At 45.0% G+C, this 72,089-nt stretch overlaps 1 non-coding gene across 1 annotated transcript; it reads right to left on the bottom strand.

Annotated features, from left to right (window-relative positions):
- Positions 1–26,338: 26,338 nt before the first annotated feature.
- Positions 26,339–26,413, bottom strand: Trnas-uga (transfer RNA serine (anticodon UGA)). Its single transcript has one exon. It is a non-coding gene; the product is annotated as a tRNA-Ser (tRNA).
- Between the last annotated feature and the right edge of the window lie 45,676 nt (positions 26,414–72,089).

Below are 72,089 nucleotides of genomic sequence, written 5' to 3'. Positions count from 1 at the left end.
ATGCGTTGAAAAATGGTGGGGGAAGGAATCTGAGATGGACGGAGACAGGTGCAGAGAAAGTGGACACAGAAGTGGAGGAGGAGTGGACTAACAGAACACTAGAATAAATACATAGCCAGGCATTTCGAAGTGTTCAGTTTGTATGATTAAAATTCGCTATCATTGGCGTATCTTGTTTTGTTTGATCTTCAGTATATTAATATTGGACTGATTGCTAAACAGACTACAGACACATATGCACTGCACATGTGATTCCTATAAGGACCAATATTCACAGATGCAACGTTGTTCTTTTCCATGTCAGTAACCTTTCAGTTGGCCTATCCTGATAACATTAATCGTATCACGTAACATAATATCTAATGCTTCCTTACAGTTGGCTGACAATGCCCGGATATTTTAACTAGCAATTCAATACAAGTGAATAATAATCTCACTGTGTGTACTAGAAGAAAAGTGATATTTATAAATAAGTAAGCTCCATTCACTACATGTCTGCCTCATACTGCATAGGAGCGATCAAAGCCGGATGAACCGCTTGAATGAATATGGGCCGGTAGAATGTCGCGGGTAAAATGAGAAGACCTGACAGTTTATAGATTTAGCTGTAACAACAAAGGGGATCTGGTATCTAGAAGTGGTTAACATGTAATGATTAACATGTAAAGGATATTGAAATATTGAAGGGAGAGCGAGAACAAGTTACTTTCAGGTGAGTGCGTTGTGAGACGTGGATAGCACGGTCTAAGAAGTTCCGCAGAGGAAATCGCCACTGCGGACCCTCGAAACATCACAGTGGCTCCTGGCAGCCAACTGTTGCTAGCTAATGCCACACGTCAGGAACACATCGCTTCTGCTGATCGTTTGACTCACCCCACCGCTCACTAATTTACAAAACTCGTGTGCCATTTGTGTAGCCAGCTAGAAAAATGAGTCGACACGTGTAATGTCTCAATGTCGTACTTTCACAGGCATTCTTTGAAACAGGGAATTAAATGCTTTACTCCGTGCGATCCATTAATGGTTTATAAACTGAAGAAAAACCGGCAGTAACGCATTGTACGTAAGTTGAGACACGGACTCATTGTACCTAGCTCATCTGACGCAATCGCGACTAGTAACGTAACCTCGCTGGCCATTAGAATTGCAACAGCAAGATGATTAGCAATTATCGACACCTTACTATTTGTGCGGATTGAATAATTTATTAATTGGAGTGTGTCTGTTGAACTTGTAAGTCAGCATTATTCAAGAAAAGGGACGAAGAGGACAGTTTCGTCACATTCGGGATAACAAGGGTTCACACAGTCGTCCGACCATCCTCGTTATGCTCTTCTGTTTGGTACCTTACATCGACTGAGGTCAATGCCTGGCGGGGCCCACTGAAGAGGTTCACAGTTCACTCCGTTAACCAACATTGTTCAATTCGTGCTTGTGATATTTCTCCGAAGATATGGTCATCTACTCGACGTTTTAACCTGGTCTTTAATTTTTCTATGAGGAAATGTTGCAGGAATACCGATAGATGTATACGTATATTACGAGACAAGTGTATTACGAGAAATTAAATGCTCATTGATAAGCGTTCCTCTGACATAAGAAGATACAGTCTTAAGAACACATAACACGAATGATAAAAGCAACACTTTTCATCTAGAGGTTACAGAGTTTAGAGCTACCTTTCTAATTCCTGCTTTAGTGTATCCTTTTAATGGTAAGTCAACCACCCAGAAAAGGTGTACTTCTGGCCATTAAAATCGTAACACTAGGAAGATTAATCAGTAACGAAGCTGTACTCATTGCGTGTATATGCAAGAGCAGCATGAATACACGTTTAAATTTGCATGTGATCTGGGGGTGTACAGAGTGTGACATACACACAACTGCCTCCTCACTCAGGGATATTAATTTTAATTCGGTCGTCCATCGTGCTGAACTGAGCCTAGAGGGGAGATACGGACACATCATCCAGAGCTGCTTCAACTCACTGCCACAGTCCAACCACGGTAGTGACTGGCAAGTGCTAGCGTGCTAGCCGTTCAAGAACGCACTACCAGACGTTTTCAATCTAGAGAACGCGTTGGCCAAGGCAACAATCTAACACCCTCAATCACATATCATGTTTTAACTGAGAGGACCCAAATGTCGTATCTACTGCTTTATTTTCGTCTCCTTTCAAACATATAAGTATTACAGAGATGGATCGCAAATACAGAATTTATTTAATCCTCAACAGTCTCACCACCTGGTCATTATCAAGTGGGATGACCCGTTGCACCAGCCGACTAATATTTCTTCCTTCTGGGGTATGAAGTTTTAAGGTCCTGCGCGTCGAATACGTAACATACGGATACAACACAAACAAAGCAACTGGGGCAGTGTTCCTGGACATGGAAAAGGCCTTTGACTGTCTGTGGCCATATCTCGCGGACAGGAATTTCAACACCGACGTGCAGGGCAAACAATCAACACGACATGGTATCGTGGCTGGAGTACCCCAAGGAAGCATCCTAGAGCCCATACTGCCTAACCTATACGATAATGACCTTCCAGCTACACGCAACACGATGGTGGCAATCTACGCGGATGACACAGCCATCCTCGAGCAAGACTGGAAACCGTCCAACATTAACTCACGACTACAGACTGCACTTGGTTGGTAAAATGGGGTGTTAGAATAAACGTCGACAATTGCGAAGCCGTTCTGTTGACTAGAAGATCAAAACTACTGCGAAAACATCAACGCTGCAACCCAGTAACACTAAATGTAATCCCAAAACGTTTCCGTGAGACTGGTCAAATACCTTGGTGGCTAGCTGGACCGGAAACTACTCTGGGGGGACCAACAAAGCAAACGCGAGGCTCAAACTATCCTATGCTTAACAGGCGTAGCACTCTGAATAGGAGGGTGTCCAGGTCCATGTACATCACACTTATTAGACCTCTGATGACGTATGCTGCTCCCATCTGGGGATACGCTCCGCCCACAGGACTGCGCCGTCTGCAGCTCATACAAAACAAAGTACTCAGAATCATAAGCAATGCACCGCGTTACACACGCGCCGCGGATCTTCACCGGGAATATCGGCTAGATAACGTCTTGCAGGTATTCCAAAAACTCTCCACACGACTTTACTGAAACACGAGACACTCGCGTAACCCGTTTATTCTTTCTCTGGGGAACTACGACCGCAACAATAGATGGAAACATAATAGACCAAAGACACTATTGGCAAGGAATAAAACATCTATGGGCAATAGCACGCTAACACAACAGTACTGGCGAGCCCCTGCAACATAGCTACTACTGGCAACCCCAGATGCTCTACCCGCCGAAAAACAGGCAATCGTAGGGAAGCCGTACTGTACACAACACGCAAACCAGCCACACACACACACACACAACACACCCTACACTGTGAGCTGATCTATGGCCGATCGCTCACTAATGTGTGACGATCTCGAACTATTACAGGGACGCAGCCGCTGCAGCAGGTCCTACAACGAGCACCCGCAACGAAAAAGGTAACAATGCACGATACCTCGCACTAACATAACCTCACCTTGCATGCACTCTCGCAGATAGCAAGCCGCTACTGGCCTTACTACCAGTCCTACTGTCGCAGAGGTTTTTTTCTCTTGGTGCTTGCCTTGGCACTTTCTTCCCCTCTGTCCTTACAAACCGCTACCCTCCGATCGCTTTCGTCCTTTCTGTCTCCTGATGGACCATGTCAGTGAGTAATCCTACCCAGAAGCATGGACAACATCACAGCCCGCATCCTGTGACTCCTGATTCGAAAACTAACATGTTATATGGTGCTGTCAGTAGAACTTTTTGGTTGGTCATCACGTCGGTGTGGGCGGGGAGGGGCACCATCCTATAGGAAAAAAAGGCGGAGAAACTGACTGAAAGGGAAGGAAATATTGATGTCAGCTGCATCCGGGAATTTATACAGAGTCAGCGATGACGAGTGAAGATGTGTGCCGGACAGGTATTCGAGACCGGGATCTCCTGCTTGCTAGGTAGTTACGTTAACAACTGTTCTACCCCGACTCGCGCTGACAATCTTGGCGCTCCTCCCAGCAGGGTGTCGTGCGGTTTCCTATGGTGGGGTTTCCTACCGTGGGGCTTCCTACCGTGGGGTTTCCTACCGTGGGGTTTCCTACCAGGTGGTTTCCTACGAGCAGTGGCACACTAAACCTGTCAGAGGCCCGGGCCAGCAAAACCAATCGAGGCTCCCCTTCCTGCCCTCTCCCATCCTCCTCACAGGATTTCTCCGAGAGTTTCAAACGCAAACGGAAGGAAGTCCCACATTGCTTATCACCTTCATTTTGTGTCGTGATAATTTACAAGGTATAACGTTATTTTACATAACACTGAAAGCATAGAGCGAGCGGAGTGTATAAAAATGAATTCCTATTTCCCAAACCAAGAGGAAGGTCACTGTCTACATAAAACTTCGTTCAGTGCATGGTGGAGGCTACTTTGCTTATGGATTTCAACAAAAGCCACAGTGTCGCTCCAATCTTGATGGAATTTTGTACATTTTATCTTCAAAACAAGAGGAACCTCACTGTCTACGTGAAATTTCATACGGTGTTTGGCGGAGGGTACCTTACAACAGAATTACACACCATTTGACTGATCAGCTTGGGAATTGGCTCATGTATGTATGTTTTCGTGGTGAAGGCATTTACACAAACCAACGTGTGGCGGATGGTTGGTCTAGCTTTAAATAAATTCAAGATCGTCTCGTCAGTCAGCATGAAAGTTGGCAGATATACGTATTTTTTCATAGACAGGGAAAGAGGAGATGGCATGACGGAGGCGGAGGACGAGATATACGGAGAGAGAGGAGAACGTGATGGGGGCGGGGAGGGGGGGAGGAGGTGCATCCAGAGAAGTGAAAGAAACAGATTAAAAGAGAGAGGGAGCAGCAGGTAAACAGAGAAAGGGAGTAGGTGATGAGTGGCTAATGGAACACTGTAATAAATACATAAATTAGGGGTGTTATTGTGAATTTGATGTACTATTAGAAAAAGCGGAGGAGGAGGTGAACAGAGATGGGAAGATGGATGGAGAGGAGGATGAAGTGTTGTGAGAGAGGGGGGCAGATGTAGGAGATGGAAGGAGAGACGAGATAGGACTAAATGGACAAGAGAGATGAGGGAAGAGGGGATGAACTGACATAAAACTGGATGAATAATTATCCTGGCAACGCCCGGTTTACAGTTAGTAATTAGATAAAGATTTACGCGACAATGGGCGTGTTGGCTCAAATGGTTCAAATGGCTCTGAGCACTATGGGACTTAACAGCTGTGGTCATCAGTCCCCTAGAACTTAGAACTACTTAAACCTAACTAACCTAAGGACATCACACACATCCATGCCCGAGGCAGGATTCGAACCTGCGACCTTAGCAGTCGCGCGGTTCCGGACTGCCTGCCTAGAACCGCGAGACCACCGCGGCCGGCAATGGGTGTGTTCATCTGAAAGAAATTAGATAATATTTCCCTATGGTTAGCTGCGGCACATAAAGTCTCGATAACTAGAGTGTTGTTCTTGATGTCTACAGATGATAAAATTTAGTTGCTTAATATAGATGACTCCACCAATGTTACTCTAGTTGGAATTTCATCTTTATAAAATGAACTGCATAATAATCAGCTGAAAAATGCGCCTGTTGGAGCACAATAAAGGCAAATATGATCGTGTTTAAAAGTCTCTGGCAGAAAAGTGGACAACCAGCTGTCTGAGTCCTCATTATGCCTTCCGCACCAAAAATTCTGGAAGCTTCACAGTACGAGTGACCATTTTATGTAAGAAATTTACCAAGTAAAATTTCAGTTATGTTGAGATGAAAATTCAGTAAATAGCAGATTGTGTATTAGAACTTTAAAAATACCGTTAAAAGCGTACTTTTGTGAATAAGATCCCACAAATACAAATAATTAGTTTCGTTTGACATATATGACGAAACTCCAGAATCAGCAAGTTAACTTTGCGAAATTATTGATGCTGATCGACGACGACACTGTCTAAGAAACGGTGACAACACCTGCACTGAGGGTGAGGGACTGGGGTAGACAAGCAATGGGGGAGGCTCAAATCCCAAACACCTCGTTAGGGAACCGGTTGCTCTGGACAGCTTCGCTACCTGCTGCACCCTTGTAGGAAACCCCACGATAGGAAACCCCACGTAGCCCCCAGCAGTACCACATTCCGGTCTGCCGTCACCTAACTGCAGTCCCCTCTCATGTCCTCCCTGCTGGCGACTTCGAGATTCCAGCAGGGAGTCGAACGTGTTTGTGCATCCGCGCTGAAGCAAGTGCTGACGGATGCGAACAATACCGAACTATCAGTTTAATTACACGTGGTTGCAAAATACTAACGCGAATTCTTTACAGAAGAATGGAAATGCTTGTAGAAATCATCCTCTGGGAGGATTAGTTAGGATTCCTTAGAAAGATATTACAGGAAACCCAATACTGACTCCACGACCACTCTTAGAAGATAGATTAAGGAAAGACAAACCTATGTTTACAATTTTTGTAGAGGTAGGGAAAACTTGCAGAAAAGCTGACTGGAACACTCTGTTGGAGAATTTCAAGGTAACAGGAGTAAAATAAAGGGAGTAGTAGGCTATTGACAACTTGTATAAAAGCCAAGACGGCGGTTATAAGAGTCGAGGGGCGGGAATGGGAAGCAATGGCTGAGAAGGCAGTGAGACAGAGTTGTAGCTTATCCCCGATGTTATTCAGTCTGTACACTGAGCAGGCAGTATAGAAAACTAAAGAAAATTTTCCAGTAGGAAATAATGTGCAGAGAAAAGAAATCAAGACTATCGGGTTTCTGCCGGTTGTTCGCCGCTCTCTTGTACTGATATTTCAACTGCGTGGCTCGCAGTCTTCTTCAGGTGTTACCTGATACTGATTCCAGTGTGGAACGAGTCCGGTATTTGCTGCTGCTCACATCTGTTACTTTCCCCTCTTTGGGGAAGTGTGAGGGGGAGTTTGTAGCCTTTCGGCTTTTACTCCCCTGTGAACGTGTGTGTGTGATTTTTCTGTAGTTTTTTGGTGTCTGTGACTTGTGATGTTTGTTGTGAGTAAGTCTGGTACTTGCCTGAGGTAGGCGAAAAGAATGGTGTTATATGGGTAGGAACTGGATTAGGGATTGGGTATTGGGATTTTCTCTTCGACTTAATCGTCGAAGATCGTCATAGGGCGCTTATGCTTATCGCGGGACATGTCATACCGACCTAGGGAGTGGATGAGTGCGTTTCCAGATCTGGAAGAACCCTCATAGAAGGCCCTTGCCAGATCCTGGAAACGCTCTCTCAGGAGTGGGATTTCGGCTGCAGCGTGCAAGTCGTCTGTAGGGAATCCAAGAGGTAAGTGCAGTGCCCTTCTGAGGGCGCGGTTCTGCAGCCTCTGGAGTTTGTCCAGGTGCTGCTTTACCGCGTATCCCCAGACAGGGCATGCATACTCCATTACTGGCCGGATCAGGGCCTGGTACACATTTACTGCTACTGGGCAGGGAAGGGAGCTGGTTGTGTTCAGGATAGGATATAGGATGGACATTCTGGCGCAGGCCTTCCTGTGGACCTCGTCTATGTGGGGTTCCCACGTAAGACGAGAGTCCAAGGTTACGCCAAGGTACTTGGCGGTTCTGCGCCAGGGGAGTTGGGTTCCATTTAGGTGAAGGTGGATGGGGGGACGTTGAGGAGGATCGCGCCTTCCGAGCCTGCGGGTAATCAGCATTTCCTGCGTCTTCTCAGAGTTGATGGTGATGCGCCAGCGACGGGCCCAAGTTTCTGTGTCATCTAAAACCCTTTGTAGCCTACGGATGACCAGGTCCTTGTTCGCGTTTCTCGTGTAGAAGGCTGTATCGTCAGCATACTGTGCGGTGTGCACCAGGGGGGCCGTTGGAGGGTCCGCAGTGTACAAACTGTACAATACGGGCCCCAGGACCGATCCCTGTGGCACCCCAGCACGAATACGCCTTCTGGTGGAGGTGGCAGTTTCTACTTTGACGGAGAAAGTCCTATTCGTGAGATAGCTCTTGATGAGCTGAACTATGCTCCCGGGAAACCCTTGTGTGTACAACTTGTAGAGTTGCCCTCTATGCCATACTGAATCAAAGGCTTTGGCTGCGTCTAGTAGCACTATCCCACAGTAGCCTCTGTGGTTGAAGCCCTCTGTGGCTGCTTCAACCATTCTCATGACCTGTTTTGGGGCAGAGTGGTTCTGTCGGAAGCCAAATTGGAAATCCGGCAGAATTTGCTCTCTGGTAATATGTTCTTGTATGGGTCTTAGCAGGAGGCGCTCATAGATCTTGCTCAGAGTTGGCAAGAGGCTAATCGGCCTGTAGTGCAGCGGGAATAGAGGGTCTTTCCCTGGTTTGTGTATCGCGACCACTTCCGCATGTTTCCAGCAAGCTGGGAAAACACGGGATCGAGTAATCTCGTTGAGGACGTTCGCGAGGTGTGTGATCGCTGTGGATGGGAGTTTTTTGACTAACTGGTTTGTGACACTGTCGTGCCCTGGCGCCTTTTTTGTAGGGAGGGACCTGATTACTCTTGCCACGTCCTCGGGGGCAAAAAGTATGGGTTCATCCTCTGGGTCCTCCTCGGCATTGAGGAAGACGGCCAGTTGACGACTGAATACCTCTTCATGCTCTTCATCCTGGGGTTCTGCCGCTTGGAACTGCTTCTCGAAGGAGTCGGCGAGGGCGTTGGCCTTTCCAGCATGGCTGTAGACCAATCCCCGCTCGCCATGCAGTGGCGGCATCCTAGCGCGTCGTTTTGTAAACTGTTTTGTCGCTTGCCATAGTGTATGATCGTCTACATTGAGAGCTGTGAGGCGGTTTTGCCATTGCTGGTTTCTGTGCTCATGGAGCGCTACCTTCAGTTATCTCTGTAGACCATTGAGTAGCCTTCTGGTGGCCTGATTTCTGGTGATCTTCCACTCTTTTGCTACTCTGTTCTTATGTCGAATTTGAGCTAGCAAGTGTACCGGGAGCTGTATTTGCGGCGGTGGGCCATCCCTTTGTGGAGGGGTGGCTTCTTCCGCTGCCTGCAAGATGCTGCCTGTTAGGTCTTGTAGCGCTTGTTCTACTGTATCGGCAGTAGGTGGCGGAGCGCGAGCGATATCAGAGGCGACAGTTTCTTGGTATCGCTCCCAGTCTGTACGTTTGTACGACGTCTGGTGCCGTGGGAGTGCTACCCATTCTCCCACATCGACCTCCAGAATAACTGGGTTGTGGTCGGAGGACATTCTGTTGATTGTCCTTGCGGCCACGAACCCTGCGATCCTCCTAGTGAGAGCTATATCTATCACGTCGGGCCTGCCTCCATTTTTTGGAAAATGTGTGGGCTCGACTGGACCCCATTTTTCGAAGTGGTGGGTGTGCGCTAGTTGTTGCAGTTTGGCGCCTGCTCTGGAGGTTAGTCTAGAATTCCAATCAGGATGTTTGGCATTGAAGTCTCCCCCTATTATGAGTTAGCCTTCAATTTGCCCTAGGGCAGCTATGTCTCCCTCATCTATCTGGTCATGTGGGGGCGGTAGACTGCAACAATTGGTAGGGGTCCAGTGACAGTGGTTACTTCCACCGCCACTGCTTCGATTTTGTTGGTAGCTGGTAAGAATACCTGGTGGTGGGGGATCCCTCTTTTTACATATATGGCCACTCCTCCGCCTTGGGTTGGCCTGTCTTTACGGTAGCTAATGTAGTTGGGAACTGTCGCTTTTACTCCCGGTTTTAGGTGGGTTTCCCCCATCATGCATATGTCGATGGAGAACTCCTTCATGAGTTCTCAGAACTCGACCTCTTGATTAACAATGCCGTCTGCGTTAAAGACGCACATTGTCAGGCCTTGAATATTCGGTCGTCTATTCATGATGGCGTTTTGATACTACTGAGGATGTCGCTTAGGGGAGCGACTGCTGGACTGTTGCCTGAAGGGTGACGAGGATCTGTGTGTTCTGCTTCTGGGCTTCCCTGAATTCCTTCATCATTTCCACGACGAGGTTCATGGTCTGCACCATTACGCCTAACAACTGATCCATGGGGGGAGAGTGTGTGTGGGGTTCCCTGGGGCTTCCTCCATCATGGTGGACCTGGTCGTTGTTGCTGTGTGTTTCCCGGTGTTGTTCTCGTGATAGTGTCTGGTGTTGTGATGATTGGGCTACGCTTTCATGGTTCCTCGGAGGAGAAACCACTTCCACATAAGTCGCCCTCGGTGTGTCCGGCCTTGGTTTTACGCAGGCCTTGTCCGTGTGTGTTGCCATGGTTTGTTTTCTTGTGTGTCTTGGTGGGTTTATGGTGTTTTGTTTGTGTGTGGGGGGGGGGGCGGCCTTGGCGCCCTTTGCCTGTTGTGTGTGTCGTTTGTGGACGTCACAACCTTGGTAACCCACCGTGTGGTTTTTGCCACACAGCACGCACCTTATTTGTGGGTCCGTGTGTATAAGTGTGCATGTTCTTGTGTCGTGGGCCTCGGCGCACTTCCTGCACCTTACTGGCATGGTGCAGTAGGCGGCGATGTGGTTAAGGCCCTGACACCTGAAGCACTGCACCATCTTGTTCTTACGGCGCAGCGGTTCAGTGGTGACAGGCGCAGCCAGTACCATCTTTATCTCCCTTTTGTTCTGGGGGATGTCTGGGAGTGTGACCTGATATAGTGGCCACTTGCTGTTGATGTTGCCCATCTGCTGGACCGCCTTGACGACGTACCCCTGGGCAGTCAAGTCTGTTTTGATTGCCTGGGGGGACACTCGTCTCGGGAGGTCTCTTATCACAATGTTTCTATTCCTTGTTTTTGTTGTGGGGAACGTGTAGTGTGGTATGTTTTTGTTTTTAAAAAGTGTTTTGACTGTGGTGTAGTTTTCAAGTGTGTGTAGTGTGATTTTGATCTTGTCTCCACCAGCAGGTTTTGCCTGGAAACTGCCTCCCCCGATTTCTGCCTTCAACAGCTCGAAGAGCTCCTCACAGCTTTGGGCAAACTCTGCGACAATCGGGGGGAGGTGGTGGGCGACTTGGTTCTGTGTTTGTGTTGTGGTTTCTGTTGTCTCTGGCTCATCAGCAACCGCTTGAAATCTGTTCGGGGTGGGTTCCACTCCCCGGGCTGGCGGAAGCTTCGGCTGGCGAAACGTTTTCTTCGCCAGCACGAAACCGTCCGAATCCTGCCCGGTTACGCGGTTCCCTTACAGTGCCAGAGTTTCCTGGTCCCCTCCCAGTGCGACGACAGGTGCTGTCGGGTGCGCTGGCTCCTCAGAGGGTGTGGAAGTGGTTGGGGTGGGGATGGTCGATTTCTTCTTCCCCTTGGAGTGCTTCTCCTTCCTGTCCTTTCTTACACGCCGCTGGTTGGATGTGGTGGACTTGAGTGGGGGGGATTTAAGGTATTTGGAGCGGGTGGAAGACTGAGACGAGGGAGTGGGTTTGGGGAGGATTTTTGTCGGCAGACGGGTCATCTGCTTGCCACTCTTCATGGATGCAATGTACTCGGGGAGTGTGCCGGTGGCGTTGGCAAGCAGGAGCGGAGTTAGGACGAGGTTAGGAGGGGCAGGATCGCAAGTACTGACAATGTATTTCGTTGTCGGCGTACTGTGTATGACTGCGTTTTTTGGTGTGTTTCTTGCCATGTCCGGGGCGGAAAGTGGCGCTGCTGCCAGGGGGGTGCCAGTTACAGCCTTCGTTGACACCGTTAGGTATCCCGGCTGCATTGCTGGCCCTACTGTATTTGTGGACGCGGAGGTCTGATCGGCGGCGGCGGAAACCTTCTCTGCGGTTCCGCGGCCGGCTCCCAGGTCCTGGCCCACATTTTCCCTAACCTTGGGGGGGGGGGGGGGGGGGCAGAGCCTGGCTCTGCGGCAGCTGGGGCGCTCGAGACGGCCGACGACGTGGCCCGCGGCAACGACAAGACGCGCTTTTTGTCGACAGCGGTTGACCGCTTCCACCCCAAAGCACCACTGGAGCTCGACATCCCGCAGTTGGAAGAGGAAAACACGACAATTTTGCTGTCGGGCGTCGCCAAAAGTATCCTGCCTGCCGTAAGTCCTTGCTGCAGACCTTGACTGGGTTCCCGCCGATGCTTTAATAAAAGCAAAGCCGTAGATACCCCTAGTGTGTCACCCGTACAAGCGGGGGCCTATGACTGACAGTGTGCTAGTAAGAGGAGCAAGCTCAACCCTTGACTGCCACTCAACGAATGTCCGGTATTTATGACTGTGTTGTGCTAGGCGCTCCGTCTGCGGCCCGCCCCGCGTCATGCACCGACCAATAGCAGCGGCTGTAGTGCTCTCCTCTGGCCGCGGCAGTTCCGAACGCAGTGCTCAATACCCGTTGTCAATCTCGTCGTTGCAGTTCTGAACGACGTCCAAGTCGTGCTAGACATTTTATCTTCAGGTTGTTGTCAGCTGTGATCTTGGTAGGACGTTCTGTAACCGTTGCGTGCTGTGTCAGGCGTTCCGCGCGAGGTCCGTGCCCACCAGGGGCGGCTGCAGTGCTGTTTTCAGGCCGTTGTTGCTCAAACTGTCGCTCGAGACCCGGTAGAGCGTCCTCAGGTATTGATCTGTTGTCTGAGGTACCATTCCGTGTGCGTCCTATGCTACATGCACCGAACAGTTTTCTCTAATTCCGTCTTCATATTTCTGTCCCATGGGGTCCTGAGACTTCATGAGACCGAGTCCCGAATTCGAGGCAGAACTCAACTGGAAACTGGTGTCGCGGTTAATAATACTCTCCGTGACCTTAACCTCAATAGATTCTTTTCTAATGCTGCCCCAATATCTCGAAGTATGTGTTAGAATCTTGGCATCGTTATAGTTCACAGAACGATTGAATTTTAAACAGTGCACGACAATCACTGTCTTGGTTGCCTGTGTCAGTATAGTGTGCCTGTGATGTTCTTTGCACCTATGGCAACGGTACTAGTCGTCTGGCCGATATATTCCGTCCCACATTCAAAATGTATGTGGTAAACGCCTGGTTTCTGCAGATCCACGTAAACCTTCACACTCCCTGGTAGAGGCTTAAGCTTGGTGGGTGGATGGAACATGCTCTTGATGTTATGTTCGAGGAGAATTTTACTGATTTTTGCAGATATCGTCCCGACATATGGCAAATATCCAACTTTCTTCATTTCATCTTTTACCTCTTAACGAACCTCTGATGGATAAACAGACCGCGGTGCCTTTTGAACATATCTAGAACACAGATTACAAGTGTTCTGCCTCCGTCGCCAAATTATTCGTGTCTGTTCAACCAGTTCTGAGTAAACTATTTTTCTATGTCGGATAGTGGTAACCGCTGGCGTGCAGTTACAAGTCGGAGTGTGTTTGGGGTAGGCCTACGTACTGTGATTGAAGATATCATCTGCCTTCCTCTTGACTAGTACACCTAGGATTGGGATAGCCCATCCATCCCCAGTTCCATGATAAATTTAATGTTAGGGTGGCGTGGAGATTTTCCCTCCCGTGATGCCATATAACAAAGGCGTCTTCCATGTACCTAAAAAAGCATTGCAGTTGATCTGGGGCCGATGTAAGTGCCTCATCTTCAAATCTCTCCATAAGGAGATTGGCCATCATCGGTGAGAGAAGGCTACCCATTACCACCCCTTTCATTTGCACGTACAATTGAGCCCCATATAGGAGGTAAGTCGAGGTAAATATGTGTCTCAATAAGTGTAGCAGAGAACCGTTGAACGTTTCCCTATCAGATCAAGTGAATCATTCAGTGCTACGCGGGTGAACAGGGGCAACATGTCGAAACTGACCGTGATGTCAGATACCTTGACCTGTAACTGCCTCAGCCGTTATAGGAAATCCTCTGAGTTACGAATGTGACGGGCACACTTTCCCACATATGGGGAGAGCTTCCTCTGGAGGTGTTGAGCAGTGAGGTAGGTGGCTGCGCCCGTGTTGCTGACTACTGGACGTAGAGGAACGCGTTTTTTAAACCTTAGGCAGACCATATAGTCTTGGCGTCACTGGCGCTTTTGCTCTTAGTTGCTTAGCGATCTTTTCTGGAAGGCCGATTTCCTTTAGAAGAGCCCAGATCTTCTTATACACCTTGTCTTGTGAAGTCGCTGTCCACTGGTCTTTATACCGGGTCGTCGAAAAGTTGTCCCACCTCACTGTCATAATCTGCCTTCTGTAGGACGACGGTAGCATTTCCCTTCATCTGCTGGTATCACCGCAACTCTATCATCTTCTACATCTAAATCTACATCTACATCTACATCCATACTCCGCAAGCCACCTGACGGTGTGTGGCGGAGGGTACCCTGAGTACCTCTATCGGTTCGCCCTTCTATTCCAGTCTCATATTGTTCGTGGAAAGAAGGATTGTCGGTATGCTTCTGTGTGGGCTCTAACCTCTCTGACTCTATCCTCATGGTCTCTTCGCGAGATATACGTAGGAGGGAGCAGTATACTGCTTGAATCTTCGGTGAAGGTATGTTCTCTAAACTTTAACAAAATCCCGTACCGAGCTACTGAGCGTCTCTCCTGCAGAGTCTTCCACTGGATTTTATCTCAGTAACGCTTTCGCAATTACTAAACGAAGCGCGCTGCTCTCCGTTGGATCTTCTCTATCTCTTCCATCAACCCAATCTGGTACGGATCCCACACTGCTGAGCAGTATTCAAGCAGTGAGCGAACAAGCGTACTGTAATCCCTACTTCCTTTGTTTTCGGATTGCATTTCCTTAGGATTCTTCCAATGAATCTCAGTCTGGCATCTGCTTTACCGACGATCAACTTTATATGATCATTCCATTTTAAATCGCTCCTAATGCGTACTCCCAGATAATTTATGAAATTAACTGCTTCCAGTTGCTGACATGCTATTTTGTAGTTAAATGATTAGGGAACTATCTTTCTATGTATTTGCAGCACATTACGCTTGTCTACATTGAGATTCAATTGCCATTCCCTGCACCATGCGTCAATTCGCTGTAGATCCTCCTGCATTTCAGTACAATTTTCCATTGTTACAACCTCTCGATACACCACAGCATCATCTGCAAAAAGCCTCAGTGAACTTCCGATGCCATCCACAAGGTCATTTATTTATACTGTGAATAGCAACGGTCCTATGACACTCCCCTGCGGCACACCTGAAATCACTCTTACTTCGGGAGACTTCTCTCCATTGAGAATTACCTGCTGCGTTCTGTCATCTAGGAACTCTTCAATCCAATCACAAAATTGATCTGATAGTCCATATGCTATTACTTTGTTCATTAAACGACTGTAGGGAACTGTATCGAATGCCTTGCGGAAGTCAAGAAACACGGCATCTACCTGTGAACCCGTGTCTATGGCCCTCTGAGTCTCGTGGACGAATAGCGCGAGCTGGGTTTCACACGATCGTCTTTTTCGAAACCCATGCTGATTCCTACAGAGTAGATTTCTAGTCTCCATAAAGGTCATTATACTCGAACATAATACGTGTTCCAAAATTCTACAACTGATCGACGTTAGAGATATAGGTCTATAGTTCTGCACATCTGTTCGACGTCCCTTCTTGAAAACGGGTATGACCTGTGCCCTCTTCCAATCCTCTGGAACGCTACGCTCTTCTAGAGACTTACGGTACACCGCTGCAAGAAGGGGGCCAGTTCCTTCGCGTACTCTGTGTAAAATCGAACTGGTATCCCATCAGGTCCCGCGGCCTTTCCTCTTTTGAGCGATTTTAAATGTTTCTCTATCCCTCTGTCGTCTATTTCGATATCTACCGTTTTGTCATCTGTGTGACAATCTAGAGAAGGAACTAAAGTGCAGTCTTCCTCTGTGAAACAGCTTTGGAAAAAGACATTTAGTATTTCGGCCTTTAGTCTGTCATCTTCTGTTTCAGTACCATTTTGGTCACTGAGTGTCTGGACATTTTGTTTTGATCCACATACCGCTTCGACATAAGACCAAAATTTCTTTGGATTTTCTGCCAAGTCAGTACACAGAACTTTACTATCGAATTCATTGAACGCCTCTCGCATAGCCCTCCTCACACTACGTTTCGCTTCGCGTAGTTTTTGTTTGTCTGCAAGGCTTTGGCTATGTTTATGTTTGCTGTGGAGTTTCCTTTGCTTCCGCAGCAGTTTCCTAACTCGGTTGTTGTGCCACGGTGGCTCTTTCCCATCTCATACAATATTCCTTGGCACATACTCATCTAACGCGTATTGTACGATGGTTTTGCACTTTGTCCACTGATCCTCAACACTATCTGTACTTGAAACAAAATTTATGAGTTGAGCCGTCAGGTACTCTGTAATCTGCTTTTTGTCCCTTTTGATAAACAGAAAAATCTTCCTACCTTTTTTAATATTTCTATATACGGCTGAAATCATCGATGCAGTTACCGCTTTATGATCGCTGATTCCCTGTTCTGCGTCAACTGTTTCAAATAGTTCGGTCTGTTTGTCACCAGAAGGTCTAATACGTTATCGCCATGAGTCGGTTCTCTGTTTAACTGCTCAAGGTAGTTTTCAGATAAAGCACTTTAAAAAAATTTACTGGATTCTTTGTCCCTGCCACCCGTCATGAACGTTTGAGTCTCCCAGTCTATATCCGGCAAATAAAATCTCCACCCAGAACTATAACATGGTGGGGAAATCTACTCGAAATATTTTGCAAATTATCCTTCAGGTGCTCAGCCACAACACCTGCTGAGCCAGGAGGCCTATAGAGACATCCAATTACCATGTCTGAGCCCGCTTGAACCGTGACGTTCACCCAAATTATTTCACATTTCGGATCTCCGTCAGTTTCCTTCGATACTATTGCACTTCTTATCGCTATAAACACGCCTCCCCCTTTACTGTCCAGCCTGTCTCTGCGGTATACATTCCAATCTGAGTTTAGGATTTCATTACTGTTTACGTCTGGTTTCAGCCAACTTTCTGTCCCTAGTACTATATGGGCGTTGTGACCGTTTATTAATGAGAGCAGTTCTGAGACATTTCTATAGACGCTCCTGCAGTTTACTATTAGCACATTAATATTGTTATTCCCTGTTGCATTTTGCCTATTCCTACCTTGCCGCGTCTCAGGAGGCGTCTTTTCGGGTCTAGGGAGGGAATTATCTAACCTTAAAAACCCACATGTGCACTCCACACGTACTCCGCTACCCTTGCAGCCGCTTTCGGCGCGTAGTGCACGCCTGACGTATCCAGGGGGACCCTACATTTCTCCACCCGATAGCGGAGGTCGAGAAATTAGCACCCCAGATCTCCGCAGAATCGTCTGAGCCTCTGGTTTAAGCCTTCCACTCGGCTCCAAACCAGAGGACCGCGATCGGTTCTGGGAACGATACTACAAATAGTTAGCTCTGATTCCACCCCGCGAGCGAGGCTTTCTGCCTTCACCAGTTCCGCCAACCGCCTGTACGAACTGAGGATGACCTCTGAACCCAGACGGCAGGAGTCATTGGTGCCGACATGAGCAACAATTTGCAGTCGGGTGCACCCAGTGCTCTCTATCGCCGCCGGCAAGGCCTCCTCCACATCTCGGATGAGACCCCCCCGGCAAGCAGACAGAGTGAACACTGGCCATCTTCCCCGACCTTTCCGCTATTTTCCAAAGGGGCGCCATCACCCGCCTAACGTTGGAGCTCCCAATAACTAATAAACCCCTCCCCCCGTGTGCCTGCTCGGACCTTGCTGAAGGAGCAGCCACATGTCCACTCACAGGCAGAGCGGGCAATGCCACACGGCCAGCCTCCACATTTACCCTCCGCCTCGTGCGCCGCGAACGCCGCTGAACCCGCCACTCCCCTTGGGGAGAGGGTGGCCCAACCGCGCCCAGTAAACGCGAAGATGTCTCGACAGCAGGGACAGTGGGTGAAGCATGTAAAACCTGGGGTGTACCATGCGACGCACCAGACTCCCCACTGCCGCTACACTCCGAGGCAGCAGCCTGAAGACGGCTGACCGCGGCCATCAATACGTTCAGCTGTTCGCGAACAGTGGCCAGCTCCTCCTGCGTCCGTTCACAGCAGTCACATATCCTATCTATCCTAAGAAATCAGTTTACTGTAGAGAGTTAATCAATTTTTAACTAGTCTGCTAATTCACTAAAGGCGGCTGATTGTTGACTAAACTGTGGTTGCTAGCCACTTCTTGTAGAAAACAATGAAAATAGCACTACCTGTCTCTGGACTGTATTGAAAACAAACACTAGCACTACTGGCACTGTGGCTGACTAAAGAGACTCTCTCTGACTGTATTCAAACAAACACGAAATCTATGGAACACTATTACTAGCACTCGAAAATTAAAGCTTCCTAAAATCAAAATCAGACAGAAGAAGAAGAAGTGACAAGTAAGAAAAATACAGTTAATACTTAAATCAAGGTAGCTCGCTGCACGGCAGACGTGAAGCAGACGGCAGTTACGACGACACTGACACTTCCCTGAATTGTTTAAGGGAAAACAACCCATCTCCAGAGATGTTTCGTGAGTGCTCTGCGAATCTCCTCTCGCACTTCTTCAGCATCATTGGCAGTAAATTTCAGGGCCACCTGCTCCATTACACTAACGAAGGACGCCGCAGGAACATTTATGGGGGTAACTGAGAAATTAAGACCCTTGCTGAGCACTTTCAATGTGGTTGCGTCGAATCCCTTCTCACGCAGGTTGACGACCGTGTGAGCGTCCTCGTTCGACTGCGCATTGTTATTAAGACGTTCAAAGTTGGCTAGTTGACAGGACGCTGATTTCCTCCTTGTGTACTCCGCTAGTGACCAAAAGATGCCATCAAATCGGTCCAAGACTTGTCTGATTAGAAGGTTTGGTATAAAATAGTGTAGAGACAGCAACACTCTGGATGTCACATCACTTCGGTCACACATGTCACGTACTCTCTCCCTGACCAATGCTGAGCTCGATCGATGGTTAATTCTGTTGACCAGCCTAGAACTGACGTTATGTTAGTTTTAGCAAACACTGGAACCACGTGCTCTTCTCGGTGTCTAGGCCGGAAACAGAGAGAACATAGCTTTTTCACCTTCTCTTGTCAAAACTTATCCAGCGTTCTAATTATGACATAGAGGGAGAAGTACCCACATCTTGTCGAGCAAGAAGAGATATTCAGAATGCAAGCATACTCATTCAGTATGCTCATACTGCAGGATGTGCCACCCACAGTCTGTAAAAACCGAGGCCGGAACTCCTTAGAACAGTGTCGGAGCATCTGAAAGCGCTTACCAGGTAATAAAACCAGGACCAATGAAGTCGTTAAAGATAGGTGCTCCAGCGTCTTATGATTTCTGAGCTGACCTGCTGCTGTAGGGATAACGTCTTGGAACGTTTGAGAGTGAGGGTCTAAATTAGGACCCTCACTTTCAAACTTTCGTTGTATACATCTACATCTTCATGGATACTCTGCAAATCACACTTAAATCCCTTGGAGAGGCTTCATCGAACCACCTTTACAATAATCCCCTGTTATTCCACTCTGGAGCAATGCGCAGAAAAATCAAACAAATATACCTTTCCGTACGAACTCTAATTTTCCTTATTTTATAAACATGATCTTTTCTCCCGATGTATGCCAGCGTCAACAAAATATTTTTTTCACTCGGAGGAGCAAACTGGTGACTGAAATGTCGTGATAAGGTCCCGCCGCAACGAGAAACGCTTGTGATTTAATGATGCCCATCCCAAATCCCGCATCATGTCCGTGAAACTCTGCCCCCTATATAGGGATGGATGGGGAACGAAATCATCCATGCCCTTTCAAAGGAATCATCCCGGGATTTGCCTGAAACGATTGAGGGAAATTACAGAAAATCTAAATATGGATGGCCGAACGCGAGTTTGAACTGCCGTCCTCCCGAATGTGAGTCCAGTGTGCTAACCACTGCACAGTCTCGCTCGGTCTACTACGAACTGTGACTTCTCTGACAGAAAAACACGTATCCACTTGCATAAGTGAGGCCATATCACGTAAGCACGCTATTTGATTACAAGCCACTTGTGAAGTACGGTGACAAAAGCCTTCTTGTTGAGTGGTACTTAAGATAGGTAAATAAATTAGTGAAATCAATGTGAAGTGAAGTAGAAATTAGAAAATAAATGAAAAACTTAGTTTAGTTTAGAAGAGTTACACACTGGCAAATAGCGCGCAGTGCAGCAGAGGCAATGACCGTGAAGTCGACACGTTCAGGAGAAGCCATCGCCCTCCCCACATAAGCGGAAGCTGTAGATTCAGCACCCGACCGGCTCACGTGTTTCTCAATTGTCACATGTGAGCAAAGGCCCTCGCCTACATTCCAAGAGCCAATGACCGACGTTAAGAAGATTCTTCGAGAAGCTTTTCAAGAAGAGGCAATGACCGTGAAGTCATTCACCTCTAGTGAACTGAAGTGAATAAATACGCGAGGCGCAGTGGGCCAGACAGTAGTAGTTTGCAGTTCAGTTTCGGTTCGAGTTCAGTTCCAGTACAGTTCAGTCGGTGCTGAAGACCGTCATGCAGGAATAGACTACATCGTACACAGAAGCACCAAGCCCGCCGCTGTAATGGAATAGCAAGCAGCAGCCTCGCCGCCAGAAGACAGAAGTCAGAAGGTATTTGAAGACTGATTTTTACGTACCCGGGTGACTCGTGAGGACGGGAAGGAGACGGCCTCACATCAGCAGTCACCTGTGAGCTGGTGATGAAGATCTGACAGCCGAAGACTGGCAAGCTGGAGTCTGTTGTTCGAGTCCAGGACGCTGGCCCTCGCACAACTCTGACACACGCGGCTGCATAGAGAAGAGGAACACTGGGACGCCACATCCGAGGTATCACCATCCAATTCATGACTTCGTTCTCAATAATTAAACGGGCCACCTCACGATGCGTGTCCCAGTCAACTGGGCGAAACAGCGACACGAGATACACACCGCCAGGCATAATCAGACGCCGCCGCTCACACAGAAGAGGCTTCGCAAACGACACAGCTGCCACTCTCCCAGCCAGAACAATCCAGTAAGGAAACCATTTTACAAATCTTCAATAAAAGTTATCTTATGTAAAATGCTGTTTCATTCTACCTCATACCCGAGCCAAGGAAGAACCCACCATGCCCACGTGTTGTTAAGAGAGGAAAAGTAATTTATTTAGTGTTTTTCATCCTGACATAATGTTTTGGAATCAAATGCCCTTTGCAGTAATGCTCATCCTGACAATTGACTAGCATCAAAAGACATCACCCAGTTACATTATGGAAATCTAGAAAAACGGAATCAATACGAAATCCTTTGTAGATTCCACTCAACACATCTTTGAGTATACAGCTACTTCTGTTTCATAAGAACGATGTGTTTTAAATCTTCGAGGTAAAAGTTTGATCACAATATATGTTCCAAAATCCGACTGCATATCGACGTTAATGCTAGGGTTCTGTAATTTAGTGGAATACTCCTATTGCCGTTCTAGAGTATTAGTGTGACCTGTGAAATTTTCCTGTCCTTGTGTACGGATCTTTCGACGAGCGAGCTGTTGTTTATATTGTTAATTGTGAAGCTATTGCATCAGCGTACTCTCATAGGAACTTAATTCACTTACATTCCGGACCGTAAAACTTGCTTTTATTAAATGATTTGAGTTGCTTCACTACTCCGAGGGCATTTAATGCAAAATTATTCTTGTTGTTGGCAGCTGTTCTTGATTCAAATTATGAAATATTTGATACGTCTTCTTTGTTGAAGGAATTTCGGAGAGCTTTGTTTAGCAAATCTGCATTGCTAGTACTGTCATCGATATTATTTCCTTTGTTATCGCGCAAGAAAGCGCAGATTGTGCCTTCTCGCTACATATATAACATACGAGCAAAATCTCTTTGGATTTTCTACCAGGTTGCGAGGCAAAGGTCCTTTATGGTAAGTAATAAAAGCATTTCATGTTGATATCCGCACTAAATTTCGAGCTTTTGTAAAAGATCGGCCATTTTGGGTGTTATGCGTCCGTTTAAGTTTGGCATGCTTTTTCGTTTTTTCTGCAGCGGTGTTACGATCTGGTTTGTGTAGTCGTTTTTTAATTTGTTTGGTATAAATCTTTCAATTGCTGTCGATACTATTTGTTTGAATTCAAGCTATATCAGGTTACATAGTTAATTAAGGAGGAATGGAAATTGTCTCTCAGGAAACAGTGAAGCGAATTTTTATCTGGTTTTTTGAATAGAAGTATTTTTAGTGGCTTTTGGAGTTAAGGTCCTTAGGCTCGCTACAACAACCCTGTGTTCACTGATTGCTGTATCTGTTTTGATGCTCGTTACTCGCTCAGGATAATTGGCTCCTAAGAGATCAACAGTGTTTTTACAATCATTTAGGATTCTAGTAGGTTGGTCAACTAATTACTTGAAATAATTTTCAGAGAATGCGTTTAGCACAATTTCGCATGATGTTTCATGGATACCTTCGGATTTAAACACGTATTTTCACCAACACATCGAGGGCAAGTTAAAGTCACCACCAACTATAACAGTATGAGTCGGGTACGTGTTTGAAATTAGACTGAAGTTTTGTTTCAACCTTTCAGCAAGTGTATTATTTCAGCTGGGAGGTCAGTAAAACGATCCAGTTATTATTTTATCCGGTTGTCGAGAATGACATGTACCCATACTAACTCACAGGAACTATCTACTCCCATTTCGGTACAAGATAAACTGCTTCTAACAGCAACAAACAAGCGACTGCCACCTGTATTTACCCTATCCTTTCTGAACACCGTTAGGTTCTTCGCAAAAAATGTCGCCCAAGCATAATTTTAAGTACCTATAACGATTAGAACATCAGTACTTTCTATTAGCTACCTGCAGTTGGCTCCACCCTGTGCTCTTCATGGCAGCCGGAAGGACCCGTTCCACATCAGGATTGGCCCCACCGGGTATGCACACGGGCTTTCTTCCCTTCCTTGGCAGCCATATCCCTAAGGGTCTCCATAACGCGCCTGACATTGGACCTCCCAGCTACCAATGATCCAACCCTTTGTGAGTGCCCGGATCTTGCAGGCCGAGAAGTTTCCTTTGAAATAGGGCAAGCGACTGCATCTGACTGAGGAACATTGTCTGTTGTGGATTGGCAGGAGCCAATCCACGGGGTTTGGAGGAAGCCGAAAGGCGCGCGTTTAGCTCACGCAGGCTGGCGTGAAGTCTGGAACAGGTAAAGTAATTATACTATCAAGAAAAGTACGTAGCTGCTGGAATACTTAACTTTAATCCATAATTGGTGAACATCGCTCTGACGGTACATGCATCATAAGATAAATAGCAATTGATAATGGTGCCTTGCTAGGTCGTAGCAAATGACGTAGCTCAAGGCTATGCTAACTATCGTCTCGGCAAATGAGAGCGTATTTTATCAGTGAACCATCGCTAGCAAAGTCGGCTGTACAACTGGGGCGAGTGCTAGGAAGTTTCTCTAGACCTGCCGTGTGACGGCGCTTGGTCTGCAATCACTGATAGTGGCGACACGCGGGTCCGACGTATACTACCGGACCGCGGCCGATTTAAAGGCTACCACGTAGCGAGTGTGGTGTCTGGCGGTGACACCACATTGATATATCGTTGTATCCGAATAAGAATACTGAAGATAGTAGTTTCAGAAACATGCAAACAAGTTGTTAAAATATAAATTGTCATCTTATATCTCGTACTTAGATGCAAAATCCTGCGGAATGGAGGAAGATTAATACGTGCATCCCATGGCGACATGCACGGTGCAGTGTCTTTACCTTCAAATGCTAAAGAAAACTTATGTAATACATACTTTACTGAACATGTAAACTTCAATAAAATGTTAAGATAAACTTCAATGGTAAAGTTAATGCTAAGATGATAATGACATTCAGTATGAACGCTGTCCTACGAAACACTTCATTTCCGTACCACATAATGAATGGTTCTAAGTAGTGGAACAGTAACTTGCGATAATGAGAGGCAATAGCGAAAATAATTCCGTATCTGGGATTATTTTCTAACTATTTATTCCTAAAATTCTTTTCAGATGTATCTAACCACATATTTTAATTCACTTTCACCTTCATGCGTACTGAGCATAACGGACTTAATGGTAATCAGACAAATAGGTTCGTACGTAGAGACAAAACACGTAATTTAATTGGGATGCTTGTTTTACTTCTGCAGTTTTACATTCACGCTACGAACGCAAAACAAATCGAAATCGATCTCTCTTGATTCTCTAAAAAATTTAATTCGATTGACAACGGATATAAGGCGATCTGTTTTGCTTAGCATATATCCCGAAGAATTAATCTAAGATAGCGAAGGGTCGGAGGGTTGCAGATGAGCCGTTTAACAGACCTGTTTCCTTCGACCGTATATTTACTGCTTGTAGGAACATGCACACACCTGAACTGGAGTTAAAATTTAGCAGCGCGCACTCTCGATTGCTGCATCTACGCTAGTTTCACGTGGTTTAGCGGAGAGGTATCCGCTGCTCGTTTTGTCAGTCTCATGAGGCTCATGCTGAGAGCATCGTTAAGTGTAGATCCACTGAATGTGTGTGTGTTCATCGCAAGTCCGGTTAAAGGATCGAAGTTTTCTAATTAGTTGCTGCGTTTGCCCTACTGGCCCAAAAATAGAATACAATAAAGGTCGAATTGCTGTATTTGACTGTCCCAAAATATTACGCCACGAAGCTTAACAATTATTGCTCCTTTGAATCATCGCACAAATTCCGAAGAGCTAGTTTTGAAACAAGCGACCACGAAATACGAAATCAACAGAAATCGTTCATCAGAGGAAGCACGTTGTTGATGCATGAGACAGTGCGACATTCTACACAGATTACTCGTATCAAGCGATTGGAAAAGAAGTGCAAGGCATTACCGTATTCAAGAGGGGTCGTCGGCTGCATGCACATAATTGCAGGCCAGTATTACTGTAATTCATTCACGAGAGAAGTGGCTTACAAAAATTTTGTTCGACAGATTTTTAAGAATTGCTTATCACTCTGGAGCCTTTGTCTGGTTTGAGTAATATAAGTGAGTGAGAAGATTCAACTAAGGTCGGTACGTTTCGTCGAAGGATTCTCGAGTTGTCGCGAGAACGTTACGGTATGCTCAAAATACGTACTGTAGTCGCAGACGCCGCAAGATGTTGTACATCACGAAGAAGGTACTGCAGAAATTTCAAGAGCATACATGTCGAAGAACGATGGGCAACATATTCTCACAAAATGCTAAATACTGGGAAATCAGAACAACTGGATTCGTTACGATGGTTTGTTTACAGGAGACCTTCCCTGTTCCACGTGCGAATACAAAAAGGAAGGCAGAAGTGCTGAAACACTCTGTGCCACACACCGTAAAGCGGTTTGCGGAGCATATGTGTCGAAGCTGAGTGATGCACGATTCACAGGAGATTCCCAAGCTAAAATACTAAGGAAATACGCGTATAAACTTTGGAAGTGGTTTCGACAATGCTCGGATTCACTTACTCTCATTAGCACACACAGCATTCAGTAGTAGCAGCTTTTGAAATTGTTGCCTACAGTATCACATTTCAGCGTGGACTTGTTATGATGGCTGAATATGGATTGGTCGCTTACCTCCATTGTTTTTCGTCACAAGTCTGCTTCTCTTCAACAGTTAACCTTCTTTCAAAACCTTATTTAACTTCTAAGTGCTAAGAACGACAGCAAACTCTGTAATCACTGTATTCCTCTCGAAGAACTCCGACACACGCCCGGATGACTTGAGCTCTCAAAGCAGACAGGTGCTAACCAACGGCAGAGTCACGTCGCGCGATTTTCTCATTGTTGTGAGCCTGCCCTGGAAATAATATTGGTGATGATGACAAGCGTCCGCATTATTGGGTTTTGTAAGACTGATTTTAGCGTTTTTGGACTCCTTCAATTGAAAGTGTAATGGACTCCCATATTAACATAGAAACGGTTATTATATTTTTGAGAGGGCCATTCTAGTTCTTTGTGGCAAGTGAGCTACTAATTAGTAGCTCATTTGCCACAAATGCCGTACAGTCTAGAATCGGTATGCCGATGAGGAAAAATCGCCGTGGGCATTCAGGAAATCATCCCACCGACGCATCAGACCGGAGATAACCGTTAGCTAAAACAACAAGTCTGCTGGTTGACGAAGTCCGTAACTACCTGATACACATCCTCCGACAGGTACAGCTGATTTGTAAAGGTCTTATTTTAAGAGAGCGCTGGCGTGATAATCCATCGGGATGAGAGCAGTACTACAGGCCGGGTGTTCAAGTGGCTCCCACTTACCTTGGCGTGACTTGTACATTACGACATTTTCGATGTGGGGACGTGCGTTATCATGAATCAGCAGCTCCGTATGATACTTCCTGGCAGATTAAAACTGTGTGCCGGACCGAGACTCGAACTCGGGACCTTTGCCTTTCACGGGCAAGTGCTCTACCAACTGAGCTACCCAAGCACGACTCTCGCCCCGTCCTCACAGCTTTACTTCTGCCAGTACCTCGTCTCCTGCCTTCCAAACTTTACAGAAGCTCTTTTGCGAATTTTTTCGTAGTATTGGATCAGAAATTCTATTTAAAAATCATGTTTTGTAGCAACAAGTCCTATTAGTCCCCACTTTTTCTGTGTAAGTTCAATGTAGCTCCCTTTTAGACCTTTAAGAAAGATTTAACCGTTTTGCGGTATGTTGCACAGTGGAATAGTAAGTAGTGTACGGATAATATTTTGTTATGAACCGACAGAGACGGCTAACTGGGCCGCAACTGCTACCGGCTTCGTAACGGTGTTGTAACTGAATGTCAACGTTGGAGACCAAAAGTACAAACAATCTACGAGCGCATTTCATCAGACTATGCGACTGGGAAACCGAGAACAACCGATTCAGCATTTCGGCAACAGTGCGGAACAGACAGAACGTGCTACATTAACGAGGCTACGTGTAGTAACTTCACTTAGAGGTGTCATAAGAATACATTTTGGGATGCAAAGTTCACATAAAGAAACTCTCTGAAACCCTCTAGTCAAACACTAGAGCGGACGAGAGTGTTTACAGGCTTGGAAAAGAGAGGATATTCAATCATCTCAGTCACCAGTGTGCGCGAGGGGGAGGGGGGAGGGTGATAGTTCCACTTCATCCCCAATTTACAGGATGCTCTGGTGAATTCAACTACCGTCTACGAACTTCCGGCAACTTGGATTCCACTGCTGCAAATCTACAGCCGTCCGCCTCAAAGGAGACTTCTGATAGACGATCCACATTCCTGCCGACCACAACAGTGGCTGACTGGCGATGGAAGGGGGGGGGAGGGGGGGAAGCCTGTCTTTCGTCGATGAAGAACCGATCTACCTGTCTTCAGGCTGTTCAGCTTCACCGCCACTGGGGCAGTACAAGTACAGCAATACCGGCTGTGTGTTGCTGCTGAGTCTCCTGCCTAAACACCACCTCGACAACCGACAACAGGCACGAGCAGATTCCTGGGACCGAGCCTCGGTGCGGCTCCAATCGTCGAGAACGGTGAGCCTACGACGGACGTCCACGGCCACGCCGGGCTGCGGGGACGCAGCCTCCTGCGACGTAGCCGCTGCGCTAACAACGGGGAACACGGGACCTGTGTTCGGCAAGTTCCTCCTTGCCTGGAACACGTGAGGCAATACTGACCTTACGACTTATCTTAGAAGAAAGATTAAGGAAAGGCAAACCTACGTTTCTAGCATTTGTAGACTTAGAGAAAGCTTTTGACAATGTGGACTGGAATACTCTCTTTCAAATTCTAAAGGTGGCAGGGGTAAAATACAGGGAGCGAAAGGCTATTTACAACTTGTACAGAAACCAGATGGCGGTTATAAGAGTTGAGGGACATGAAAGGGAAGCAGTGGTTGGGAAGGGAGTAAGACAGGGTTGTAGCCTCTCCCCGATGTTATTCAATCTCTATATTGAGCAAGCAGTAAAGGAAACAAAAGAAAAATTTGGAGTAGGTATTAAAATCCATGGAGAAGAAATAAAAACTTTGAGGTTCGCCGATGACATTGTAATTCTGTCAGAGACAGCAAAGGACTTGGAAGAGCAGTTGAATGGAATGGATGGTGTCTTGAAGGGAGGATATAAGATGAACATCAACAAAAGCAAAACGAGGATAATGGAATGTAGTCGAGTTAAGTCGGGTGATGCTGACGGTATTAGATTAGGAAATGAGACACTTAAAGTAGTAAAGGAGTTTTGCTATTTGGGGAGCAAAATAACTGATGATGGACGAAGTAGAGAGGATATAAAATGTAGACTGGCAATGGCAAGGAAAGCGTTTCTGAAGAAGAGAAATTTGTTAACATCGAGTATAGATTTAAGTGTCAGGAAGTCATTTCTGAAAGTATTTGTATGGAGTGTAGCCATGTATGGAAGTGAAACATGGACGGTAAATAGTTTGGACAAGAAGAGAACAGAAGCTTTTGAAATGTGGTGCTACAGAAGAATGCTGAAGATTAGATGGGTAGATCACATAACTAATGAGGAAGTATTAAATAGGATTGGGGAGAAGAGAAGTTTGTGGCACAACTTGACCAGAAGAAGGGATCGGTTGGTAGGACATGTTCTGAGGCATCAAGGGATCACCAATTTAGTATTGGAGGGCAGCGTGGAGGGTAAAATACATAGGGGGAGACCAAGAGATGAATACACTAAGCAGATTCAGAAGGATGTAGGTTGCAGTAGGTACTGGGAGATGAAGAAGCTTGCACGGGATAGAGTAGCATGGAGAGCTGCATCAAACCAGTCTCAGGACTGAAGACCACAACAACAACAACATGGCACTGACGCGCTACCTCTCGCGCTTTCAAGCAGCGCGGACTCGGCACGTTCGCTGATAGACAGCACAGGGAAGAAGACTGAGTGACTGTAAAATTCCCGCCAAGAAATGATTTTAATTTAATACGTTTCGTTAGCGCCTTGGCGTTCTGCAGGATCACTCAATCTCGCTCTCCGCTCGACCTCCTGATAACAACACGACAATTGCTCAGATCATAATGGGGTGAATATGGATAAGACCTTTAAATCAGGACCCTAGGAACGATAATTCTAAATTGATTTTCGTAATCTGTTCAAGGGGAGCCGGAGGTGCCTATGCTGCCCATGTTAAAATCACTAAGTTTGAGGAACATTTATGAATAAACTACCAAATAGAAAAATTTGAATTTTTCTTTTTTTTACATATAGAGTGGTTTAGTATTGCAGTTATGACAGAGGGATTTTGGAGTATCTTTTCTAGTTTCCTTCCAATTAATTTTTTACTAATGACCCAAATTTTTTTACAAATAATTGCTTTATAATTGAACTGAAATGACACTACTGAACATATTGCCAAATGGCTCTGTTACAATGTAAGTTTGACCACTAGGAGTGCTGTATAAAAATTTCATCTCTCTAGCGTGAGTGGATTTTGAGAAAATGTTCCTTATATTCGGAAAATTCTAATTTACGGGAAATGGCTATCAAAGTTTCCCAATACAGTCCTGCACAATAGGATGGATTATCAGGGTCTTCTTCTTCATCCTCCAAAAATTTCCTCTTCTGTCTTCTCTTCTAGCCTGTTGTTCCATCATATTTCATATTCGTTTCTCTTCTTTCTGCTCCTCTTATCCTTTCTCTGTCAATATTTCTTAGTGCTCGTACAGTGTTCACCCCAGCTGTAAATCCTAATGCCTTCAGAACTTCGCTGGCCGCCGTGGTCTAGCGGTTCTAGGCGCTCAGTCCGGAACCGCGAGACTGCTACGGTCGCAGATTCGAATCCTGCCTCGGGCATGGATGTGTGTGATGTCCTTAGGTTAGTTAGGTTTAAGTAGTTCTAAGTTCTAGGGGACTGATGACTACAGATGTTAAGTCCCATAGTGCTCAGAGCCTTCAGAACTTCACACCTCACACTGTTCCCTTGGTTGTAGGTTGCTATTGCATTATGAATGCCAAAGTGCAGTGTTTTTATGCTTACAAACACCCTTTTAGGAATCACTTTCCAAATCAAATTGTTTACACTCTCATTAGGATTCTGCGTCTTTCCGTGTAGACATTTGTGTAACAATTCTGGCTGTGCTAAGTAATGAAAAATTGGTTTTATAGCATTTATCACAGCTGCTGGCAAACCATGTTTGTGATCATAGTCCTTTTTTGCATTATATTTGCACCAGGAATCTTTTGGGCACAGGCTGTGTTGAGGGTATTCATTGGAAGAGGCAGTATGAAGGAACAATGCCCACACTGCTTTTCGCATGTCACTAACATTACTAGTATTTTGCCTTATAGCATACCCATAGTATCTCTGTAGACGTTCAATCACCTCATCAGTAAGCCTGCCTCTCCCTCCTATTGTCTTGCCATCACTGAGCTTACTTGAACCAAAAGTTTGTTTGAGCCTTTGAAGCCGTGCACCCATACGCTTTTGCACATGCCCAATGCATTCCAACTTTTCAACTACAAATTCATTTCCATATGGTTTCGGTTCCTCTATAGTCTTGAAACCTTTGGAGTTACCATCCCCAAGGTAGTATTTGTAACTAACGTTGTATCTGGGAACTGAACGTTCAAGAATTTGTTTCACTCCATCCACTTCCATTGCTCCACTTGACCCACTAAAATTTGCCTCACAGGTTCCACTGTGCTCTCCTTTGATTTTGTTTTTGCACCTACAATGTTTTGATAATATTGCAACATCTATCACTTTTGCACTATCACCACAAGTAGCAGTTACAACCCCATTCAGGGATTTATGACCCCTCTTTTGCCAGGAACCATCTAATGCCACTACCAAATCCCTAGAACCACCGTTCATTTCTACAGATTCCTCCACAGCTTCCTTCATGGTTTTCAAAGCCACATCTTCAACAGAAGATCCTACCAGTTCACAGTAGTACCCAAATTTGCTTGGAGGCGATGGCAAGTTCATAATACCACAAAACAGTTTACCAGCAGCAGACCCTTTTCCAATGGATCGAAGACCATACATAAGTCGAACATTCACATCAACCACTCTAGATCGTCCATTTTCACCAAAGAGACTGGCATGTGAAATGTAGAAAGTCACTTGATACTTGCAACATGCACAGATTATCTTCATCTCACAAGCTAAAGCAAAGTGCTTTGTTATCTCTAGTCCCACTCCTACACTTGAACACATTTTGCACAGAACACTTTCTTTCAGCACAGAAGATAATAATCCAATATTCAGTACTTCGTTAATATCATCACTGTCACTAACATATTCACGAAATCTGTCACTTCCACCAGTCAGCTTCTTGCTAGAAGATGTCACAGGGCTATGGCTGGCCATGTGTTGCTTAGCAGAAGAACGCACTGTTTCAGTAATTGTAGTATCGCAACTTGGTATTAGTGTTAATTTTCTTTTCCCTACGTTCTTCCTCTTCTTATATACACGGTTACTAAAACGTGGCATCGTAACCAGAACAACGCTTTACACAAGAAGTATTATACTACCAACAACAGGCGCAACACTGAACTAATTCGAAACGGTAAACAGCAAAGAGACGATGTTCCGCGCTCTTAGCGCTTCATTTGGCACAGAAAACAATGTAGCCAACCCTTGCACACTCGCTGTATGCGTAACATAAGGCGCTGTATGCGTAACAGACGGAGAAAATCCCAAGCAGTTCGCCAGGAAGTCACGAGAGGGTGTTAGATGCATTCAGCGGCTGCCCATTTCCTCTGCAGGCGTGGGGGAAAATGGTAATAACTCCACTTCTAGTTCGCGTAGAACAATAATTCAAAGTTTACATTAAGGAGGAATGTTCCAATTAATTTTCGGTAGCAAAAAAAAAAAATCATAATTTTTTGGATTTGACCACCTCCGGCTCCCCTTAACTCGATTGCGGGTGTTCATTATAATAATGGTGTTAGAAAGGAAAATAACGTTATCGAATCATAGGGTTATAAAAATTGTAGTTCCAGTTTCAAAACGCTGTAAACACCTAACCACTTCTCAGAACTATCTATAACTTGAACGGATTATTATTGAAAAAGGGGGAAACGCTATAGGAAAAGAAATACGAAAGTTTTGCCACCAGATGGCGCAGTAAGGGGAAAAATATGCAAAATATAAGACACATGGTAAACGGCTGTTTTTCAGTTTGCGTCTGAGATACTCAGAGTAACTATCTCAATGCAGGATCGCAAGCTGCTTGTAAAAGCTCTTTTACAAGAACGGTGACTGTGCGTCAGTAGCTCTGCAGAAGTTCTGGACACTCAGGGGTATGGAAAAGATTGTTGGTCCGATATCTGCCAAGGGTTTGGAGTAAATGATAACCATATTGCTGAAGAAATATTCTGCATTGCCAGGGGGCTCGAGCAGAGGTGTGTAAAGATGGAGTGCACTGGGAATTACCTGAACTTTGGACATGCCTGTGAGAGCGGTGCATAAAATTGTACGAAACATCATGTATCCATACCCGTACAAAGTTACTAATTTTCAGGACTTGCTTCACGCTCGCGTGGATCTAGATAAAGGTTTGCTCTAGGATTCCTTACTCGCCTGGCAGTGTACGATGAGCGACCATGGAACATTCTGTAGACGGACCCCGTTTCTACGAGTATTCCAAGGATCTGTTAACCTGTGGAACAATGCTTCTATGGGAGTACAAAAAATTCGAATAAGTTCCTGTTTATTTAAAGGACTCTGACTGAAAAGCAGGTTATCAGCTCCCTCATTTTACCTTTTTCAGTACCTTTAAAAACTTTCCCAAAAATTGCGGCTTGCGAACGTACTCGGGCTTTTCTTAACATGCGACTCACCTCAGAGCCCCACCAGCTCCCCTAACCAAACCCACTAGTCCATCGCTGTAAGTCACTCAAACCCATCCATTTCTGCCGAGTGATATTTTTCCGGAAGTCACACTATAAATCACTACTCTCATTTATTCTGCACACCAACGTGGCTAGTCATTTTGTTGCCACACCCCCGAATAATTTTAGAAATTCTGACTGAATGTTATCTATCCCCTCTCCATTATGTGACCGCAACTCATCGAAAACTCTCTTAAATTCTTACTCTAATGCTGGTTCTCCTTGCCCTTCCCTGTCGACTTCCGTTACTTACTTTTTCCATGATGTCATCAGGCAAGTCCTCCCCTCACAGAGGCCTTCAATGTACTCTTTCCACGCATACGTTCTCCCGTATTCATTTAGTAGAGGAATTTCCATTTCACTCTTAATGTTAACGCCTTCGTTTTACTTTTCTATATGCTGAGTCAGTCCTTTCGACCGTAATTTATTGTCCGATTGCTTCGTATTTTTCATGTAGTCATTTCGCCTTTGCTTCCCTGGATATCCTATTTAGTTCCTAAGTGTTTTGCACTTCTATATTCCTGAACTTGCCTGAACATTTTTGTAGTTCCTTCTTTCGTCGGCCAGCTGAAGTATTTCCTCTGTTATACATGGTTTTTTCGCAGTTACCTTTCGTGTACTTACGTTTTTCTTTCGAACGTGTATGACTGCCATTTCTAGAGACGCTCATTTCTCTTCATCTGAACTGCCTACGGACTAATATATTCTTCGCAGTGTCTATAGCTTCAGAGAACTCAAAGCCTACGTTTTCATTCCTTAGTACTTCCGTAACCCACTATCTTACGCACTGAATCTTTCTAAATAGTCTCTTGATCTTCAGCCAACTCTCCATGAATACCAAATTGCGGTTTGAATCTATATCTGCTCATGGGTAAGACCTACAATTCAGTATCTGATTTCGGAACTTATGCCTTACAAAAATGAAATTCAGCTGGATTCGCCGTCTATTTCCTGGCCTATTACAGGTATGCCTCCTCCTCTTGTGACTTTTGAAGACAATATTCGCTATTAGCACCTAAAAATGTATTGCAAAACTCCGTTAGTCTTTCTCCTCTGTTATTCCTGCTACCTAACTCGTATTCTCTCCTAAACCCTTCTTCTAATCCGTCTCCCACAGTCTCATTGCAATCTTTGGCTGTGAAAGATGTTGTGTTCAGGGCTCCCATTACGAATGTAGCTCAACTGAAGGCACAAACTGCCCAACGCACTCTCAACGTGACCCCTGACATACTCCGATCTGTTGTGGAACATGTTTTTTCTCAATCTCGACTTGTGCAGAAAACGTTGGGCAGCATGTTGAACATACCTTGGAACAGTCTCGCGACAGGTAAAAGCCAATTGTTTGTTGCTTTTCATGAAATTACTGGGTCCACAACAATGGAAAACAGATTTTTCCTCTTCTGATGATGTCCGCAGTTCCTGGTCTAGTGGCTAGCGTTTCTGCCTCTGGATCACGGGGTCCCGGTTTCGATTACCGGTTCCCAAGGTTTACTTCCGCCAGCACCTCTCTCCCACATTCCAAACGTCGCAGCAGTTGCCCAGCACTGTCACTCCTGGGAGATGGGATATTTCAGAGAAAGGCGCTAACTAAAGCTAGAAACTGACAACAATAACAAACAGATGCCTCAAAAGCTATGTAACTGCAAGAAGGTCGTGAAAATGTGTAAAAGAAAACATTGTGTAGAAAGCAAAAATTCAAAATTTCATCATTACAAAATATTAATTGGGACAGAACGCACATACGCAACAGAAACATTGAATTGAGGAGCAATAAAGGAAAATAAATGTATCACTAAAATGGTATGAAGGAGTATGATAGACAGTAAAAACATTTAAAGTAACAAGCAATAGAGATGAATTGTTACAGCGTAGAAAAGGCCACGCACGGAATTGTTTTTTGCGGGCTCTTGGTATTAGGTTCCTATTTGACCTAAGAACATAGGGTAGAAATATTTTTCTTTAGCCCGGATCTGCGGCCATTTTTATAGACGTTCTGACATCGGTTTTGCTGTGGCTTTTTTACAGTATAATAAGCAACGTTTGATCGACGACCCGGAGCTGGCGCTCAGGAATAATGGATGAATCGATTAGTTCCATTCGCAAAAGATTGTAATTGGGCTGAAATTAAAGCTCAGTTAATGATACCATTTGTATGTGAACCACCCGGATTCTATGAGGAAATACAGTCGCCCTTAAATAACTGCTGACTGGAGTGAGACTGATGGTTCAAATTTGGTCCACTCACGTGTCAGACCTTCATCTAAGATAAGTTTCAACAGTTTTAAAACAATCGTGCTTCGTTTGGATTTTATGTACAAGAAACACCTTTTCTTGTGAGGATTCCGAAGCGCGTCACTTCTACACTTGAAACTGATACAAAACGGGCCAAACACAGCACGAATGTAGATAAATACGGCTCAAACACTGCACGAATGTAGATAAATAGAGTCAAAACAATTTTGTTTTAATCGAAGAATGTTGATCCGTTATCGAGATAAGATGGTTTAGATTCGAGTTTATTGTAGTACATAAAATTCGTACTTACTTGAATCGAATGCGCGTAAACTGTTTCAAGTAAATCAAACAAATACAAAACGCCTTAGTACGGCAAAATTGAAAACTCGGTTTCAAAAATTTAGATAGAGTGGGATTTTATGTGGAAAATACACGTTTATGTGAGCCTTTCTAAGCACGCCACGTCACTTCTATGTTCCCAAATTGCGCGAATCGGCTCAAATGTCGTAAGAAGTTAGACAAAATCGTGTAATTAATGGCTATCCTATTGTTTTGTGAAAGCTTTATCCCTTGCCACGATATAGCGGTCTAAGTTTGCACACAAATGCAAGTAAAATCCGGTTTTCTGTGAATAGCACAATCTGAGACCGTTTAAAGTGACAGAGGTGATACTAATAAATTCAGTCCTACTGTAAACGTAAGAAACGTTTGCCAAAATCTTTTATCATTCGTCTTTTACTTGCACAAAAGCATGCGTTTTCACGTGAAATTGTGTTTCGTAGAAATGCATTTCATTTTTAGCTGTGTATTTGGACATAATTAAAATAACGTTTATTGCATTTGATTATCATTTCCTTGTTAATGCGTTTACATTTTATTCGCCAGTGTCTTATAACTCTCGAAAAATCTTTGGACATCAAAATAATGCATGTAACAAACCATAATTATGCCCAGCCCTGTATAAAATGATGTACTGTTTGCTAGAGCATTCAAAGCTCTGTAGACGACCACTCAGACAGTTAAACTAACCTACGAATTGGTACAAAAAAAAGTGTCAGAAAAGAGGTCACCTTACTTCTAAGCAGTAGATAAGGTTTTTCTATGTTTTCTTAAACACTAACGTGCTGTCTTACAGAAAATTTATTTTCGGACACAACACGCTTAATTTCGTCATTTTTCGTACAGGATTGAAAAGTTGATAATATTTTGTCGTGCATAGGACGCTTCGCTGTTCGTCTGTTTATTTCAGCCAATCATACTCACTCGTAATTCGGTGTGGTAGTTGCAAAATTTCGTGCCAAAATTAATTATGTGAAATGTTCTGGCGATGGATTTTTAATGTTCAATTTTTGTTATTATTGCAAGATCCGGGCAATCACAGAGTGTCGGATTATTGGTAATTTGGAACTCCAATCTTAGACGTGTAATGGGGCTTATTAAAGACACGACTGGCAAGGAGGGGAAGAAAGCCAGTGTGCACTCCGTATGCATACTGGGTGGAGTCATTCCAGAAATGGATCGGGTCCTTCCGGATGCCGTGAAGAAAGAGGTTAAAGCGAACAGCAGGTGGTGGCTCAAGTCGGTAGCATTGATGTGTGTCGCTTTGGATCGAAAGAAATTGTGGTGTCACCGCCAGACACCACACTTGCTAGGTGGTAGCCTTTAAATCGGCCGCGGTCCGTTAGTATACGTCGGACCCGCGTGTCGCCACTATCAGTGATTGCAGACCGAGCGCCGCCACACGGCAGGTCTAGAGAGACGTCCTAGCACTCGCCCCAGTTGTATAGCCGACTTTGCTAGCGATGGTTCACTGACAAAATACGCTCTCAATTGCCGAGACGATAGTTAGCATAGCCTTCAACTACGTCATTTGCTACGATCTAGCAAGGCGCCATTATCATTTGCTATTTATCTTGTGATGCATGTACCGTCAGACCGATGTTCACCAATAATGGATTAAAGTTAAGTATTCCAGAAGCTACGTACTTTATTTGCTAGTATCCATTACTTGACCTGTTCCAGACCTCACGCCAGCCTGCGTGAGCTTAAACGCATGCCTTTCGGCTTCCTCCAAACCCCGTGGATTGGCTCCTGCCAATCCACAACAGAAATTCTCTCTGGTTTCGAGCGGCTAACAGAGTGGCAAAAGCTGCTAGTCCTGGTGGCGAGATGAAGGAGAGCGCAGCGTTTGCAGCATAGTCGACAGGACCGATCGCGGGGCTCTGGTAGAGAACCGAGTGGAGGGTCTAAATTAGAGGCTCAGACGGTACTGTGACAGTGTAGGCTGGAGATTCCTCGATTTGCGCCGTAGGGTGCTTGGGTTTCGTGCTTCGCTGAATAGGTCAGGAGCCCACTACACACATGATGCGGCATTAGCGGGTAGGAGGTGCCGTGTGGCGTGGACTGGGCGGTTTTTAGGGTTACAGAGTCTCGGGGAAAGACAAAAAGGGGTTCTGTCTCAAAATGTGCTAGATCAACGTAGGTCTAGGAATCATCGGTTTAACAGTTGTAAATTGTTGTAACTGTGTTGGGAAAGTACCAGAGCTTCAAGTGGTAATACACTCCTGGAAATGGAAAAAAGAACACATTGACACCGGTGTGTCAGACCCACCATACTTGCTTCGGACACTGCGAGAGGGCTGTACAAGCAATGATCACACGCACGGCACAGCGGACACACCAGGAACCGCGGTGTTGGCCGTCGAATGGCGCTAGCTGCGCAGCATTTGTGCACCGCCGCCGTCAGTGTCAGCCAGTTTGCCGTGGCATACGGAGCTCCATCGCAGTCTTTAACACTGGTAGCATGCCGCGACAGCGTGGACGTGAACCGTATGTGCAGTTGACGGACTTTGAGCGAGGGCGTATAGTGGGCATGCGGGAGGCTGGGTGGACATACCGCCGAATTGCTCAACACGTGGGGCGTGAGGTCTCCACAGTACATCGATGTTGTCGCCAGTGGTCGGCGGAAGGTGCACGTGCCCGTCGACCTGGGACCGGACCGCAGCGACACATGGATGCACGCCAAGACCGTAGGATCCTACGCAGTGCCGTAGGGGACCGCACCGCCACTTCCCAGCAAATTAGGGACACTGTTGCTCCTGGGGTATCGGCGAGGACCATTCGCAACCGTCTCCATGAAGCTGGGCTACGGTCCCGCACACCGTTAGGCCGTCTTCCGCTCACGCCCCAACATCGTGCAGCCCGCCTCCAGTGGTGTCGCGACAGGCGTGAATGAAGGGACGAATGGAGACGTGTCGTCTTCAGCGATGAGAGTCGCTTCTGCCTTGGTGCCAATGATGGTCGTATGCGTGTTTGGCGCCGTGCAGGTGAGCGCCACAATCAGGAATGCATACGACCGAGGCACACACGGCCAACACCAGGCATCATGGTGTGGGGAGCGATCTCCTACACTGGCCATACACCACTGGTGATCGTCGAGGGGACACTGAATAGTGCACGGTACATCCAAACCGTCATCGAACCCATCGTTCTACCATTCCTAGACCGGCAAGGGAACTTGCTGTTCCAACAGGACAATGCACGTCCGCATGTATCCCGTGCCACCTAACGTGCTCTAGAAGGTGTAAGTCAACTACCCTGGCCAGCAAGATTTCCGGATCTGTCCCCCATTGAGCATGTTTGGGACTGGATGAAGCGTCGTCTCACGCGGTCTGCACGTCCAGCACGAACGCTGGTCCAACTGAGGAGCCAGGTGGAAATGGCATGGCAAGTCGTTCCACAGGACTACATCCAGCATCTCTACGATCGTCTCCATGGGAGAATAGCAGCCTGCATTGCTGCGAAAGGTGGACATACACTGTACTAGTGCCGACATTGTGCATGCTCTGTTGCCTGTGTCTATGTGCCTGTGATTCTGTCAGTGTGATCATGTGATGTATCTGACCCCAGGAATGTGTCAATAAAGTTTCCCCTTCCTGGGACAATGAATTCACGGTGTTCTTATTTCGATTTCCAGGATTGTAGAAAACACTGATGATCAAATCGTTATAGGCACTGAAAGCTGGCAGAAGTCGGAGATAAGTTCAGCCGTAGTATTTGCAAAAAATCTAACGGCATTCCGAAAGGATAAGGTAAACACAGTCAGCGTTGTCTTCCTTGTTGCTGTTAGAAGTAGTTCTACTCGTAGCGAAATTTAAGTAGGTAGTTCCTGCGAGTTAGTATGGGTGGATGTCATTCGTAGCAACTGTAATAAAATAATAACTAGATCGTTTTATAGACCTCCCAACTGAAATAACACAATTCCTGAAAGGTTCAAAGAAAACTTCAGTCTAATTTTAAACCTGTACCCGACTCATACAGTTGTAGTTGGTGATGACTTTAATCTACAATGGATATGTTGTCGAAAATACATGTTTAAATACGGAGGTATGCACAAAACATCATCGGAAGCTGTGATAAACGCATTTGCTGAAAATTATATCGAGCCCATGCCAATAGTAAACGGATTCGAAAACACTGTTGACCTCTTAGCAACAAATAGTCCTGCGCTAATAACGATCATCAAAGCGGATGCAGGGATTACTTTACACAGGGTTGTCGTAGCGAGACTAAATACCTTAACTTAAAAATCCACCAAAAATAAACTAAAAAATCCTCTAGTCATGAAAGCTGATAAAAATTCGCTTGACGCATTCCTAAGGAGCAATTTCCACTCATTCCAAATTAACAATGCAAGTGTAGACCGGTGTTCAAAGAAATAGTATCGTCAGCAATTGAGAGACTTATGATGTGTTGGCCGAAGAGCCAACACCGTGTTGCTAGAGGAGGCCGAAATGCACGCGTTTAAGCTCACGCAGACTGGCGTGAGGTCTGGAGCAAGGTAAAGTAGTTGAGTCTAGTAAGAAAAGATCGTAGTTGCTGGAATACTTAACTTTAATCCATAATTGGAGAACATCGCTCTTGTTGATACATTAATTACAATCTCAATATAAACTGGTAATGGCGCCTTGCTAGGTCGTAGCAAATGATGTAGCTGAAGGCTATGCTATCTATCGTCTCGGCAATTGAGAGCGTATTTGTCAGTGTAGCATCGCTAGCAAAGTCGTCTGTACAACTGGGCGAGTGCTAGGACGTCTCTCTAGACCTGCTGTGTGGCGGCGCTCGATCTGCAATCACTAACAGTGGCGACACGCGGCTCTGACGTATACTAATGGACCGCGGCCGGTTTAAAGGCTACCACCTAGCAAGTGTGGTGTCTGGCGGTGACACCACATTCCTCCCCCGCAAATCGGCGTATGGTTGTGTTATAAAGCTTCCGCCCGGCGTGGGGAGGACCCCATGTTGACGTATGCGACGAGGTGGGGAGCCTAACAACAGGCGAGGCTGTGCCACCCGCACCCTGCCAATCGATCCGAGGGGAGCTAGGAATCGCCTGAAAACCTAGTCCAGGGTGCACGCCAACATGCGGTGTATGCGCCCGCAGAGAGACAGGAGGGGCCGAAGGGTCGACCTCCATCAGAACGGGGCACCCGACGGGCGAAGACGACATCTGGTCCGGAGCGGGCAAGAGTTCCATGTCGGAGGACAGCTGGTCACGGGAAGCGATCGGCGACGCGTGACCCAGGGAGGCGCTTGGCGTCTGCAGCGAATCGTCCACTGCGGGCGTCGCCGGCGGGAGAACAGGCGGCGGCGGCTGCGCGTCGCCAAGGGGCAAAATGGAAGGCATCGTCGGTAGCACCTGGGGATGAGGCGAGCCAGTAGATGGGTCCTCAGGGCGCTGACCGGACGGCACCGTCGCTGAAAGCAGACGGGGAGCGGCAGAACCCGTGCGACGCCAGAGGCGCAGCTGATTGACGTGCCGACGCACCTCACCTGAGGCCCCCAAAACCAGATACATTGCGCGGCCGAGGGAACGAAGAATGCGCCCTGCGAGCCAACGCCGTGAACCTCGATATTTGCGATGGGATACAACGTCGCCTGGAGCAAAAGCAGGTGGCTGCCGCTGCACAGGAACCTGATGCGGCAGATGCAGCAAAGACATCAAGGTTCGATGAGGACGACCGTGGAGCAACTCAGCCGGCGAGCGACCATCTCGGGGCTGAGAGCTATACGAGGACAAGAAGAGCAATAACGCGTCCTCCCGAGAATGCGACTCTTTCAGCTTCAACATCTGTGACTTGAAAGTGCGGACCAATCGTTCAGCGGCACCGTTTGACTGAGGCGAAAACGACGCGGACGTCAGATGTTGAATACCATTGGCCTTGCAGAATGACTGACATTCTGCGGACATGAATTGTGGGCCATTGTCGGAAACAATAGTCTGTGGAAGACCTTCAATACAAAAGATAGCGGATGACGCTTGGATGGTGGCAGATGACGTCGTGAAAGACATTCGGACAACAAAACGAAAATTACTGAATGAATGTACCACAACCAACCAGCGAGCATTCCAGAATGGACCAGCAAAATCGATGTGTAAGCGTTGCCAAGGGGAAGTGGCTTTCGGGCATGCAAAGAATTTCCGCGGTGGTGCGGATTGGTGTTCGGCACACGACATGCAAGAAGAGCACATGTTCGGAATCGCTGCATCGATTGCGAACCAAGTACAGCACTGACGAGCAAGTTGTTTCGTTCTCACTATACCCCAATGTCCTTGGTGGAGAAGCTGTAAGACAGAGGACTGCAACGAACGTGGGACCACGACCCTGGACTGATCATTATCAGAACGGAACAGCAAAACGCCACGTCGTACAAAAAGTCTCCCCTTGTGAGAAAAAAATCGGCGAACCAACGGATCCTCGATCCGTGACTTTGACAAGGGCCATTGCGTAGCAACAAAACGCAAAACGGTAGCAAGGACAGGGTCAGCAGCTGTGGCTGGAGCTACACGACGAAAATCAATCGGAAACGATTCGACCACATCATCGGTTTCCGCATCAATGAACATGCAAACAAGTGTGGAAGAATCGAATGCTCTATCCTCAGCAACAGGCAAACAGGACAACGCATCAGCGTTTCCGTGCTTAGCAGTGGACTGATACAAGATATCGTAGCGGTACTGCGAGAGGAAAATAGAGCAAATGAATTTCTGCGCTGTACGTGGAGGTACAGGCTTGTTCGGATGAAAAAGCGATGTCAAAGGTTTGTGGTCTGTGATGATGGTAAAGTGACGACCATACAAGAAATCATGAAACTTAGTAATGTTCTTCAGACCTTATCACGCAATGCGTTGGGAACATTGCGCGCTCTGAAAAATTTCGGTTGCGCGTTTACTTTCAGTTCCAAATGTGCTTTATAGTTCTTAGCGCAACCAAGGCCCGGTGCAAAAATGTCTGCAAACTCTTCACAGAGACGAGAAACACTGTCCGAAGGCACAGTCTGGTTCACTGATAGGACCTGATTGACTATAGACAAGTTAAACAATTGAAATAGATCTAAACCAAACAAGTTCACTGCAGAAGAAGAACGAAGGACGTAAAATGACACAAGTTTTGTTTGTCCCTTGTATGTTGCAAGAAGGCTGCACTGTCCTAACACAGGGATATTCTGACCGGAATAGCTATTTAACTTAACATTTGCGGCATGCAACAGAGGTGTGCCCAGTTGTTTGTACGTGTCTTTATTGATCAATGAAACTGCAGCTCCGGTATCGAGCTGGAATGGGATCACGTTTCCATTAATGTCCAAGTCTACAAAAAGTTTATTGTCCTGCTGACGACAAGAGCGACTGCCTTGTGCAACGTGAACTGACACTGGTACAGAATCACTTGCGACTTGACGGGATTTCCGTCGATGTCGACGCACACTATTTGTGGGACGAACACAGTCACTGTTAGAGAGAGTGGCACTGGGTGGAGTGGATAGAACTACATGAATATCCATGGGCGAAGGTTCACAAACCTGAGTATTTGTGGTTCGACTCCGATTCCGGCGGGAAGTAAAGGGCCTGGAATGGTTGGGAATGTCTGATCTGAGCTTTTTCTGGCAAACACTCTGAACATGTCCTTTTTTATTACAGAAAAACCAAATAGCTTGACGGGATGGGCAATTCTCACGCGAAAGTCTAGTAGCACACCGCGGGCATGATTTTAGCACTGCATTTGCTTGCTTGCGCGGCACACGTAGCTGAGAGCTTGGCGGCAGCTGCGCGGACGGGCGCGAGGGCTGTTTACTGTTTCGTGCAGCATGCCCGGCGGGCCGGTTAATGTGACACACACCTGGCGAAGTTTCAAATGATTCCTAAGCAAAGTCAAGTGTGTCTTGCCTATCCAATATGTCCATCACTTGTTGAAGGGGGGGATTGACTAGTTTCAAAATCTGTTCCTGTATACGAACATCAGAAACGTTCTGTGCAATTGCATCACGTACCATAGTATCTGAATAAGGGAGGCCACATTCACGCTCAAAAGCACAAGCCCTAGTAAGGCCTTGCAAAGTTGCAACCCACTCCACATTAGTCTGACCGGCCATACGTTTGGTACGAAAGAAAGTATACCTTCTTGCAACTACATTGACTGATTCTTTGAAATATGCATCTAATGAAGACAAAATTTCGTCGTAGGACAGCGTTGCCACATCGTGTCGGGGAAATAATTTCACTATCACATGGTACGTGGACACGCCGACACAAGAAAGCAAATAAGGCTGCCATTCGTTACCCTGAATTTTGTAGGAGCCGAGATGGAATCCAAATTGGCGTGACCACTCCATCTAGCTTTTCAGTGCAGCATCAAAAGGACGAAAAGGTGGTGCAAGGTTGTGGCTGCGGTAGCGATGGAGCGGCGGCCGCCGCATCGTTGTGCATTGCACATTGACCCTGGACGAGATGTCCAAAAGCATCCAATAAGGCCTGCGTCTGCTGATTCTGCAAGCAGTAAAATTCGAACAGTACATCTGGAGATTGTGGCGAAGCCATGACACAAGTAATTTAAGCAAGTATAAAGAAGACCGTTTTTACACTCGTCGCCATATGATGTGTTGGCCGAAGAGCCAACACCGTGTTGCTAGAGGAGGCCGAAATGCACGCGTTTAAGCTCACGCAGACTGGCGTGAGGTCTGGAACAAGGCAAAGTAGTTGAGTCTAGTAAGAAAAGATCGTAGTTGCTGGAATACTTAACTTTAATCCATAATTGGAGAACATCGCTCTTGTTGATACATTAATTACAATCTCAATATAAGCTGGTAATGGCACCTTGCTAGGTCGTAGCAAATGACGTAGCTGAAGGCTATGCTAACTATCGTCTCGGCAATTGAGATCGTATTTGTCAGTGTAGCATCGCTAGCAAAGTCGTCTGTACAACTGGGCGAGTGCTAGGAAGTCTCTCTAGACCTGCCGTGTGGCGGCGCTCGGTCAGCAATCACTGACAGTGGCGACACGTGGGTCCGACGTATACTAATGGACCGCGGCCTCTTTCCGAGTAGTGCTGCGCGGTCTGGGATCCTTACCAGATAGGATTAACGGAGTACATCGAGAAAGTTCAAAGAAGCGCAATACGTTTTTTATCATCGCGAAGTATAGGAGAGAGTGACACTGCCATGATAAAGAATTTAAGGTGGACATCATTAAAACAAAGGCGTTCTTCGATGCGGCAGAATCTTCTCAAGGAATTTCAATCATCAACTTTCTGCTACGGATGCAAAATTATTTTTTTGACGTTGACGTATGTACGGAGAAACGGTAATTATAATAAAATAAAGGAAACCAGAGCTCGCACGGAAAGGAATATGTGTTCGTTTTCTCCACGCCCTGTTTGAGATTGGAATAACTAAGAATTATTATGGAGGCGGTTCCATGCACCCTCTACTAGGCATTTAAGTGTGATTTGCAGAGTATCAATGTAGATGTAGATGTTATTGCTTTGTTCAAACAAACAATGACAAGAACTTTAAGATACGACATAACAGCACCATGTATGCTTTTCGGTAATTTATTATTTGTTGCTCAAAACTTTCAGCGTTCGTATGCTTCATTACAGAGTCACTTTTTTCTTGTTGTGATTGAGATGAAACATTCCATTTACAAGATCATTCGGAAATTTTCTAAATTTTGAAACAACACATACGCTTAGCTGACAAGCCGGTTCCATTTGATCACAGATCTGTACGATTCCCAATAAGATGGGTGTATGTTGGTCAGACTATCCTAGGACGTGGTTACCTGCGTGTCATGATACATTATGAAGATACTTTGACATTTCATAGTGGTCGATTGTAACTTTGTGAACTGTTTCATAATGAGTTTTATCACTTGACTCTTGTTGGCTACTTTGCAGCTGCTTTTATGAAGCGAAATGACGTAACGTCTCTTGTAGCTGTTGATATAGGCTTCGATGCTGCTACTTCACACGAACCATGTTCACACGTCATTTTTTGTACAGCCATTCACATTTTTGTTCGCATCCTAAGTTTATCTATATATTACGGTTGTATCGTAAGTTTAACTAGGCAGCATAAACTATTTGTATAAATATTATCAAAAACTTCGAACAGTATTCAATGTCTTGTATGTATCCTATTTTTGTCTGCTGTTATTTTTTATACTGTGTTGAGCATTTATCTTTACAATGCGTATATGTATAAGATGTGTGACTACAAAACAAAAAATTAAGAATAACAAATAAGAAGAATATGCAGAATTAGGAAATACAAATTATAAAACAAAAAAGAAAAATAGTAAAAAATAAAAACATATGAAAAGATAAAAGCAAAAACCGTCGTACAAGCATGTGACCTTGGAATGGTGGTCACGCTCGCGTGCTCTGAGGACACAGCATGCGATACTGGACAAGTTCAACCATCCCATGTTGGTAATCGTAGAGGAGAATAACTAACGGTGCCCAACTCAAAAAACATGGTAGAAAAGACAATAAAAAAACCTATACCGGCTCGGTCGTCGTCCGAGTCAACAAAAATATACATCGGTTGGCCAGGTGTGGCGGTCTAATGTCAGAATTGTGATATAGTAAAAGTTGGGACACACGAATGAAAAATGCTCTTACTGTAGCATAGAAAAGGTGAGTACCTCCTGGGCAAAGCAGAGATGCAGAAGAAGGAAAATTATCTTCCAACTTCAAAGAAATTTAAATGGAAACGTCTTGACATACTAAACAATATACAGTCCCATACACCTGAAGAGCATACGTGTAATTTCTGAGAAAGTTTTTCTACAGCGACAAAATTTCTGGGGCTGGATTTGCTACTGTTGGGATGAAAAAACATTTTATTCTTTATTTTTTTGGGTGGGGGTGTTGATTTTTTTTCCTCAAAGGGACAATTTCTCCCCAAGCCCACCACCTGTTACTTGTACGGTAAGAGACGTAAGAACAAACTTATGTGCTTCTAGGGAGTGGGATGTATCTACAATAGGAAGTATCCAAGATACGTGTTTGCTTGTACGAGTATATACACTCCTGGAAATTGAAATAAGAACACCGTGAATTCATTGTCCCAGGAAGGGGAAACTTTATTGACACATTCCTGGGGTCAGATACATCACATGATCACACTGACAGAACCACAGGCACATAGACACAGGCAACAGAGCATGCACAATGTCGGCACTAGTACAGTGTATATCCACCTTTCGCAGCAATGCAGGCTGCTATTCTCCCATGGAGACGATCGTAGAGATGCTGGATGTAGTCCTGTGGAACGGCTTGCCATGCCATTTCCACCTGGCGCCTCAGTTGGACCAGCGATCGTGCTGGACGTGCAGACCGCGTGAGACGACGCTTCATCCAGTCCCAAACATGCTCAATGGGGGACAGATCCGGAGATCTTGCTGGCCAGGGTAGTTGACTTACACATTCTAGAGCACGTTGGGTGGCACGGGATACATGCTGACGTGCATTGTCCTGTTGGAACAGCAAGTTCCCTTACCGGTCTAGGAATGGTAGAACGATGGGTTCGATGACGGTTTGGATGTACCGTGCACTATTCAGTGTCCCCTCGACGATCACCAGTGGTGTACGGCCAGTGTAGGAGATCGCTCCCCACACCATGATGCCTGGTGTTGGCCCTGTGTGCCACGGTCGTATGCAGTCCTGATTGTGGCGTTCACCTGCACGGCGCCAAACACGCATAAGACCATCATTGGCACCAAGGCAGAAGCGACTCTCATCGCTGAAGACGACACGTCTCCATTCGTCCCTCCATTCACGCCTGTCGCGACACCACTGGAGGCGGGCTGCACGATGTTGGGGCGTGAGCGGAAGACGGCCTAACGGTGTGCGGGACCGTAGCCCAGCTTCATGGAGACGGTTGCGAATGGTCCTCGCCGATACCTCAGGAGCAACAGTGTCCCTAATTTGCTGGGAAGTGGCGGTGCGGTCCCCTACGGCACTGCGTAGGATCCTACGGTCTTGGCGTGCATCCGTGCGTCGCTGCGGTCCGGTCCCAGGTCGACGGGCACGTGCACCTTCCGCCGACCACTGGCGACAACATCGATGTACTGTGGAGACCTCACGCCCCACGTGTTGAGCAATTCGGCGGTACGTCCACCCGGCCTCCCGCATGCCCACTATACGCCCTCGCTCAAAGTCCGTCAACTGCACATACGGTTCACGTCCACGCTGTCGCGGAATGCTACCAGTGTTAAAGACTGTGATGGAGCTCCGTATGCCACGGCAAACTGGCTGACACTGACGACGGCGGTGCACAAATGCTGCGCAGCTAGCGCCATTCGACGGCCAACACCGCGGTTCCTGGTGTGTCCGCTGTGCCGTGCGTGTGATCATTGCTTGTACAGCCCTCTCGCAGTGTCCGGAGCAAGTATGGTGGGTTCTCACACACCGGTGTCAATGTGTTCTTTTTTCCATTTCCAGGAGTGTAGGATGTATCCCCTAGTGGGGATGCATGCATCCTAAACTTCAATGACCAGTTGTATCATACCGCACGACAAGGCAAATGTTATTCTGGTAGACATGATGACATGTTTCATGTTATATGATATCTTGTACGATGTTACTTGACTTGACATGACACATTATATTACATGGCATGTGTACTAATACTAACAAGTAAAAAATTGCGGGTATGTCAAGATATTTTGATTTAAATGTCTCTGAATGTGCCAGACAAGTAGAAAAGGTAGTTCCCTTCTTTTACATCCTTAAGTCTGCACATGCCTTCCTTGCCTTTTTTGTACTATGATAGCATTTTTCATTCTGGCATTGTTATGTAAGATATCGTTCAGTCTTCCATCATTCCTCCTTGTATAATGTTTACGTAGCCCCTCTCGGATGCAAGCAACTAAAGTCAACATGCAAAAATAACAGGTACACGTATTTTCTTAACCCGTAAACTACTGTTTCATGAATAATGTATGCTGTTACATCTTAATATCCCCATTGCTATTTTTTAATTCACTTGATGGGTTTTGTAGATTTTTAGTTTATAAGTCTACAATCTGGATGACTGAGGGATCTCGCTTTATAATATCAACCAAAAGGATATTGCAACGCTGGTACTGCTAAAGGCTGAAAACAAGGGGAAACTAGATACGTAATTTTTCCCGAGGGTACGGAGCTTTACTGTATTGTTTAATGATGATGGCATCCCCTTGGGTAGAAAATCCAGTAAATAAAATAGTCCCCCATTCGAATTCTCAGGAGAGGACTATTCAAGAGGATGACGACATCAGGAAATATAAAACTGGCTTTCTACGGATCGGAACGTGGTACGTTAGATCCCTTAGTAGGGGGAGGTAGGTTAGAAAACCTAAAAAGGGAAATGGAGCGACTACAGTTAGATATTGTGAGAACAAGAGAAGATTATTGGCAAGTGGAACAGGACTTTCGGAAAATTGAATACATGGTTATAGATACAAAATCAAGCAGGGGTAATGGAGGAGTCAGCTTAATAATAAATGAGAAAATAGGAACGCTGGTAGGCAACTGTGAACAGTGCAGTGAACGCATTATTGTAACCAAGATACCAAGATAGACACGAAGCCCACACCCACCCCAGTAGTACAAATTTATATGCCGTCTAGCTCCGCAGATGGTGAAGAAATCGCAGAAATATACGATGAGATAAAAGAAATTATTCAGATACATTACGGAAACGAAAATTTCGTCATTGGAATTCGACAGCAGGAAAAGGAAGAGAGCGAAAACTTGTAGCTGAATATGGACTAGGCTAAAGGAACGAAAGATGAAGCCGCCTGGTAGAATATTGTGCATAGCACAATTCATTTAACACCAAGACCTGGTTAGAGAACTTCTGGGTGAAAAGTTAATAATAGTAAAGGGGACATTTGTCTTTGCTAAAACTAGCCACTCCTAACCACCTCTCGTGTTTGTGAGGATTCTAGTTTATATTTTCAAATGAGAAGCCCCCCCCCCCCCATTTTTATTTCCTATTCGGATTCTAAACCAAAAAATACTTGCGGTTTTTTTGAATCCATTGTTTCCCATTCGTGGTAGACGGCGCTGTAATCGACAAATATAAAGTGTGCTTTTTGCTATTACTTGGTCATACATTTCATTTACGGTGTAAATGAAAACCTTTGTGTTCTAACAGTTCGTATTTATGTCCGAAATTTACTGTTGTGTTCCATGTTTGTTTGTGCGGTACAATACGGTTAGCCGTTTCAAAGTCTTCCTAGAAGCTAAGTTTAGCATGATCGCGGAACAAAAAAGTGAATGTAATAGTTCTCTGTTCCCCTAGAAATGCTTGATTTCGGCGAATCCCCATGCCTCTTACCATTGGGTTGCCTCATTTCGTTGAGTATCCATGGCACATGGGCATGTCACGTTCACTTCACGGACATTTTACGTTATTTCAGAGGTTGTGGTTCGTATTCCACCGATAGCAGCACAGCTGCCAGTGCGAGAGTTACGGGGATTGGATGGAAACGCACCGGTATCAGCTACTCTGGTGGTGGGGTTCGCAGGCGGTCTCCCAAATCAATCATTCCGATGGTATCGGGACTCACCAAAAGCCACCCTATACGAACATAAAACCACGTCACTCTACAAGTAGCTTACCTGTCAGAAATGTCAAGGCCTAACCATACTATTTGTGCTGTACAATCATACATACAACTCTCAAGTAACATTGAACATAAGCATCAACAAATAGAACATACAGGTTTACATTTACATCGTAAACGAAATGTCGAATCAAATGCATCGGTTCCTAATTGCAAAAACAGGCACGTATTTTTTGGCGTATAATCCGAATGTCCTAAAAAATGGGATTTCCCATTTGAAAATACATTACAAAAACAAACTTTTAACCTAGAATACTTTTCGTGCGATGATTCGTTTCCAAGATAGTTTTCTCAAGTTAAATTAAAACTGAAAACATAGCAATAACAAGAAGGAATTTGCGACATAAACGAAAGTTCGTAGGCGTGTTTCTACATCTGAAAGATGATATTTACTCTAAATTTCGCGCCAGTCGCTTAGGAGTGGCGCTACTAACGCCACTGTAAGGATGCAAATCAGTTCTAGCTGCTGGTAAACCTTTCGGGGCGTGGGGTCGTGGTCCCAGAAGCTCTTCTGTTCCTGAAGTTTCGTCCAGGACTGCGTTTGGTTTGCTCAGGTTTGCTTTGAATACACGCTGTAACGGTCTTGGGCGTTAGTTACCTTTAAGATTGGACGTGGTGACTCGATGTTTATCAGTGATGCCTTTAAGGTGACTAAGATTCCATTGTCATCTTCTAGGCGCTCAGTCCGGAGCCGCGCGACCGCTACGGTCGCAGGTTCGAATCCTGCCTCGGGCATGGATGTGTGTCACGTCCTTAGGTTAGTGAGGATTAAGTAGTTCTAGGGGACTGATGACCATAGATGTTAAGTCCCACAGTGCTCAGAGCCATTTGAACCTTTTTTTTTTTTGTCATCACTTCTTCGTTTTTGAACGAGGGTGTGACATAGGACTACGAGAAGCTGGATGTTCATCGGTGATGCTCAGGAAGACTTGGCAAGAATGTGGCCACTGCACATGATAGCTGACTGCGGTGGTCATGGGAAGACCGGGTGCTGGATGGCCGCGTGGCGTTATCGAGAGGGAAGACAACCGTGTTCGGCTTATGGCGCGCACCATGCTACATCTGCAGCAGCAATTTCAGCAACAGTTGGCACCAAAGTGACGCAACGAACTGTTACTTATCGGTTCCTTCAAAGACGCCTCTGAGCCACTCAGCCTGTTCCAGTTATTGATTACACTGAATGTACCCTGAAAGGTCTTTCTCTGGAAAGCTCAAGGTACCTGTAACTGGTCATGGATGCCTGTGTTCGTCGCATCTGTGGTGTTCGACTCCTTGATCATATTTCACTATCATATACATACCTATCCGGACTGCGTGCAGACTAGTACAGATTTTTTCCATATCCTTCGGATTCTCTACTGTCTTACCAACGTACGCAGACCTTTACATCTCTCCTGGGCCTTAACGTTCTTGTCTCAACAACATTTCAGAAATACCCACTCCTATCAGAGAAAAATCCTTTCTACACCACTCCATGGTTGAACCACTTTCACGAAGTCCTTCTCAGAGGAACTCGACTCTGGCATAACCTCCTGCACTATACTAAATAACTGAATAACATTTACAACTTCAAAATAGAGCTGGTGACATATCTGCTGAAGCATAAATAATGGATACAAATGTTCCTGAACGCACTCGTTAGCGACAAACATACTTAAATTTCCTTTCCCCAGAACTCGCTGTATCGAAAAACATCTATTTTGCGCACCTACACATTCTTTTTACATCTGCCACTATCAGCAATGTCATCACTGTCTTGATTACCATTTTTTATTGTTATTAACGTTTTTAGTGGCGGCGGCAGCGGTAGTAGAAGTACTGCCGGTATTAACCTCTCAGCTCATAGTGTTACATTATTCGTATTGATACAATAACCATTTTGATACTATTTATCATATTAAAACTTCTATTTTTTAGGTAAATATGCCGTAAAAATGTATTTCATATGTGAAACTTTTCTCAGATGCATGACAGGGCCCGATGTCCCTCAGCTGTTCAGATTTAGAAATAAATAAATATTTCTCCTGAAAGTAGCTCTAAGCTGATGGCTGGGAGTTTAACGGTGTGTGTTACAGCTACAGCTGCTGATGTCGCGGCTGGAGATGGAGTAAGTGTCAGGTTTGCAACCGATTAGGATGCAGTATCTGCTGTCGCTCATGTTCCTTTCAAAACTGCCCTGTTAGCAATGTCGACATATTCTTCGCAGTTCTTTATGTCAGCTTGTTAGAAAGCAGATCCTGGATTGTGTCATCTCGGGCTCTCGAACGGGCTAACACCTCTTTTAGTCACGTTTGAAAGTACTCATAATCTGTATCTTTGTTTTTACCTCGCTTATCAGTTGCCGTACTGAACAGCGTTACTAGCTTTCTTTCAATGATTCGTTTCTTACTGAAATTGCACAAACGTATTTCCGTATCCGTCTCCACATCATACCTTGATTTGATATCACATGCGAAGAATCAGAGAATATAGTACAAGAAATTGTCCATAGATTGCGCTATCGCGAATTGATGCTGCGTTAGGAAATTCTAAGATTATAGCAATATAAACAAACAATATAATGCGCTGCCTGCGGTTAAATATTTTATCATTACACGACTTTGTTTAAACCGTTACTATCCAGCCTATGAATGAACCTCACAATACTTCAAGAGTTTACTTAATATACGTTTGCTAGAATAGTAAAGCGTACAACTCAATTGCTGGGCCGAGGCTATGCGACTACTGAGTATTCTCTGCTATATGCTGTCTCCGTTCTTACCTCGACTCGAGGGCGTGAAGCAAGTGGACGTCGATTTTCGTCTGGCAGCTGGACTCCCACTCCACTGCCATACTATCCTAGTCACAAGATCCCGGGTGTCGGCACCACATTATGCACCGTGCATTAACTGACATGTAATGTTCACAGCTTTATTTTCGTCTCCAGTCAGAGATATATATATATATATTACAGAGATGAATAAAGATCAGAGCGCATTCACGATGAAGATCATGTCGAACGTGTATTCGATGTAGATGGCTGAGGAATCACTCATGACTAAATGTAGTGCCAATTAGGGAACATAACAACTTTATTTGCCTTAACTCTGTGGAACCAGGAAATAGGGTTTAAAGGGCATGTTTGGCTATGTTTGTCCATAATATTTACATTTACTGCTCCTTGATGACTGATATTCAAGTGCCCACTCTAGTCTTCCTCTTCTGTGTAATGCAATCTTTCGGTGAGATGGCATATTTTAAAGAGCCATTTTTATCAGCGATCCTCACTAATTCGTCCACTACTTCATTAAATATAATGTTAGCGTGTCCCTTGGTCCACATAAACGTTAACTTCTACGCGTGAGTACAGACCTTTTTTGTGGCATTCTCAGCGTCTTCTACCATTAGATTAGTTTTCCTGAGAAGAGCTCACGTCTGAATGTCTTGGAACAACCTTCTACAGTACAGTAAAAGCGCAATGTTTATATTGTGAGTTTCCGCAACTAATTTAAAGCTTCACGCATAGTTCGTTGGCGCTTCTATGGAAAGTCTCCCTTGGAAGTGCAATCAGATTCTTTGCAACATGCGCTTGGCCACAGGAACACGCTACAACCCCCGCCATTCGCTGTGGTTTTGGAGCCGTCATTATATACACTACCGGACAAAAGTTTTCGATTAACTATCACAACTATTGATTTTTAATTAAAACAGAGAATTCATTCTAAATATTTTATCACATCCCTAATTCCGATAATGAAACAATTACAATCATGTAAAGCTGGAGGCGCCTGTACTGCGTATTTGACTACTTGTTCACCTAGAGGGGCACTGATGAGCATCCGCTACAACACTGACGTACCTTAACCTAAGCTGGTTCCGTTCTAGTAGGCCTCATTCCTTCAGTTCGCGTCAGTGTACAGTACAGTGGGTGAATTTGGCAGTGTGCTTGTATGCCTAGTGAGGTTCATAACGTATTATCTCCTAAGGAGACAGAATCAGAAGACTGGAATTCAAAAACGTGCTGTAATTTAGCCCTGCAGGAACGCTACTCTAGAAAGACAACAGCAACAAAAGTTGGCATAACCCCCATCTACTATGATATATACGTTGTAGCGGTTCAAGTACACTAGTGTCAATGTAAGTGTGTCTGGAAGACACCGAGTAACTTCATACAGGGAAAATCAATTCATATGTGCACAGACTTATCGCCAAAGGACGCGTACTGTACCTTAAATTCTCGAGAAAGTAAATACTATGCGAGCAACTCCAATCGCTGTCCCAATAGCGCAATGTCTTCTCAGTGACAAGTTTTAAAGTGGTGTAAGGCGTCCATAAAACGGTTATTATGTGAACAAAATAAGGTGGAACTATTACAACGGGTACAGCGAAAGCAGTGGTTTTCACGGACGAATCTAAATATGAAGTATTTTGGAAGCCATCCTCGACTTCGTGGAGAACGTATGAGGAGTAATGTTTGGCGGCAACGGCGGATGGTCGGCCATGGTGTGGGGATGTTTTATGGTTGATAAAGTCAATAGTCTAATGAGAATTAATAAAAAAATTAGAGAAGTAGTATACTCCGGCCTGACGCATTTTACTCTTTCACTTGCGCAAGAGAGCGTCTTGGATTCGCATTGTTTACTGTTCTAATTGATAATATCCAATCTGAACTAACAATGCCTCTCTTTCACAGTGTACATGAAAGCAGATATTTGTTCCTTTATCAAGATAAAGGCCAAGTCGTTGTGCCTGTAGGACACAGTGTACTGAACTGTGAGGTAGTCAACCGGTGACGCAGACAGAAATTTTTGCAATTAAATGGTCGATGTTCCGTACGGCGTTCCAAAATGGAACAAATATAGCCCATAACTTATGTATAATATATACATTTATATAAAATATTAAATATTCCAGAATATGCTACTATTAAATGTAGAAGGAAGTCACAGATGCCGAAGTAAAATACACAAACGACTAAAAAATGACTCGCTGAAAGGAGATCCTAGCCAGAAACCGTTACGTTCTCAGCCCGTGCCCGTATGCGTAACACTATTTTTCAAAGACGTAATGTATATCCATTTATTTGATATTACGATGTTGTCAAAGACTTATCTATCGAGATGTCGTTAACTGACATTTAATTGCAATAAATTATACAAAGAAGGAGTGATTTTGATAAACTTCTAATGCGCTGGTGTCCTGAAACTGGATCCACCAACTAACGATACGAAAAACACCAAGCACTAAAAACACCAAAACCGAATATTTTTAACCAACAATACTTCGCTACCTACATTTTATTACAAAGAACCGTACCACAAGCGGCTATTTTTTCTAGAGATCATCAATATGATAGCATTACATCAGATCATATTCAGAGTATTTAAGCAATAATGTAGAAATCACCAGCAATAAGGGCCAAAACTACAAATATGGTGGCTCCTAAATTGCGTTTCTTAGGCAGAAAGCCCTTATGCATCTCATCAGTCACATTTCTCTCCATGAAGCATAAATCGGCGGCATCTTATTCTACCTGCCACGGTCGATATGAAATTCCCCGTTGTGACGCCATATATAATGGACGAGCTTCTCGTCCAAGTTCACTTTCCCGCCTTGAGTGAGGACTGCTTGACCCTTTGTTTACTACCAATGAAATCGGTGTACAGTGAAATACAAAGGTAAACTAAGAAAAGGGCCAGAACATTCAAGAGCAAAATTGTTAGAAAAATCTATGTTAAGTGTTTGGGAAACTCCGCGAACTGTTGTTATCACTCATGCAGAACACCGTGTTTCACTGTGCTGCACAATATACCATCTCTATGTTCCCTCTGTAGGCGTATGTTGCTGCTTCATTTAGCGTGTGGAACGCGAGCTTTAAAACAGCTAATGCTTCGTGATTATTGCTGTTATTCTTGTCGAGAGCGTTGAATGCCCCACGACCCGTAGAATCATAGAAACTGTAACCTTTATCAAACTCAATCTTCGTCGTGAATTAATTTCGCAGAATATTATGCTACACTGACTATAGCCACGTGAAGAACAATCCACGTTATTCGTTGTCAGTGTTTCACTTTGTCGTTGACATTACTGACTTCTGATAGCTTAACAGTGGCCAGATCAGCAGTGCACAGATTCCATTGTTCCGTGATTCTATGGCTGAGCAGACGAGACGACTCAACCCTTATTTGCCAATGATTACACTCTGAAGCCATGCATAACTCTCTTGCTCAGGACGAAAGGTGACTCGTAGTAATGACTTACGGCACTCAAAATGTAAATTAAAGGAGCCTCAGAAAAACCTGAAGTTCTCCGAACTGTGTAACCACAAACTCGATACACACAGTTTACTGTGGTCGCTGTTAGAGGTCAGATGTAATTCACCCTTAAGACACGGGGATCATAGGACCACCTTCACACTATTTCTCTACACTTCCACTCCCGAAACTATTTGTCTACACTTCCACTCCCGAACGGCGCGCAGGAAAAACAAACGCTTAAATATACTTAAATCTTTCCGTGCGAATACTGATTTCTCTTATTTTATTTTTATGTTCGTTTCTCCCTATGAGTGGGGGTGCAGCTCCAGTACAAGTTACGTGGGGAGCATTGTTCTCTTATGGAACCAAACTGGCCAGTTGCTTTAGTACCACTTATATAAATAAAACTTTCATTTATGTCCTTCTTTTGTTCGTTTAGGAGATGATCTATAACTATCATGACAGTTACTATAATTTATGGCCATGGTAGCTGTCGAGTAGCCTACTTGCGTTCATGTTTGCACAGGAATTCGATTACTTTCTGTGTGAAGTGTTAACTGTCATGTCCACGTCGGTAGCTAGGTGGTTAGCGAGCCGAATTGCTGAGTGAGGGAGCTAAGGTTCAATTCCTGCTAGGTCGGAGATTTTATCCGTTTTCGGACTGCATGTTGCGTTGTCCTTACTTTGGTATCGTCATAATTGACATTACTATTGAGAAGCCCGTAGAAATTACAAAATAAAAAAGGATTATCATAACGAAGACAGCAATTTATGACCCTCAACTGATGCCTCTCCTCCCCCACTGGAGCAGTGTGCTCTTTCTCCTACCAACAGTGTTTTAGTGTGCTCGCATTGGTCCTCCCTCCACCGCCACCACCCTCCTCCCTAGTGCCTCCATCATGCTGAGACTGTCATTCTCAGTCTGTCCCTCCACTGGGCAGCTGCATGAGACATCTGCAATTTCCAGCATGGTAATGCATCCTCAATGCTGTTTGCAGATTATTTTAGGAACGTGGTTGTAAATATGGAACTTAACATCAAAAGACACCAAAAAATGCACTATTGCTACTCTCATATTACAGCAAATAACATTCCTACTTAAGAAGAAAATAGGTCTTTGTAACTAACATTACGGCACATAAATGGCAATCATGCGTAAAAATGTGTAGCTAACGTCACTCTGCATCAACAAAATACTCACTTTCTACTTTGATACTACAATACTATGGTAAATAACAGTCGTATACGGTATCAACGTAGTTTATTATATACCTTCTGCACACTGGTACTGCACTCGGTTGGGGATACTTGAGAGAGCAGATCAATGCAGTCCATCTCGTCCGCTCCAGTAATAAAATGGGTACACTGCCTGAAGTCTCTCTTACAGCATGATTTGCATCAAATTCAAAAAGCTTAAGGATGTGCTGCTGGTTTAGCACAACCAAGAGGGTACTTGCTAATAGAGAAAGGGAGTAGCCCTCATTACCAACGAGTCCGCAGCTCGTGGCCTAGCGGCTAACGTTGCTACCTCTGGATCACGGGGTCCCGAGTTCGATTCCCGGCCGGGTTGTGGATTTTCCCTGCCCGGGTGCTGGGCGTTTGTGTTGTCCTCATCATTCATGAAAGTGGCTAGACTGCACTGTGTACAGATTGGGAATATGTACAGGCGTTGATGAACGAGCAGTTGAGCGCCCGACAAACCAAACATCATCATCATTACCAACTGGTTCCGCTAAACCAGCCATAAAATTTATACAGAAGAAGAGCATAAAACCTTTTTTTTTAAAAAAAAAGAAAGCCACTTTTATTCAAATCTTTGTTTACTTCCTTCACGGTGCAGTTTAATGGAAGATGTGCCACCAACATAGCAATTTACATCTAACGGTAAATGCTTATCATACTTGGAAATAACATCACTATGAAACACAGGTGGTAGCTTTTGAAATTTCTATGTTCTTTTACACAAAGCAGATATTAGTTTTTAAGAAACAGCTAGTAAGTACTCTACTGGATTCAAATTATAGCGGTCACCCATAAGTCTTTTATTACTTTATGAATAACTTTATACACTTTTCAGATACAAGTAGGTAGGGAATATACACTCCTGGAAATGGAAAAAAGAACACATTGACACCGGTGTGTCAGACCCACCGTACTTGCTCCGGACACTGCGAGAGGGCTGTACAAGCAATGATCACACGCACGGCACATCGGACACACCAGGAACCGCGGTGTTGGCCGTCGAATGGCGCTAGCTGCGCGCGCAGCATTTGTGCACCGCCGCCGTCAGTGTCAGCCAGTTTGCCGTGGCATACGGAGCTCCATCGCAGTCTTTAACACTGGTAGCATGCCGCGACAGCGTGGACGTGAACCGTATGTGCAGTTGACGGACATTGAGCGAGGGCGTATAGTGGGCATGCGGGAGGCCGGGTGGACGTACCGCCGAATTGCTCAACACGTGGGGCGTGAGGTCTCCACAGTACATCGATGTTGTCGCCAGTGGTCGGCGGAAGGTGCACGTGCCCGTCGACCTGGGACCGGACCGCAGCGACGCACGGATGCACGCCAAGACCGTAGGATCCTACGCAGTGCCGTAGGGGACCGCACCGCCACTTCCCAGCAAATTAGGGACACTGTTGCTCCTGAGGTATCGGCGAGGACCATTCGCAACCGTCTCCATGAAGCTGGGCTACGGTCCCGCACACCGTTAGGCCGTCTTCCGCTCACACCCCAACATCGTGCAGCCCGCCTCCAGTGGTGTCGCGGCAGGCGTGAATGGAGGGACGAATGGAGACGTGTCGTCTTCAGCGATGAGAGTCGCTTCTGCTTTGGTGCCAATGATGGTCGTATGCGTGTTTGGCGCCGTGCAGGTGAGCGCCACAATCAGGACTGCATACGACCGAGGCACACAGGGCCAACACCCGGCATCATGGTGTGGGGAGCGATCTCCTACACTGGCCGTACACCACTGGTGATCGTCGAGGGGACACTGAATAGTGCACGGTACATCCAAACCGTCATCGAACCCATCGTTCTACCATTCCTAGACCGGCAAGGGAACTTGCTGTTCCAACAGGAGAATGCACGTCCGCATGTATCCCGTGCCACCCAACGTGCTCTAGAAGGTGTAAGTCAACTACCCTGGCCAGCAAGATCTCCGGATCTGTCCCCCATTGAGCATGTTTGGGACTGGATGAAGCGTCGTCTCACGCGGTCTGCACGTCCAGCATGAACGCTGGTCCAACTGAGGAGCCAGGTGGAAATGGCATGGCAAGCCATTCCACAGGACTACATCCAGCATCTCTACGATCGTCTCCATGGGAGAATAGCAGCCTTCATTGCTGCGAAAGGTGGATATACACTGTACTAGTGCCGACATTGTGCATGCTCTGTTGCCTGTGTCTATGTGCCTGTGGTTCTGTCAGTGTGATCGTGTGATGTATCTGACCCCAGGAATGTGTCAATAAAGTTTCCCCTTCCTGGGACAATGAATTCACGGTGTTCTTATTTCAATTTCCAGGAGTGTATATTGCTATCTTTTTACCCCAAAGAGGAAATACAATTGTAAATGTCATTATCGTTCGAGACACATCAACACTTGTACTACGAGAGATGGTCTAGATAAGCATCTGACTGAGTGTTCCACGTAGGAACCAGTTCATGTGCAAATGACAATTGAAAACAAGAAATACCAGCACGAGGAGCGTTGCCCCTCCACAGCATATACTGACTTTAAATGTCTACTCATTCTTATCGCGCTCTGTAAGGGAGACTGCACTGATACATATGCAACCTTTACAGAGCAGCATGAACCATATGTTGGGACATATAGAGTTGTATCGTGGTATGACTCAGGTAAGAATCGTTTGATAAAACATTTGTCAGGGATGATTCTGGGAGGTGGCTGCTCTGTGAGGTAGAACAACTTGCGTGGTATTTTGATCACAATAACGCCACCAACATCTCCATGATCATCCCACAGGGGAAGTTCTGCAGCACAGCATACACTGTAGGCAACTTTAACAACTACATGCCGTGACTCATACTCACATCCTTCGACAATCTGAGCAGTTATGATGAGGATTTCGTAACTGTGCGCCTTGGATGCTTTTGGTTTGCTCAAAGACCAGATCGTGTCCTGCATGACAGCGATAAGACACACATCTCGTTCTCCAGGCGAATGACGCCAAACATTACATCGCATTTCCTGGACTTAATTCGATTTATACAAGTGGTGCTTTAGAAATACATACCCACATTCACCAGTAATCTTACAGGCAGTACCGTAACGAATTCCGGGTATAAGCATCTGGTGAATGTTTAGGAGGATTCAGCGTCTATGATTTAGGGGAGTATGCAAAGCTATATACGGGCATGGACGTACAACTACTTGCAGATATTTTCGAGAAGTTCTGGATAGTATGCATGACCACATACACTTTGAATTCCACATTACATTACATGTCAACACTGAATTTTTGATCAATGTCAACATGGTTTTCATTTTGGAATGCAGCATGAACGGTGGACTTTGGCAATGTGTGCACAGACACGCCAAGGCAAACAAGACGTGAATGGGCGGGCAAATGGCTCTGAGCATTATGGGACCTAACTTCTGAGGTCATTAGTCCCCTAGAACTTAGAACTACTTAATCCTCACTAACCTAAGGACATCACAAACATCCATGCCCGAGGCAGGATTCGAACCTGCGACCGTAGCGGTCACGCGGTTCCAGACTGTAGAGCCTAGAACAGCTCGGCCACATCGGCTGGCAATGGGCGGACAGTTTAAAGCGTATGAGTATGAGAGTTACATACGTATCTTCGTGTTAACAACTCATACGGATATGCCACGCAACGTAATCTGGCTGTTGGGAAGTTCGATGGCTGTCTGAGGAGGACAGCCATATATTAGGTGATTTCAAAGGTGTGGCAGCTGGTCTGGTAAAGGATATGGTGTGGAAGGTAGACTTGGCATATCCTGCAAGTTTGCATGATACGCATAGCAATGGAGCACCTCGTCCCATAAAAGGACTCCACCCTCAGTCCAGTGACGGCACTGCGACGAAAACAGATATGCATTATGCACTGCAGATAACTCCACCAACGTATCCGTTTGGAATGGTTCTGATTAGTGTCACACATGTCATCTCATTCAAGTGAAGTCGCTGGTTGAGGAAGTATATTGACGTTAAAACGGAACGGACGGTCCTTCTGACACGTGACTTAGAGAAATATTTTTTAAAAATTGATGAATAATGCTATTTTCAAGAAATACGTGGACAAATTAAGAAAATACCACGAAATTCATGAAGTATACTGCTGGGAGAGGCACTATGGTGGCATTATTACGTCGCTTGGCCACATTCTTCAGCCAAGGTTTAGTCGTTCTGGAGATGGATACGTTTTCGATGGAGTTCATGAGAGCTGTTTATGTTTGTATGTGTATATCGTACATTTCCTAACTCCGTGTGCAGCAATTTCACTATGCCTTTCTAAAGACCAAATTCACTGACACAGAGTTACTTTATATGGATGAAGACTGATTCATCTACTGGATGAAAGACTGCAACTCATATAAAGTAACGATGTACAGTCCGGAGGAATTCGACACGTCTGGATATTCGACCAATAATACGGTTTACGCCTAATAACAAGAGGGTTATCAGAATCAACTCTTCTCGATTGTCAAGCCACGTCAGTTCGAATAAAATTCTCTGTGCCTATCTCCGCCATCGTTGTCAGGAGCAGGGGACAGCACTATGGTCTTATTTTATAACCACGAATGTGGTGGATGGCACCAGTGAGAGAGGGCCGAAACGATTTGCTGAATTCTCTGACCTACGTAGATGCTGCTTTGTCGACTTTAAGATGGCGCAGCATATCTTATATTTTGGGTCGGGTTGGAACTCTGGTGTCAATCCATGTCGCTAGAATACACGTCCTAACTTGCTGCACATTGTCCTGCAGTGTGTCTCCCACTCTGTTGTAAAAATTTTCTTAGCCTGCTTTTTCTCTACTTGTTTACACATTGTAGTAAGCAACGGAAACTATAGTGCGTTTAAAGTTAGTTGCGCCTTTGACAGTTCAGTACTGATCGAGTGGAGGAAAGCGAGTTGCCAGCGTGTGCTGAACGCGTCAGCATACGAAGATAATGCCAGGCCTGCTCGGTGCGTCAACTGTCGGCCGCGCAAGCTGCTCCATCTGCAATATTTTTCAAACGATTTTGGAGAAACTATACGGTAGCAGACTGTGAGCTTCATTCGTCAGCTTCATGATCAGTTACCTATTACTTCGTAAATGGTCATAGTTTTAGTGATATTTCGGTATTAGCCAAATCACTGCGAGAAATTCTTAAAGCTTAAAGTGAAAAATAGGTATCGCTACGAATTTTCGTGTGATGTGAAATGTCATATGTTGCTGCATATAAAATTTAGGTAACATATTGAATTATTTATTAAACCTCGAAGGATATCTTTATTTATCTCCAGCGTCCAGAAAATGGAATGTGTGTAAACGTTTCCGTCACGAACGCACAAGCCCCTGAAAAACGCAGAACGAAATATTCATAAAGCCCTCGTAACTCATAAACGGTCTGAGATATCCAAACTAGAATTTGACAAATGACAGAACGCAAAGAGCAGAGTATTTTGCCATATGATTAATATGCGCAACTTCCATGTCTACCACAGTATTCAAGCAACTACTGAAGTTTTAAAAGAAGTAATGCAATGTTTAAGGACCATCAGTAGCCTGTGAAAAGAAAACTGCTGTGGGTTATGGAACAATGTAAATGAAGAAGCTGCACATTTATTTTTATACTGACAATTGGCTTTCTCGTAACTAATGATATGTCTCGCCATGTGTTGGTAGTTTAATAATACACTGTTTTATGATTCTGCCACTATTTAAACTGCAGTAGAATCTTAGTGAGATGTATATCTGTAAATTCTGCTGAGTCTAGGCAAAAGAGGTAGTTGCTAACAGCAGAAGGGAAGTATTACTCAAAACTCGACACAGTCCTTCATGAATCCGTGTCTCCTTAAATACATTTTTTGGTATGGGTGACAACTTGACACCAGCCCTGTTATGTAACATTTGCAATGACTTCTTTTGTCAGCATTTCAACCTCAATGAGCGTAAATTTCTTATTTCTGCCACATTACTTTTCACCTAGGCCTATATATTCTCAGTAGGATTTAAATGTGAATGATACGGGGGAAGCCTGAATGAACTATGCCCTTTAGCGTTAGCCTGTTCGCGGCCTAGTAGCGTAGAGTTTTTGGCTTGTACAGTACTACAAGTTCCATTAACTTCGCCTTACACAACCTAGGTTCAATTTATCCAATCGAATATTCTTTGCACCTAGAGAAAAATAGCCGCTTTCCTTCGTTGCATTGTTGGGGCTTTATCCATCACAACAGAGTGATATTGGGCATTGTCCATTGCTTGTCGAATTCGGAGGAATAGTTTGCAGCAGAACATTATATTCACAGCCATTGATCGTATTCTAGGACGAGCGCTTCTACTGCGAATCTCGTGTTCACACGTGCTGTACTGTTGTTATTAATGTAGCGCCAACACGAAACACTCGTTCACAACAACTGACGACTGCTGAACACTTTAAAGCCAGAAAATATCACTTTACTACAAGAGCAAACAGACGCGACACCACGTGGCACTGTTTATCCATGGCGTGGCAATAGGGGCGCTCTACCAAGCAAACTGCTGGTGGCGTTGTAGGGAAAGCCGGCTCACCATTCGTGTTACCTGGGCAACAGCGTCATGTCCCCACCGGTGAGCCAAACGTCAAAAGTCGCAACTAATATTAAACGCACTATAGTCATCAGGCTTTAATTTTATAATAAAATTTACGGTCTAGGTACTAAAAGATTTTAGGATCAAAATATTTTATTTACTAATATAAACATTTGTGTGATTTATTGTGTATTATTTAGAACCAACATCCACTTTTCGCATCATGCAGACATTTGTCTAAATCAGTCTGCAACTCGTTCTCGTGCTCTGATCACTTTCCTAGCTGGTAAACTACCTTATGATCTCCAAACATTCTAAGAGGGCTGCACAGTTTGTGTCCTAAATCATTTACCGGTACATAAATTAAGATAAGCAGGGAACCTGTTCAAATGGTTCAAATGGCTCTGAGCACTACGGGACTTAACATCTGTGGTCATCAGTCCCCTAGAACTTAGAACTACTTAAACCTAACTAACCTAAGGACATCACACACATCCATGCCCGAGACAGGATTCGAACCTGCGACCGTAGCAGTCCCGCGGTTCCGGACTGAGCGCCTGAACCACTAGACCACCGCGGCCGGCAGGGAACCTGTAACGCGCCCTTGGGGGTCCCCAGATGTCACTTCGTTTACACTAGATGACTTCATATCAGTTATTACGGACTGTGCTCTCTGTGACAGGAAATCGCAAATGCCGGCCGGTGTGGCCGAGCGGTTCTTGGCGCTACAGTCTGGAACCGCGCGACCGCTACGGTCGCAGGTTCGTATCCTGCCTCGGGCATGGATGTGTGTGATGTCCTTAGGTTAGTTAGGTTTAAGTAGTTCTAAGTTCTAGGGGACTGATGACCTTGGAAGTTAAGTCCCATAGTGCTCAGAGCCATTTGAACCATTCTTTGAAATCGCAAATCCAGGCGCAAAACTGATACTATACTCCGGAAACAAGCAATTTGGTTAGAAACCTTTTATGGAACGGTGTCAAAAGACTACTGGAAATCTAGGAGTATGTAAGCAATCTGAGATACTCTGAAGAGAGCACTAAAGACATCACTCAGAGCGTCGTGTGAATAACGAGGCAGTTTTTTCACAAATACAATATTTCCTTCATCCGCGGTGCTTATGTCTCATTAGATCAGTTTTGTCGAGGAATTTCATAGTAATGGAACACAGTATATGTTTTAAAAACCTATTACAAATGTTAGTCGTAAACACTGACGATAGCACGAGTCGAGAGGATAAATATTTTGTTGGCTTCCAGTGGCTTTCGTGTCAGTTTATGCATTGCCATAGTATATTTAGTTGTTGCCGGGGGAACATAAAGCTACAAAATTATTCTTCAATTAAGATCATTTTGAATTTGGAAATTTGTGTTAAGCTCTTATGGGACCAAACTGCTGGGGTCATCGGTCCGTAAGTCTTCACACTACTTAATCTAATTTTAACTTATCGCTATAGGCAACACACACACACAACCCCGAGGGAGGACTTGAACCTCCGAGTGGGGGAGGGGGGAGTTGCACGTACCGTAACAAGGCAAGGCACCTCAGACCGGGCGGCTAACTAAAACGCGCGGCAAGATAATCTTAAACAGGATGACACAAAATATGTGTTTGAAAGTATTTGTCTTCTGTGGTTTAATTGTTGCCGTAAATGACTCTCGTTGTGATATTGCTGTGTAGTATCCCTGCAAATTCTATAGCTCACACACCGATGTTTCAGTTCACATTTCAGAATGATAGCTCTAACTTTGGTACTGTGTTTGTCGATGGCCAAGGCATATCACGTTAATCGTAGGGTTGAGACGCACATTCAACAGCACACTTCGACCAAGAACAAAACCCCCGGAATGCCCATTTCTCGGTGAAATTACATGACAGAGCTGAAGTAAAATTGTAATGACAACAGTTAAGCAACCTCTGATACAGATTTTTGTGTAATGTTAACTCTGTTGTTTAACAGATTGCTGAATTGTCTACATGGTTCCAGAAAGGGCCAGTCAGGACGAGCAGTCTCAGTTGTAGCCCTAGGGAGTGTGCGAGTGCGAACTTCATTCAGTGAGAAGTCCACGACATCAGCAATACGTGCAGCACAGAAAGTCAGGAAGTCACGACGGTCTCTCCAGAGGTTAATGAAAAAGAAACTACGGTGCCAACCATTGAAGAACAGGGATGTGAAGCGGCCACAGTCTTTTTGAAATGACATGACTGAGGCCTCTGAAAATGGAACTGTCGACACGGATCAGACATGTCTTACTGATGAGCCACACGTTCATCTCCATAGGTACTTCAACAAACGGCACTGGCAGTACCAGGCTGCCGAGAATCCACATTTTCTAGCTACTGCTCGACCTCATCAAGAAAAAGTCACTGTGTGGTGCCCACTTATTACACAGTGTACTAAAATGCCCATTTTTATTGCGGGGCCTATTACAGCAGACCAATAAAGCTAGGTATTGGAACATGAATTTCTACTGGCTACACGATGCGACGGAATACTTCGAAACTACTGTTTCATGCAAGACGCAGCACGTTTATATCGTACTGCTGCCTTCTTAGATTTCTCTCGAGAGACGCCCAGGGATCGGACGAATGCCCTGGACACTTTAACATTCACTGTTCACGGTTTAGAATGACACCGTTGTAGCGCCGATCTCAGCGCTGGTGATTATTTCACATGAGATTATCAGAAAGACAGACCACTCAAAGATGCACCTGCAACAATCCTAGATGTTGGTACTGCAGTTTCCAGAGAAATTCGAGCATTCTAAAATAATGATATTGAGAAAGTCATCACGGAATTCCGTTCAAGCATATACGGATTCATCGCTGCAGAAGGGAAACACTTTGAAAACTCTCAGTATTTAATTTCAAGTTGTCTGCTACAGCATAAACGTGATGGCAAGAATCTGTAACCCCACATTTTGTGGCAATAGAGAAAAAGTTCGTAACACTTATTTTGAGCCAACCTGTAAGTAGGAGCCGTGTACCCGTGTAAGACATGTGATGTTGTGGAGTTACTGGAAATTGTGGAACTGTATGACTTGGGAGTTGGACGCGTCGTTCCAGAGAGAGAGAAAGGGTGGGAGGGAGGGGGGGGGCGATAGTGACGGCGTCGTTGTCGAAGACCACTGCTGGAAACAATTCTAGAAGGCGCACCCTGGGGGAGAGTACAGTGTTACAGTGTTACGGCTGTAGGCGGCCGATGCCGGGACGAGGCGTCGGTCAGCTCTGCAGGCGGGCGGCTGCGCTGTCTGAGGCGACGGCGTCGTGCGCACGCACTCTGCCCGCATGGCGGAACTCACAGGCTGTCTTACAAGGGTGACGCAGCCACTCCTCATCACCGCTTTCGTCCACGTCATTGGTGCGTGGGGCGTTGGCCACGAATGAAAGTGACACAAGCGGGAGCTCCAGATGGCGAATTGTCTAGAAAAATATATATATATATAGAGTAGGAGCCGGTAGGACTCGCACACTGAGGGTTCGTACAAACTGTACAGGCAGTTCGTCCACCGCGGCAGTCGAGAGTCTCCAGGTTTCATGTCTGTTATCGGCACTGATACTGCAAGATACCATCCATGGCAAGTCCCAGACTTTTGAGAATGTTTCAATTATAAGTTAAATATTGGTCAACAAGTGAGAAAAGTAATATTTTTGTGTGATATAATTACAAATTAACAATTTTCAGATTTTTTCCTTTCCTTACACGGTGAAACATCGCTCTTTTCCAAATTTCACGGTTCCAGGTCAAGGGGTAGTAACCTATGGCTGTTGATGAGTGAGTTTCCGAGTATCAAAATATATGACATACAGGGTAACAATTATTTAACTGAATGAAAAAAAAGCGTTAATTAGTTTCATACTACAGCGTGCACACATTTCATTCGGCATGTAAACGTCACTACAGATATTCGGATTTAGTTATGATATGTTCAGTATGCCTGCATCCTTGGGCATGACCTGACGCAGGTGAATACCAAAATTCTGCAAGACCCTCCGAACTGTCGGAAAATCGATGCTGTCGATGACCCCCTGAACGGCTGTTTTCAGATCAGCAGTTGTTTTTGAGCTATTGCTGTACACCTTGTTTTCAATATAGCCCCACAAAAAGGAGTCGTAAGTGTTCAGATGCAGAAAATATGGCGGGCAATCGAGGCCCATGGCAGTGGCCTCTCGGTACCCAACACGCAGAATGTGGTCCCCAAAGTGCTCCTGCAGGGCATCAAACACTACCCTGCTTAGACATGGTCGAGTTCCATCTCGCACGAATCACATCTTGTCGAAATTATCGTCACTTAAAATAACAGGGATGAAATCATCTTCCAGAACCTTCACGTAAAATTCGGTAGTCACCGTACCGTGATGGAATATCGCACCGATTTTTCCGTGAGTGGACACTGCTCACCACACCGTCACCCGATGACGGTGAAGAGACTTCTCGATCGCGAAATGCGGATTCTCAGCCCCCGAATGCGCCAGTTTTGCATATTGGCGAATCCATCCAAATGAAAGTCGGCTTCGTTGCTAAGACAAACCGCGCATGCGCGTACTAATTCCCATCATTCACGCGGATGACCGTACACTTTGGACGTCTTAACTCAAACCGTTGAGAAGCTATGACGATTTTATTTCACATAGCTCAATAAGTGTTATCATGTAAATGGCTGCACCTTTCGACTGCATTCATCTAGAAACTTCAATTTTTAGCACCGCCAAGAGGCCGTAAACTCCAGTAGGTGGCAAAAGGCATAAAAGTTTCAACGTGACACGTGTACCTGTTCCTGAGAAAAACGATTTCTAACAGTCAGATAGGAAGACAGACGGAAAGACGGAGATCAAAGTGGCCCTATGAGGTTTCCGTTCTTGCTGACTGAGGTACGAAACCTGCGAGAAATGAACCACTTGTAATAGCATTGTTTCTAGGTAGCATTTGGTACAACGGAAGATGTACAAAACGGTAATTCCAGGGTCGTGTGGTCGAGTCCCTGGACGGAAGCTTATTTTTACTTTTGTTTTGACTTTCAATTTTTACGTTACACAGAGAGTCACCGATCTCTTCTTCACATTCCCCTCGATCGTCAACTTCTTCGGAGCAAGTCAGCTCCTCATCGCACACAAGCGTATACGTCGATAAAACTTCCGCTGCTTTCTAGTGTATTTTACTTACAGTCTGAATGCATTCTTCAGTTATTACCGCTGTACTTTCTGAAGTGATAATGTCATTTTCGACCGAAACATGTAAACTTTAATTCAGCTTCGTTTTCAGTCGTTGCTCCGACACATGTTTGTGGATACTTTCATCTTGCCAATGCCAACTAGCTCTGCAGATGATGAAGAAATAGATGAAATTTATGACGAGATAAAAGAAATCATTCAGGTAGTGAAGGGAGACGAAAATTTAATAGTCATGGGTGACTGGAATTCGTCAGCAGGAAAAGGGAGAGAAGGAAACATAGTAGGTGAATATGGATTGGGGGGAAGAAATGAAAGAGTAAGCCGCCTTGAAGAATTTTGCACAGAGCATAACTTAATCATAGCTAACACTTGGTTCATGAATCATAAAAGAAGGTTGTATACGTGGAAGAATCCTGGAGATACTAAAAGGTATCACATACATTATATAATGGTAAGACAGAGATTTAGGAACCAGGATTAAAATTGTAAGACATTTCCAAGGGCAGATGTGGATTCTGACCACAATCTATTGGTTATGAACTGCAGATTGAAACTGAAGAAACTGCAAAAAGGTGGGAATTTAAGGAGATGGGACCTGGATAAACTGAAAGAACCAGAGGTTGTAGAGAGTTTCAGGGAGAGCATAAGGGAACAATTGACAGGAATGGGAGAGAGAAATACAGTAGAAGAAGAATGGGTAGCTTTGAGGGATGAAGTAGTGAAGGCAGCAGACGATCAAGTAGGTAAAACGACGAGGGCTAATAGAAATCCTTGGGTAACAGAAGAAATATTGAATTTTATTGATGAAAGGAGAAAATATAAAAATGCAGTAAATGAAGCAGGCAAAAAGGAATACAAACGTCTCAAAAATGATATCGACAGGAAGCGCAAAATGGCTAAGCAGGGATGGGTAGAGGACAAATGTAAGGATGTAGAGGCTTGTCTCGCTAGGGGTAAGATAGATATTGCCTACAGGAAAATTAAAGAGACCTTTGGAGAGAAGAGAACCACTTGTATGAATATCAAGAGCTCAGATGGCAACCCAGTTCTAAGCAAAGAAGGGAAGGCAGAAAGGTGGAAGGAGTATATAGAGGGTTTATACAAGGGCGATGTACTTGAGGACAATATTATGGAAATGGAAGAGGATGTAGATGAAGACGAAATGGGAGATATTATACTGCGTGAAGAGTTTGACAGAGCACTGAAAGACCTGAGCCGAAAGAAGGCCCTGGGAGTAGACAACATTCCATTTAGAACTACTGATGGCCTTGGGAGAGCCAGTCATGACAAAACTCTGCCATCTGGTGAGCAAGATGTATGAGACAGGCGAAATACCCTCAGACTTCAAGAAGAATATAATAATTCCAATCCCAAAGAAAGCAGGTGTTGACAAATGTGAAAATTACCGAACTATCAGTTTAATAAGTCACAGCTGCAAAATACTAACGCGAATCCTTAACAGACAATGGAAAAACTGGTAGAAGCGGACCTCGTGGAAGATCAGTTTGGATTCCGTAGAAATGTTGGAACACGTGAGGCAATACTAACCTTACGACTTATCTTAGAAGATAGATTAAGAAAAGGCAAACCTACGTTTCTAGCATTTGTAGACTTAGAGGAAGCATTTCACAATGTTAACTGGAATACTCTCATTCAAATTCTGAACGTGGCAGGGGTAAAATACAGGGAGCGTAAGGCTATTTACAATTTGTACAGAAACCAGATGGCAGTTATAAGAGTCGAGGGGCATGAAAGGGAAGCAGTGGTTGGGAAAGGAGTGAGAAAGGGTTGTAGCCTCTCCCCGATGTTATTCAATCTGTATATTGAGCAAGCAGTGAAGGAAACAAAAGAAAAATTCGGAGTAGGTATTAAAATTCATAGAGAAGAAGTAAAAACTTTGAGGTTCGCCGATGACATTGTAATTCTGTCAGAGACAGCAAAGGACTCGGAAGAGCAGTTGAACGGAATGGACAGTGTCTTGAAAGGAGGATATAAGATGAACATCAACAAAAGCAAAACGAGGATAATGGAATGTAGTCAAATTAAGTCGGGTGATGCTTAGGGAATTAGATTAGGAAATGAGACACTTAAAGTAGTGAATTAGTTTTGCTATTTAGGGAGTAAAATAACTGATGATGGTCGAAGTAGAGAGGATATAAAATGTAGACTGGCAATGACAAGGAAAGCGTTTCTGAAGAAGAGAAATTTGTTAACATCGAGTATAGATTTAAGTGTCAGGAAGTCATTTCTGAAAGTATTTGTATGGAGTGTATGGAAGTGAAACATGGACGATAACTAGTTTGGACAAGAAGAGAATAGAAGCTTTCGAAATGTGTTGCTACAGAAGAATGCTGAAGATAAGGTGGGTAGATCACGTAACTAATGAAGAGGTATTGAATAGGATTGGGGAGAAGAGAAGTTTGTGGCACAACTTGACTAGAAGAAGGGATCGATTGGTAGGACATGTTTTGAGGCATCAGGGGATCACAAATTTAGCATTGGAGGGCACCGTGGAGGGTAAAAATCGTAGAGGGAGACCAAGAGATGAATACACTAAGCAGAATCAGAAAGATGTAGGTTGCAGTAGGTACTGGGAGATGAAGAAGCTTGCACAGGATAGAGTAGCATGGTGAGCTGCATCAAACCAGTCTCAGGACTGAAGACCACAACAACAACAACATCATCTTGTGACTCCTGGCTTCCTTCTAGCGATGTTTCAGACACCTCAGTAATTTCACTTGTAGTATCATAAATCTTCGGTCAACTCGAAATTTTTCACAATCCTTTTACTGTGTTCTCACGGTATTCTCCTAAGATTCACATTACTTGGTGGACAGCCAGCAAGTGAATGAGCTCTGTAGCCGTAGCTAGCGCTGAACCTAAAGACCGACTGTCAGAATTTACCTTCTGCTAGCGCTATTTTTGCCTGCAGCTGCCAAGGGCTGTTC

The sequence above is a fragment of the Schistocerca serialis genome, chromosome 7 (assembly GCF_023864345.2).
Source record: "Schistocerca serialis cubense isolate TAMUIC-IGC-003099 chromosome 7, iqSchSeri2.2, whole genome shotgun sequence".
NCBI lineage: Eukaryota > Metazoa > Arthropoda > Insecta > Orthoptera > Acrididae > Schistocerca > Schistocerca serialis.
Note: the sequence above shows the minus strand (reverse complement) of the source record. Positions and strands in the feature narration are given on the sequence as shown.